Genomic DNA, 72,089 nt, shown 5'->3' with positions numbered 1-72,089 from the left:
ATCCTGATTGGTTGGCTAATGTGGTGTCGGTGCCAAAGAAAGATGGGAAGATCAGGGTGTGTGTCGATTACCGCAATCTGAACAGGGCAAGCCTAAAGGACAACTTTCCTTTACCCAACATCCATATCTTGATCGACAATTGCGCCGGACGTGAGATTGGATCTTTTGTAGATTGCTATGCTGGGTACCATCAGATTCTGATGGATGAAGAAGATGCGGAAAAGACGACATTCATCACGCCATGAGGGACTTATTGCTACCGGGTAATGCCATTTGGTTTGAGGAATGCTGGGGCAACGTACATGAGAGCAATGACCACTGTGTTTCATGACAAGATCCACAAAGAGATTGAGGTGTACGTGGATGATGTAATCATAAAGTCCAAGCATCAGGAAGACCACGTAGCAGATTTAAGGAAGTTTTTCCAAAGACTTCGAAGGTATGATATTAAGCTCAACCCGACCAAATGTGCCTTTGGTGTTCCATTTGGAAAGTTGTTGGGATTCATCGTCAGTCGGTGAGGTATTGAACTGGACCTATCAAAGATCAAATCTATCCAAGATTTGCCACCGCCGAAGAACAAGACAGAAGTAATGAGTCTGTTGGGAAGGTTGAATTACATCAGTAGATTTATTGCACAACTCACAGCAACCTATGAACCCATCTTCCGGCTATTGAAGAAGGATGCCGCAGTAGAATGGACGGCGGAATGCCAGGAGACATTTGACCAGATCAAAGGATATTTATCAAATCCACCTGTATTGGTTCCACCTGAGCCGGGGAGACCGTTAATTCTTTATATAACGGTCTTGGAGAATTCGTTTGGCTGCGTGTTAGGGCAATACGACATTACAGGAAGAAAGGAGCAAGCCATCTATTATCTCAGCAAGAAGCTTACAGTATATAAGGTTAAGTACACTCAACTCGAGAAGACATGTTGTGCCCTAACTTGGGTGGCCCAGAAATTGAAGCATTATTTGTCCTCATATACCACTTATCTCATTTCCCGCTTGGATCCACTAAAGTATATTTTTCAGAAGCCTATGCCCACAGGGAGGTTAGCGAAATGGCAAATATTACTCACGGAGTTTGACATCGTCTATGTGACGAGGACAGCCATGAAGGCCTAAGCGTTGGCAGATCACTTGGCTGAGAATCCTATTGATGCAGAATACGAGCCATTGAGGACGTATTTTCCTAATGAGGAAGTAATGCATATAGATGAGTTGGAATTACCTGAGAAACCAGGTTGGAAGCTTTTCTTTGATGGAGCCGCAAATGCGAAGGGTGTTGGAATAGGAGCGGTACTTATTTCTAAAACAGGACGTCATTATCCTGTTACAGCTCAGCTGCGTTTATATTGTACCAATAACATGGCTGAGTATGAGGCATGCATTTTGGGTCTGCGACTAGCTGCAGATATGAATGTCCAAGACGTTATGGTCTTGGGAGACTTGGACCTCCTGGTGCATCAGATTCAGGGTGAATGGGAAACACGTGATTTGAAGCTCATACCATATCAACAATGTTTGCACGATCTGAGCAAGCAATTTCGATTAGTGGAGTTCAGACACATCCCGAGAGTTTACAATGAGGTTGTCGATGCATTGGCCACTTTAGCATCGATGTTGCACCACCCAGACAAAATTCATGTTGACCTGTTGTACATCCAGGTTCGTGATCAGCATGCTTATTGCAACATGATAGAGGAAGAAGTGTATGGCGAGCTATGGTTTTATAACGTCAAGTAGTACCTCAGGATGGGGATATACCCGGAGCAGGACACCGGATATCAAAAAAGAGCCATTCGGCGATTGTCAAATGGATTCTTCCTCAGTGGAGGAGTGTTGTACAAAAGAACCCCAGATTTGGGATTGCTGAGATGTATAGATGCCAGTCAAGCCACGACAGTTATGACGGAGGTACATGCTGGAGTTTGTGGGCCACATATGAGAGGATATGTATTGGCGAAGAAGATTCTTCGAGCATGGTATTATTGGCTCACTATGGAGCGTGATTGTATCAGTTTCGTGCGGAAATGCCATCAATGTCAGATACACGGAGATTTGATTCATTCTCCACCGATAGAATTGCATACAATGTCAGCGCCATGGCCATTTGTTGCATGGGGCATCGATGTCATTGGAACTATTGAGCCGGCAGCTACCAACGGTCATAGGTTCATTCTGGTGACCATCGATTATTTCACTAAGTGGGTTGAAGCTAAAACTTTCAAGTCGGTAATCAAGAAGGCAGTGGTGGATTTTGTTCACTCCCATATCATCTGTAGATTTGGGGTCCCAAAAGTGATCATCACGGATAATGGTGCTAATCTTAACAGCAATTTGATGAAAGAGGTATGTCAACAGTTTAAGATTACACACCGCAATTCCACCCCATATCGTCCCAAGGCGAATGGAGTAGTTGAAGCAGCCAACAAGAACATCAAGAAGATACTAAGGAAGATGGTAGAAGGGTCCAGACAATGGCATGAAAAATTACCATTTGCATTGCTGGGTTATCGCACCACCGTCCGGACTTCAGTAGATGCAACCCCTTATTTGTTGGTATATGGAACTGAAGCAGTAATACTGGCAGAAGTTGAAATTCCATCCCTTCAGATTGTCGCTGAGGCTGAGATTGATGATGACGAGTGGGTCAAAACCCGTTTGAAACAGTTAAACTTGATTGATAAAAAGAGATTGGCAGCTGTGTGTCATGGCCAGTTATATCAAAAGAGGATGGCGAGATCCTAAAACAAGAAGGTGCGCCCCAGAAAATTTGAGGTGGGGCAGCAGGTGTTGAAACAAATCCTGCCACATCAGGCCGAAGCAAAAGGCAAGTTCGCCCCGAATTGGCAAGGACCGTTCATTATAACCAGAGTGTTGTCCAATGGCGCTTTATGTTTAATAGATATCGACGGGAAATGCGTTGATATGGATATCAATTCTGACGCAGTTAAGAGATATTATATATGATTTCTTTTTATTGTAATTGTTATTTGTGGTTGGCATTTATCGGAGAATGAAATGACGGAGGCAATTCTTTCTTCTATCCAAACACTTTAACCTTTGCTTCCCCTTTTGAGCCTTATTCATTCTTTCATATCCCTCTTTTGGAATCAGTAATTAAAATAAAAGAAAAAGAAAAAGAGAAAAATAATGATAATAAAGACAAAAGAAAAGTCACAAGAAAAACAAAGGAATTGGGAACTACGTTTGACCTGATTCCTCAAAGAAGGATACGTAGGCGCCTCACGGATCTGTCATAGTGTAACAAAAAAATAAAAATCCCCAAGCAAGAAAAACTGGGGCAGAAGATTGTGTTCGTAATTTTGGAAAGAAAGTTTGATTCTAAGAGTTGTATTGTTTTATCCATCAAAAATTATTTTGAAATCTTGATACCCCTTTTATTTTAGCCATACACAAAAACCCATATTGATGCCCAAAAAAGACCTCCCGATCAGTATCCGAGAAGTGCAAAATCATGCAAACGAAAGTCGGGAATAACACTCTCTTCCCCAGCAAAGAAGGAGATCATAAGCTGGAAATGAATTGATAGCCGAAAGAATCCCCAACAGAGAGTCATATTGGCAACACTCCAATCCCCAGCTGAAAAAATAAAATAAAATGAGAGAGTCTTATTGGTGAAAACCTTCACAGGCACCATAAGGCGACGAAAGATGAGAGAAATAAAATGAGAGAGTCTTATTGGTAAAAACCTTCACAGGCACCATGAGGCGACGGGAGTTGAGAGAAATGAGAGAGTCTTATTAGTGAAAACCCCTCGAAGGGCACTAAGAGGCGACAAGACAAGATTGGCAGAAAGGATCCGCAATAGGCAAAGAGCTGAATGCCTGTTTATCCCCAGCAAAATGGGGCCATCCGAAAGATTGATTGATACGAATAGACTGGGTTGACCAATCCGGAATGTGCGACATGATCGATGGGATTGGTTATATCTCAGATAAGTTCTTTTCTTTCTTTTCCCCAGCATTTGCTCAGAAAGACTTTTTCTTTTTCTATTTTTTTGAAATCATCATTTTCTCATTTATTGGTTTAAAGACTTTACCTCCCCAGTAGTTTGTTTTTGAAAAGGATTTTCAGAGCTTACAACCAGTTGCCAAAATGGTGCAAAGTAAAATGCGAATAGGACAGGCCAAAAATAAGGCAACAAAGCCAAAAGAAGTTGGTCGCAAGACCAAATGATGAATGGGTCTAGATCCCCAAAAGGACCAAATTTCCAGGGAAGTTGGAGAAAAACGGAAAAGCAACAGTTAAAAGGTTATGAGGATCCCCAGCAGATTTGCGAGATACAGGAACAACTCCGACAGATTCTCGACCAAGTTCCGCAATGGTCGAACAACACAGAGCAGGGAAGGAAGAGAAAAGAAAAACCATCCCCAGCAGGAGTATCATCCTCAGCAAATAATATCATCCCCCAGCAAGTTTTATAGCAAAGCAGGGAAAGGAAAAGGGAAAACCATCCCCAGCAGAAGTGGCACGACTACTCACCACGTTTTAAACTAACAAATTTCTCTTTTTTTTAAGTAGGGAAAAGAAATATTATTGACAGCGGGAAGACATGGCCATAAAGAAGATTATCAAACTGGGGCAGAAAATTTTCTCTCGCCTCAAAAATTTTCTTAAAGTCAGATAGCCACTTGGAAAAGAGAGAAGATAAAACAAGTTTTGAAGGAAATAAAATCTCCAGCAGTATACAAGAAGGAAGATACAAGTTTTTAAAGAAAAGCAATCTTGGAAGAAGCAAGATAACCCAATGTTGTAGAAGCAATGACCTTTGAATCAATATCATCCCCACTATTGTTAAAGGGAGGAAGATTATTCCCCAGCAGTGTTATTCCCGGCAGGTTTCAGGGAAGTGAAAGCACCAGCTTTAAAGGAAATAGTCTTTGAAGAAGGAAAATGACATATTGGTGAAATAAAATATCGGTGTTATCCCCAGCAGATTTCAGAGGAATAAAACACCAGTTTTGAAGGAAGAAGTTTGTTGAAGTTAGGAGCCCGCCTGTAGAACGGAGGTTGTTATATTTTTCAAAATTGTTGAAGTCAGGAGCACGCCTGTAGAACGGAGGTTGTTTATTTTAAATTGTTGAAGTCAGGAGCCCACCTGTAGAACGGAGGTTATTTATTTTAAGTTGTTGAAGTCAGGAGCCCGCCTGGAGAATGGAGGCTGATTTATTTTTCAAAGTTGGAGAAGTCAGGAGCCCGCCTGGAGAATGGAGGCTGAATTATTTTGAGAAAGTTGTTGAAGTCAGGAGCCTGGAGAATGGAGGCTGAATTATTTTGAGAAAGTTGTTGAAGTCAGGAGCCTGCCTGGAGAATGGAGGCTGAATTATTTTAAGAAAGTTGGAGAAGTCAGGAGCCCGCCTGTAGAACGGAGGTTGTTATATTTTTAAGTAGTTGAAGTCAGGAGCCCGCCTGTAGAATGGAGGTTGTCAAATGTTAAGTTGGAGAAGTCAGGAGCCCGCCTGTAGAACGGAGGTTGTTTATTTTAAGATGGAGAAGTCAGGAGCCCGCCTGTAGAACGGAGGTTGTTATATTTTTAAGATGGAGAAGTCAGGAGCCCGCCTGTAGAACGAAGGTTGTTATATTTTTAAGATGGAGAAGTCAGGAGCCCGCCTGTAGAATGGAGGTTGTTATATTTTTAAGTTGAAGAAGTCAGGAGCCCGCCTGTAGAACGGAGGTTGTTATATTTTTAAGTTGAAAAAGTCAGGACCCCGCCTGGAGAATGGAGATTGTGTCATCTTTCAAAAATCAAGTTGGAGTCAGGAGCGTCCCCGCCTGCAGAACAGAGGAATACATTTCAAGATCAAATCAGAAGTCAATAATGAGGAGGGTTACAACAAAAATCCCCAGCATAACAAGCTTTAATGTAGAAAGCAGTGTCCCCATCAGACAAAGCGGAATAATAAAACTTGTGTTCAGAAAAGCAAAAGGCCGGTGTCATCCTCGGCAGTTTTCGAAAGAAAGGCACCAGAGGAAACACAAGCCAACAAGAAAGCAAAGCAACCAGAGCGCGTGGAAGATAGATAAGATTTTGTAATTCATAGACTATAGTTTAGTCTAGCTTCTTATTTTCTTTCAGCATGGTGTAATAAGGAGGTCGGTAAGCAGTAGCAGCAGCATGTAATAGCAGTAGCAGCAAAATTACAGTCCCATGGTAGTCCCAACTACCAAAACTTTCCGAACTACATTGGCCTGATTCCCTTTTAGCCGGGGATATGTAGGAAACCTTCGAAGCAAAGGTTCGGTCAAATCCTTTCAAAAAGATGCTTCACACGGAGTACTCAAACGGGCAAAAATCGCTCGTATCCGCTCACTTTATCTTTGCACGAAAACTCTTCGTGTTTTCGGACAAAGAGGGTCAGCTGTGAGCACGTGATTTTTGCCTATATGAGAATTACTCCCAAAAAATTCAAATAAAACAATTTTCGGTGTGCAATTTTTGAATTTTTCGTGGCACTTTTGGATAATTATTTGTATTTTTGTCTATGCATGTTTATTTGTTTAAATTAATAAAAATATAAAAATATGTCGCGTTTGCATTTAATATTTAATTAAGTTTGTTTTACAAAATAAAAAAATCATAAAAAATAACGTACGTTGCATTTTTAGCATTTAACGTCCAAATTGTGTGATTTTATCGTTAATTGCTATTTAAATGTGCGATAATTGTTGTTAGGAGTTAATTAGTTTTTTTAGATAATTTTGAGTTTTATAATTTAATCTTAGCATTTTTAGCTTTATTAATTAGGAAATTGAATAAATAGAAAAGAACAAAAATAGAAGAAGACCGGATTGGGCCTTTTCTTCAATTTTAAACCCCAGGCCCAAAGATACCCAACCTTCCCCTACGACCCGGTCCATTTCGACCCGGGTCGACCCAGTCCATACCCCCAAAGACCCAACACCTCTATCTCCCTATCTTTCATTTCAAAAAAACAAAACCCTAAACCTAAAAAACTACCCCCCCCCCTCTCTTCTTCATCCTCTCCAAGCCCTAGCACCCCAAGCTCCCCTCCCATGGCTGCTGCTACTTCGTCCAGCTTCGACCATGGCTGCCCCTTTCGCCTTTCTCGCCTTCATCGTCCCCACCATCGTTACAACCCCTTCAACTTCATCTCCTCATCACAAGCAACCAAACCAGCCATGGGCGACCTCCAGCTCGATCGCCTAGCAACGACCACCTGAAACAGCAGTCCGTCAACCACCAAACGACCCTCAGTAGCGTCGACCAGTCAGCCCGCCTCCTTCACCAGACGAACTGCTAGGAACCACCCCCATCGTCACGACTTGCATAGCCAGTCCGCCATGGCCGCTGTTTCCTTCATCTTCGTCGGAACAACCAAGCGACGAACGTCATGGGTGTTGCTGCTTCACCTCTGCTGCCTCACCCATCTTCGTCATCCGGTTCATGGTCGTTGCCTGAAATCAACCTGAAATTATACAAAATTTCCGGGCAGATTCGAGTTGTTTTGGTTTCAAAGTTTCCGGGCAGATTGGTTTCCGTTTGAGTTCATCGTTGTTCCGATCCGGTTAGTTGGTTTAAGTTTCATTTCTGTCCGTATTTTGCTTGATATTCGCGGATCCGAAATCAATGTATGTTTGTTTCTTTCTTGTTCGTGGTTTATCGTTTGTTGATTATTTCTTCAGTTTATTTTTATTCATTTAATAGAATTTAGTTTTAATATAGAAGTGTTTTAGTTTGATAACTTGAATCCTTCATCTTGGTTGTGATATTGTTAGATTTAGTTTAAGGTTCAATTGATTATTGAGTTTAGTGATTTGAATCTGTTTATTTATTCGGTTTAAGTTTAATTTGAATTTGATCTCAGTGATTTGAATATACTTGTTTGTTATTGTTTTTGAATCTGAAAGTAGGTTTGTTGTTTAAAAATATTGTCCAATCAAAATAATTCCAGTTGTTTCTTTGTTGTTCATCATTTAGTTTGAATTTGTTGATTGAATTTGATTAAGAATTGGTTATAGCTGCTATATTTTGGTTAATTGATTAGGTGAATTGGTTATAGCTGGTAATTTGATTTTAGTTCTTAGATAATTTTTGAAGTTTGAACAGATTTTTTTGAATCAGGGCAGTAACAATAGTTTTAGGGGTAATACGGGAATTAACCAATTGCAGATTTATTTAATTTAAGTGCTCTGTCCACTAAGCTCTAATAATAGTAAAATATTATAGTGGAAAACAAGACATATGGTAGTGAGAATCTAATATATTTATTTAAGTGGTAGTGGGGAACAAGACATAATGATGTAAAGTAAAAAGGAGGAGGGTTAATAACGAGGTCTTCTTTGACCACTGAAAGGGGGGAACCGTGGGGTCCATGTTGACTGCTTTTACTTAATTAAAATAAGAAATAGTATAAGTAATAATAAAAGTTAAAAGGTACACATAGTATAAGAATATTGGACTGAAAAGTAAAAGAGGTAAAAAGGGGTAGTAATAATAGTTTTAAAAAGTAAAAAGGAAATAGGTAAAAAGAAAAGGAGGAGTCTTGCTTTGGATATAAAAGAGGACTCATTTGACACTTAAAGGGAGACTAAATTGGGAGATAAAAATTTCAGAACTAAAGAGGAGATAAAAATTTCAGAACTAAAGAGGAGATAAAAACAGACTTTTAATCTTGAGAGTTGAGGATTGAGAGAAAAGAACTAATTTTTAGAAATCATAGAGAGTCAATAGTTTGAGAGTGTTCTACTTCGAGTCTTAAAGAACAGAAAATCAGAATTATCCCATTGCCTCTTCTGTTTTTTTGGGTTCATTTTGTCCTGTCTGTGAGAGTTATTGGGATTTCTGGGTCTTCACTTGTTTTTTCTTAAGTCTGGTTGGTTTCTTTTGGGTTACTGCTCCACCGGTTTTCAAACTCTGTTTCTGGGCTATTGCATTACTGCTACTGGTTGTTTGTTGTTGCTGCATTGTTCCTACTGCTGCTGATCCTATTCTTCCTTTCCTTGTATTCAAATACCAGGTGCCCTACTCTGAATCATTTTGACATATGCATTGAAGCCGAAATGAAATGGCCAGAAGATTTATGCTTCTAATTATAGAATATTTGTATTTTTAGTTAGATATCCATTATGTGTTTCATGTTATATGAATGGTAGAATTATGTATAGCGTGAAGCGTTAAATTGCGGAACTATTGGATGAGTATCGGTATGAACACCATAAGTATTAGTTTCGGCTTTGTTAAATTTTTTAGTTTGAAATCGCATTCAAATCAAATTGGTAAATAGTCAATATGGGAAATTGATTTAATTTGGGGGGAAAGTTAGTAAAATCAAGATTTGAATTTGCAAATATTGGAATAGAAGCAATTTGAGGTTTTTTTTTGAATCTTGTTAGTAACGAAGATCCGCAAATATTAGGCAAATATAATAGGCCAATAATTTTGTAGAATCAGCAGGCTTGATGCTTTTAATGTGTGATTCAACGTAGCAAGGCTAAGAACATTAATCCATTAGGTGCGAGTTTGAGCAAGATGAGTCAACGTTTAAGTTTAATAAACTTTCTAATAAGCTTTAGTAATTATGGTTAAATCTAGTTTCAAATGGTTGTCAATAATTAATTCCAATAGTTTTTTTTATAACAATGCGAGCTTTAATCTAGCTATAATTAATTTCTTTTGAATATTAGTTGGTGAATTTCGTATTTTATTTACAATTTCTATTTTTTTTTAGTAAAATTCCTTTCCATTAATATTTGTCTTAATCTAGCAATTAGTATGTTACGCTTTCTTATTTTTTTAGCTCGTAATTAATTAGGATTTTTTTTATTTTTTATTTTAGAGACTAATTTAAATAGAAATGTAGTCACTTTAGGATATCCTTAAAATAAATGAGGCGTGCCTCGCCACATTAAATCACAAATTGCGGGGCCCTCAATAAAAGGACTTAATAACCGGATAGACTTTGGAGTTGGCCGTCTAGTGAATTTTCACGGCCTCTTCCCAAAATAACGATACGATAGTCTCTTTAGGACGTGCCTTAATTAATCTTACCATCCTAAAACTAGGGTGTGCATTTATGCAACCCAAATCCTAATCTCGACAGTGTCGAAATGTGCCGATGACCACGTGTACACTGGTTGTAACGTGGTTCGAGATGCATTTCCATGACGTTGCAATTTTTTTTTAAAAAAAAATTAACTAATGAGACGTGCCTCGCCAAACAAGAATACGCTGGTTGTGGGGCCCTCTATACGTGTTTTGATGAAACTGCTTAGATTTCGGGACAGGGCTGTTTAGCAAAATTTTACGGTCTTTCCCAAAACAACAATACGCTAGTCGCTTTAGGCGCGTATTTAATAAATTACTTTCTTAAATACGGGTGTGCATTTATGTGACCCAAATCCAAATCTCAACGGAGTCGAAATGTGTCGATAACCACGGGTACATTGACTGTGACATGGTTCGAGATACGTTTTCACAACGTTTTCATTTCTCGGGACCGTGCTAGAACCACGGAACTCGGGAATGCCTAACACCTTCTCCCGGGTTAACAGAATTCCTTATCCGGATTTCTGGTTCACGGACTGTTAAACAGAGTCAATCTTTTCCTCGATTCGGGATTCGACCGGTGACTTGGGACACCTTAAATCTACCAAGTGGAGACTCTGAATTAAATAAACAAATCCCGTTTCGATTGTCCTTTAATTGGAAAAACTCCCTTATACCCTTACGGGGTAGGAAAAAGGAGGTGTGACAGTAGTAATTTTAACCTAGTGGGATATGCTGACGCTAATTATGCAGGTTTCCTTGTGGATAGGAAGAACGCCTTAGGTATGGCACACTTCCTTGGTTCATGTCTTGTGTCATGGGCTACCAAAAAGCAAAATTCAGTGTCACACCTCCTTTTTCCGCACCCGAGGGGGTACAAGGGAGTTTTTTCTATTTAAAGGACAATCGAAAGGGGATTTATTTGTTTATTTCAGAGTCGCCACTTGGGAGATTTAGGGTGTCCCAAGTCACCAATTTTAATCCCGAATCGAGGAAAAGAATGACTCCATATTACAGTCTGCGTACCAGAAATCCGGATAAGGAATTCTGTTAACTCGGGAGAAGGTGTTAGGCATTCCCGAGTTCCGTGGTTCTAGCACGGTCGCTCAACTGTTATATTCGGCTTGATTATCTGATTTTTTATACAAATATGAACTTATGAGCAAATTTTATCTTTTAACCGCTTTTATCATCTACTGTTATTTTTATCAAGAATTGCAACATCGTGGAAACACATCTCGAACCACGTCACAATCAATGTACCCATGATTAGAGATACATTTCGACTCCGTTGAGATTTGGATTTAGGTCACATATATGTGCACCCGAGTTTAAGAAGGTAAGATTTATTAAGGCGCGTCCTAAAGCAACTAGCGTATTGTTATTTTGGGAAGGCCGTAAAAATCGCTAAACGGCCTGTCCCGAATTCTAAGTATTTTAATATATACATTTTGTGAGGGCCCCGCAATCTGTGCATTTTATTTGGCGAGGCTCGTCTCATTTTATTTAAAAGGATAAACCTACAGTGACTACATTTCTCTATTAAGTTCGTCTCTAAAATAAAAGAAATTTTTTTAATTATTTACATGCTAAAAAACGTAACTTATTTATTAGTTCACAGCTAATGCGAATGGAAAATTGCGATCGAGTTTGTACAAAGAAAAACTGCTTTCATTCTATATTCTATTATTCAATAATACTAGAACATGAGATTGACGCACAATAATATCGAAACAGATTATCTATTTTTAGATGAAGAAATTAAACGTATGCAACCTTATTCATTGACGGGCACACATATGAGGTTCAGTTAATTATTCCTACACGCAAAGGCGAAAAGACCAAAATGACCTTATCTAACTTAGGTGGTATTACTACATGTTTTAGGCAACCCTTATCCAATAATATAACCTACACGATTTTGTTGTTTATACATATATTTTCCCAAAATGCATAGCATGCTTTTGAAATATGCGTTATATACTGGTGAGCCAAGGTAAAACAAACGTGATTACTACATTACCCTTCTTAATCGACCCTATACGAAACCATTTGTTGATCGAACATCACTGATACACCACTAATTTTGATTATGATACACCGTCAAATTACTGGACCAAACTCTTATAGAATGAAAACTAATCCATTACACAGTATGGGGTCAAACTTTACATGTAGGGTATACAGAATGCTTTAAACTGTAACAGTAGAAGATGAAAATCACTACACTAAGTTCAAACAACCATTCTCTTTAGACTCTTAATCATGCTCCAAGTTCATCACTACACCAGTGCAATTAGAATGTGTACCTGGATGCTGGACAATAAGAATGAGAAGAAGAAGAACGATATCAGCAACAATCGAATAGACAGAATAACACAGCAGTATCACAGCAGCAACAAACATCAACAATACAACCACTAGTTCACGAACAACCAACAGCAGTTCCCACAATGATAAACCCACAAATGGTCGGGCATCAATCAACAATCCCAGAACAGAGTGGTAGACCAACAGAAAAACCCAGGATGTTTGATGCAATAGTAAAAGCAGTTTACTAATCACAACAACTTGACCAATAACTAACAACAAACTCAATAACAACAAAACCAGGCTCAAATTAGCAGCATACAGAAGCCCAGATTTCAGTAATAATCTCGCAAGGAAATCAGAATACTCTCTCAGCTGTTCCCAGAACCTTCAGTTATTTTTTTTTCAGAACTGTTTTCTGTTTTTCGTTTCTCCTTTCCTTCCTCTTTTTTTAGCTTTTTTCTTCTGTCGCTGCTTAGCTTGTGTTCCCCCTATTTATTCTAGCATCAGCCCATTCAGAACAACCTGTTAGACCATTCAAAACCCCCTCCCATGTTCTCCTGCTGTCTTTCCACTCAAAGATAAAAATAAACCCTTCCCATGAGATTCCCCTGACAAAAACTATTAAAATGCCTTATTATTTATTAAACTAAAACCAAGCATGGGCAGCAGGAATGTAATCTGACAGCACATGTTGTCCAATTATTTTAATTCCTTAACAGCTGACCATACACATGCTGCCCACAATCTAAACCAAGTGAACATGCCATCCATTTAAAAACCACAGTCTGAACTGCAACTATAACACACCCTCAAATGTTTTCTGATTCAAATTGAACAAATCTCAGGCAACACACTCAGTTCCTAATTGAATTCAACAAAATTTCAGCAGACAAACCAATGACAAGGATCAGATTATCACCATTCCAAGCTGAACTAATTGACGACGTATATCGACTCGACTATACTAATTGTAATACATACAATCGAAGCCAATGATCAGAAATCCAAAAGTATCAACATGTGATTCAAATTGTACTGACTAAACAAAGTTGTACTGGGGACTAATTAATCAATCAAATTTAAATTCAGTTGATTGTACAGCTTATAAACACAACACAAAATGAAGAAGGGCTTGACCAAATACAGAAACCTTGGGCAAAGTGGACGGGGCAGTCAAAATTCAAAGCAAATCAACTAAAGACATTTAGCCATACAAACAGACCTTTAACTATAACAAAACACATGAACTGATAAAGAAAAAGGGAAAGCAAAAATACCTTGGAGTCTTGGAAAAATCAGCAAATCCTAACTCGGATTTGAATCGACCTTTCTTGGGGTTGAACGGACTTTAATCGAAGTGTTCTCAACTGAGAACACTTTGATTAAGGTCCATTAGACCCTAATCATCTGGTTCAAACGGACACATATCGGACATCAGGATTTCTAGGGTTCCTAAAGGCAGATTTGGGATTTATGCTTCCCTGGTTAGATTCGGACCAAACCAAGCCTGGTTTGGTCACGAGGGAGGTCAGGGGAGTGTCTAGTATGAACCTGGGGTAGATTGGTGTAGATCGGAGTTCTGCTCGAATCTTCAAATGAAGATTCGAGCACCTAGGGACTGATTCGAACTAAGCGGTTGATGGATTTGGATTCAGGGTGGTGAGGTGCATCTAGGGTGTTAAGGCGGTGGTCACCGGTGTCCTTGCTGCCGGGTTTAATGGTGAGGGAAAAGGGGGCGACGTTAGGGTTTCATGGGGTTCGGGGTCTGGTGAAGGGGATGAGGATGAAGGAGGGGTGTTTGGATAGGGGGCGGGGTACGAGAGGAAAGCTTATATATGGGGTGGATGGCTTGATCTCGGCCGTTAGAACAATCGAGATCAACGGCCTGGATCTGAAGGTTTAAACGAACGGTGTCGTTTGGCTTAGTATTAGGGTCAAGGTTGGTTCGGGTAGAACGGGTCGGGTTTGTATGTGGGTACGGGAGATATGATGAGGGCCATTAGATCAGGGTGGCTTGAACGGCTGAGATGAACCATCCCTGAAACGACGTAGTCTTGGTGTTGAACTACGTCGTTTTGATGGCCTGGGGATGGGTCGCTTGGGCTGGCTGATTTGGGTTGCTTTTGGGCCTATTTTTTTTCATTTCTTAGCCCAAACCAATTTTCATCACTCTTTCTTTTGTTTTCTAATTTTAAAACAAAAATAAAAAATGAAATTAAAACAACCATTAATTTAACACTTAACCCAATTATCACACACATATTAAAATATTTAAATAGGTTAAATCACACCCTAGAATAAAAGATGCATATTTTTTGTGAATTTTCTTTTAATGACCGAATTATGGTTTAATTAATTCCTAAATGCACAACTAAATTGTAAATGCGCATGTGACACATATCTTTTTTTTTCTTAATTAAAGTATAAATAAACATGCACAGACAAATACAAACAATACACAAAATTCACGACAAATGCAAACTATCAAAAACTATTTGGGAGTAATTCTTTCATAGGGCAAAAATCACGTGCTTACAGCCTTATCTACTGCTGAAGCGGAGTATGTTGTTGTTGCTACATGTTGTACTCAATTGTTGTGGATCAAACAACAATTATTGAAATTTGGAATTGATGTTGGTTGCATCCCTATTTTTTTTATAACACTAGTACTATTAGTATGACAAAGAAACCGGTTCATCATAAGAGAACTAAGCACATAGATGTTAGGCACCATTTTTTGAGGGACAACTATGAGAAAGGCTTGATCACTGTGGAGTTTTGTGCTACTGACAAGCATGCTAACATCTTCAAAAAAGCCTTAAGTAGAGATCACTTTGAGAGGAACATGTTGGAATTAGGGATGATTAAGATCACCTAAAAGGACTAGTTCAAGGTTAAATGAAAAAAATTGGATTTTTTTTTTGTTAGAAAGTCTGTAAATTGTGTATAATTAGAATAAATATTGCTCAATCTCACTTTCCATAGTATGCTCTTGTGTCATGTGCTAAAATGACTCATTAATCTCTAATGATATTTTCTCTGTTTTGGCAAATTTAAATTTACACAAGAGAATTTTCAGTGAAGAACCTGGTTCATCAAGATAACACGGTATGTTTTCTACTGTGATGACCTGTCATCACTTGTTTTGAAATAAAATTCTGTGTTCTGAGGCCTTAAAAACCTCTTTTAGCATCACCTCGATTTGCGTGTGCAGTCTGGGCGTATAGCCGGAAAGCTTAAATATGAAATTCTGTGAAAAATGATAAAATTTGGTTATAAAATGAGTTAATTTGACTTCGGTCAACGTTTTGGGTAAACGGACCCGGACCCGTGATTTGACGGTCTCAGAGGGTCCGTAGGAAAATATGGAACTTGGGCGTATGCCCGGAATCAAATTCTGAGGTCCCGAGCCCGAGAAACTAATTTTTAAAGGAAATTGTGTTTTTGAAATTGTTTAAGGAAATTTGAAATGAAATTTGATTAGAACATGTTAGTATCGGGCCCATATTTTGGTTCTAATGCCCGATACAGGTCTTATATACGATTTAAGATGTTTCTGTGAAATTTTATGAAAAACATATGTCATATGACGTGATTCGGACTTAAATTGCAAAGTTGATGTTTAAAGAAGTTTTGAGAAGATTTTATTGATTTCGAGATTTAATTTTATGTTTATGATGTTATTTTGATGATTTCATTACACGAATAAGTTCGTAGTATGTTTTTGAGGTTTGGTGTATGCTTGGTTTGGAACCCCGAGGGCTCGGGTGAGTTTTGGGTAGGTTCCGGAATGCCTTAGGCCTAAAAACACAGTTGTGGCAGGTTCAGAGAAGTTGTAGGTCTCTGAACCCGCCAGTGCTGTCCGCACAAAAGCATGTGTGACCGCAGAAGGGGGCCAGTGTGGTCCGCGGTCGGCTTTGTGCGATGTGCGGTGGAGGCCTGTGCGGCCGCAGTCCATTTCGTGCGGTCCGCACAGGGCACTGGACTGCAGTACCCTCAGGAAGGCCTGTGCGGTTGCAATCCATTTTGTGCGGTCCACACAGGGAGTCTGAGAGGGGTATAAATAGATGAGATTTTCAGTTATTTTTCATTTTTCAAAACCCCAAAAACATAAGAGGCGATTTTTCAAACAACATTTCTTCTCCAAATCAATTGTAAGTCATTTTTAACTAGTTTTCTTTAATCATTAACATCTTTTAACATGATTTCAACTTCAAATCAATGATTTTTATGGGGAGGAATTGGTGGGTAGAACCTAGGTTTTTCAAAAATTGGGAATTTGGACCTAGGTAATCGGGTTTTGGTTCAAACCTCGGGTTTTGACCACGTGGGCCCGGGGGCAATTTTGACTTTTTGGGTAAAACTTTGGAAAACTCATTTTCATGCATTTAAATTGATTCATTTAGCATTTATTGATGTAATTAAGTAACTTGTGGCAAGATACGAGCGAATTGGCGGTGGAATCAAGGGGTAAATCTATAATTGAAACTTGAGTTGTGTTCGAGGCATCGAGGTAAGTGTTCGGTCTAACTTTAGCTTGAGGGATTAGGAGTTGAATCTTATTTGTTAATTTCTTCTTGTTGAGTACGACGTATAGGCATGGTGACGAGTATCTATACGTTGGTGTCGAGCATGACCGTGAGTCCTAAATTGATACTTGTTGTATTCCTAAATGATACTACGAATGCTATAGTGGGTGAATTCTTGATAATGAGTAAAGACTTAAGTTTATTTTCGTGGAAGATACTTATGATTGAGAAATGATGATAATTAAGATGAGTAGGAGTTGAGTTAAGATTGGTTATAACTAACTTTTCCTTGCCGGGATAGTGTAGTCTATTGTTGATTCTCCCTTGCCCGGCTGGTTAATTATGATTATTATTGACTGTATATTTGGAACGGGTTGTGCGCCGCAACATTATTATATATGGATCGGGTTGCACGCCGCAACATATATTATATCGGATTGGGTTGCACGCCGCAACAATTATATATGTGGATCGGGTTGCACGCCGCAACAGATGTTATATTGGATCGGATTGCACGCCGCAAAAGATATTATATTGGATCGGGTTGCACGCTGCAACAACTATATATGTGGATCGGGTTTCACGCCGCAACAATGTTAAATGATAAGGGATCGGGTTGTGCGCCGCAACAGTATTGTTAATGTATTGTTGTAGACATTGAGTATTCTTTCATACTTTATTAAGAGTCTGTTAGAATTGATATGTTTCCCCGAAGCATGATCCCACCTCCCTTTTAAACTGTTATTTCATATTTATATCTCTGATGTATATTATATAACTGCACAGGTTTATCTGGAGTCTGGTCCTAGCCTCGTCACTACCTCGTCGGGGTTAGGCCAAACACTTACCAGCACATGGGGTCGGTTGTTCTGATGCTACACTCTGCACTTATGTGCAGATACAGGAGCAGCGCTTGGTCAACAGCATTAGGGGAGCCAACCTTCAGTCCACCGAGACACCAAGGTAGCCTTGCAGGCGTCCGCAGGCCCGACGTCTCCTCTATCTTTTATTATATTCTGTTATCTCTTGTATCCTAGACAGACAATGTTTTCTTTCTTTCAAACAGTTGTGTGTAGTGATCTTAGTAGTCCGTGGATGTTGTGACACAAGTTTCTGGGTAGAGGCATATGTGGATCTTCGTATTATTTTGGGTTATATATTTATTTAAGTCTTCCGCTTAATCTCATATTCTGCTGTAATTGAATATTTATCACTTGTTGGTGTAATTTTGTAAGAATATTAAAGCAAAAGAGTTAAGGATTTCTAATTTTGTGGCTTGCCTAGATTCTACGAGTAGGCGCCATCACGACTCCCGATGGTGGAAAATTCGGGTCGTGACATCTACACTCTACATAATTTGAAATAACTATATTTTGGATCATTAGCATAGTCCTACCAAATACCAAAGTTCTTTTGAACTTATCTGTTACAAGTGAACCAGTTACGTTCAAGACTCCTGACCGTATTAAACTACCTAGATTCTCTTAAGTCTATTACTCAGGGGGAAGAAAGTGGTTCTTCCGAAACTGAACAGGTATCTTCTGATTCTAAAGTTTCTCCTGAGACAATTTCTGAATTTGCTAAAAATTTGGAGAATAGATTTGTAGGATCTATAGCATGTGTTGAGACTACTGAATCTGGAGAAGTTGGTGGTAAAAATGAAAAAGAAAAAAAGGAGAGCAAGGGTACTAGGAGTACTGTGAGGGGAAAGGGGACAATAGTGGTTGATTTTTTACCCACTCCTATAAGTTTAACTAAAGACGCAGGTGCAATAGTTGTTTGGAGAGATGAATCTGGTTCATCTGTATAGGAAACCCTCGCATACCTGCTGAAGAAAGTGACTGAAAGCTATAATCCAACTTCTTGATAGAGTTATCAATGTCACCGAAACTCATACCATTCCCTATGGCTTCATTCTCACAATTGTGCTTGCATATTTAAATGTACATATGAAAAAGTGGGAGGTTATTACAAGCATGGATGATTTTTGGGTTAATACTCTACTTGCTTGCGATTATGAAGTCAATGTCACTCTTAAAGAACCTAGTGTATCCAAAAAGGTACCAGTGAATAGCAAGGTTAGAGCCTTGGTGCAAGAAAGTGGGGCTAAGTGTGCTGAGATTGAAAGGTTGGAGAAGAGGTTGGTTGAGGTAGAGACTAAGGGAGATGCTCTCAGAACTGAGCTGGCAAGAGAAAAGGAGAAGAACGATGGCATTCTTCAAGGTATGCTGAAACTCTTCCAAGTCAAAAACCAAGCACCTAATTCTTCCCAGCCTTAAGCCTCCTATCCTAGTCTAGATCAACCAGTGACCCAGTTCGCGACGTTTTGTTTCTTTTGCTCATGTTTTCAGTATTTTTATTTCTTCTTATGCTTTATGGTAGAATCTTATCAATATCAATGCAATCCACTGTTTTTGCTCTAACTGTTTGTTTATATTTCTTTGATGGTTAAAATTCTTAGCTTGATCTATGATAATTAATCCATGATTGAATTTGAAGTAGCCCCAGTAGACATGAGTAAGCTTTAAAATTTGGTTATCTTATATTTTTAATGCAACTTTTCGATTATGCCAAAAGGGGGAAAAAAGTTGTGCTTTAAGCAAGTGATGTTTACACTTTGAACAGTGATGTTTATAACCTAATGTACCTGGTTCTTGATGATAAGTGATAAAAAGAAAAAATATTTCTAACATTATGTTGATGTTGGGCTGAGTTGAAACATGACCTAAGCTTATGAAAAGCACAAAGTTTGTCATTATCAAAAAGGGAAAATTTGTTGGCCCTAGTAAAGGTTAGTTTTGAATACTGACAAAGGAACTTAGGCATGAACCATGTCCATCCCTCAAGTGCACAAAAACGGGCAGATTCGAGCATGTGGGATGCACGTGAAGGAGATAAGCTTAAATTGGTGTATTTAAAATCTCCTGATCGAAAAAGATTGCGTAATTGATAAGGAGAAGGACTCCTTAATCAAAGAGAACACTATCCAAGATAGGGAAGGAGTTAGAAGTTGAAATAAACTAGAACTATTCCACTAAGGAAGAGTTGCATCAGAACTCAAGTTATTTCTTCATTTACTGACTCTATAAATTGCAGGATGTTCTTACATTACATGTGTTGCACAAAAACGCAGAAGTTAAATGTGAATTGAGAGCAAAATAGCAAGGCTTTTTGCAAGCAGTTCGTGTGTGATTCAAGTGTGCAAACCTGAAGCTATATGAACCAGATTGAAGAACTAGCTCCATAAAAAGTTTTTTTGTGTCTTTCTTTATTTCTTGTTCAATTGTAGCAGGTATTTTATATTGTACCTTTCAGATTTATCTAGAGGCAATAGTAATAGGTACTCAGAGTATTCAAGTTAGAGTTAACTGGAAGTTGTCGCAACAGTTAGAGGTTGTGTGCTACAACGGGATTAGAGGTAATCTTTAGGTTTACAAAGAGTTTTGTAGATGCTGTTTTGGCTCAGTGATTTAGTGAAATGTTGGGGAAAATCCTACTGAGTAGTAGGTCGTGGTTTTTTCACCTTTTGAGTCGGGTGTTTTCCACGTAAAAATACTTATGTTCTTTACTTTCTACATTTATTATTCCGCAACAGTAGCAGAAGGAACACATAGAAGAACCAGGTCCTTCCATAAGAAGTTTAAGCGAAAAATTGGCCACCACACAAATCACCCCCCCCCCCCCATCTTGTGTGGTATTGAAGTACAAAACATTAGAGAATGTGGCTCACGAATAGTTTTCACAATAGTAGACTATTTTGGATATACACCGTCAGCTAAATAATAACCCACATCATACACTCAATATTTTAATGATATTGGTGGATCTGGAAGCGACCTACCAGAGTACTAGATTATTGTTATAATTTTCTCATCCCATTATGTTATCTAATATAATTTTAATTATAATCTATGTCAGTTACTACTGTATTAAATATTTATTTTTATGTTATTTAGTGAACATTGTGTTATTTATAAATAGCATATTATATTTAGATTTTTACTTTTCATTTTTTGTGGTTATATATTTTTATATAATTATAACTTATAGTAAAATTAACTTACAATTTTATATAAAAATAATATATATGAATATTAATTTATAAAAATATACATCAAAATTAAGATGTAAATTTATATTATAAAGATATTGCATTAAAAGTATATGTAATTACAAAATTTATAATATGTTAAATTAAAAGTGTTATATAATAACAGACAATAATAAAATATTGATGAATAGTAATAGTGTTGATGATTAGTGTTACACTAAATTTGATGTAACACTATTTACATACCAATATGGTGCAAGAAATGGTGTTGGGTTGGAGCACCAAAACATCAAATCTTGCACCAAAATAGTATTTGCGTCAAAGATGATGTTGAGTTGGAGATGGTCTTAGAATTCCAATATAGACAAAAAAATACAGTAGTAATTTCTTTTGAGAATATCTAAATTTTGGTGGACAAAAGTTACACCGTGCATGTACTGATAAAAAAATAACAAATACTCTGACGAAATAATTGCAGTGGGCAAAACTGGCCTAAAAAACATTGATATGACAAAATGAAAAATAGAAAAGATAATGGTAAGGGAACATGGCACATTGTTCACAGTGAAAAGCAATTCATTAAAAGGTGATACAATGAACATTCACAAGCATGATGATCAACTATCATGAAACCTCCAAAGAAGCAGGCAACAACACATTAACTCAGATTTTGTTACAATCAATAATTGCCTTGCTTAAAAAATTCATCTAACTTTGAAATATTGTTCTCAATCAATTTTGTATTACAATTAAATGTTAGATCTACATTAAATCTAATCTATAATTGTGTTTGATGTAATTCGCAAACCCTGGCTGCTTTTTGTGCCTCCCATCGATCCTGCACTTATAGCTGCATCCATGAGTGGATTAGCGTCCTGGAAGACAGGAAACAGACCCTCCGCAGAGCACAACGAATTGATCTTACATCTCTAATCTCTCCTACCAAATAATTCATATGCGTCAAACTCTTATACCAGTTGGTAATATCAAGAATTCATACTTTTGGAATTAAGTAGTTAAATGAATTATTGTGTTTTAGAAATGCAGTCATAACTCATAAGTTAGTTTTGTTCCTTGCTTCCTTTTACTTCAAGTCTAAGAGGTTTCAATGCCCCATACCTATTCTTACTTCTTAGCAAGTTATAATAATTGCACTAAGAATAGTTCACCCTCTCTATTGGCTATAACATTATGCATGGAAAATCCCATAATTATTGTCCTAATGATGACAACAATAGTGATGGTAAAAGTTTATTTCTTTAGCCATAGAACTGGTGAACCTATATTTTATTTTATTTAACTACTAGAAATAACGATCATATTCTACTAAAACAACATTTTTTTACAAAGTTGGTAGACTACCACAATTTGGGATATCTGCAGATTATTTAGCGATTAGGCATTAATCTCGAGGCAATTATTCAAAAAGAAGTCAAATGCATCAATGGATCATTTCGATTGTATTAGTAATTAATTTAATGGGGTTGACAATGACCGTTCACCACTTAATAGTCCGTTTGGTCAAACTGTAAAAATCAGCTTATTTTAATTATTTTTGTTTAAAAGTGCTTTTCTCAAAAGTACTTTTGGTGAGAAGTAGTTTGTGTTTGACTAATTAGTTTGAAAAACACTTCTGAGCAACAATTAGTGTTTGACCAAACTTTAAAAAAATGTTTCTAAGTGTATTTTTCTCAAAAGTGCTTCTCAAAAAAGTGCTTTTGGAGAGAAACTATTTTTTTCTGCTTTTCCAAAAATGCTTCTGCTTCTCCTCAAAAGCATTTTTTTTCCTTCCAGAAGCTTGGCCAAACACCTCAAATTGAGGTCAAAAGTGCTTTTGAAAAAAAAAAAAACACTTTTGGCCAAAAATAAGCTTGGCAAAACAGGCTATTAATCCTCTTCCGATAAAGATGACATGAAAAATATACATAGTGCAGTTACCAAACTCAATAACTAATTTTATTTTTAATTGATAATTAAAGGTCACGATAACTTTTTAAATATTATTTTCTCTTATTAGGAACATATATATGGTTCGAATTATGTCTAAGTCAGAAGTTTACAGCTAGTAGCTTATTGAAACAATTGTAACCTTATATTTTCCAAGTATATAAGTTTCAATTCTCTTTTTTTTTTTTTCATTCTCATTTCTTGAATACCCTCATCTCATTAATTTTCACCTGATCTTTTTTTCTCTCTTTCTCTTATCTCGAACTTCCTTATTTCATTTTTAAAAGAAATTAAAAAGAAAAATATCAACGTAATTGATTATCTTATTTCATTTTTAAAAGAAATTAAAAAGAAAAATATCAACGTAATTGATTATGAGTTTGTTGAATTGCCTCTATCTAATTACACTATGAGTATTTTAATTTATTATTAAAGTTGACTTGAAAGCTCAAAAACGATATTTTTCTGATAAAGACAAAACTTAACCGAACATCTAATATACATTACATTGCTTTCTTAACAAAAATTAGGTCTTAAAGTACTTCTTCATAATTATTTAAACTCTCAAATATTAAGAAAATCTCTGTTCCCTCCATTGTCTTTAGAGGCGCAAATTACGTATTTCCTATATGAAATATTGCCAATTTATTTATTCTCTTCTGGTAGGTAAAGGATGATATAGGAAGTTTGTCTGCTAATTCAATTCAAATATTTATTCTTCTTAAAGACTACTATTGTATTCGTTATTCTTTTTTTTTTTTGAAAAAATTTCAGGCTGCAGTTGTTATTCTTCAATTGGGTAACTTGCTCACTGATTCAATTATTTATTTAATATATTCTATCTTTTTATTATAAAATATAAATTTTTATTACACTAAAATGAAATTCCACCTACCATTTACGTGTTTCTACATTTTTCAAAATAATATTTTCGATATTAAAGACCAAAAACGATAAAGAAACGTTAAAAGGGGACAAATGGTCCTTGACCACCAAAGCTGGTTTTGTTAGTGGCTAGAATGTTTGGACAAGTCAATACAACTAACAATTTTTAATTCAAATTGAAAAACAAAGATTCTGCAATAATTGTATACCAGAAAATAATGTTAAAATCACATGTCTTCCGGTTAAAAAATGAGAATAAACAAATCCTAGTCTGAAAATTTTATCCAAACAGATCTAACATCAGGGGTTTCGTTTCTTCTTTTTTCCCTCTTCCTTTTTTCTTAAATTCTTTTTGGGATGAGAGGGGATGTAAATGGGGTAAATACTTACCCGCACCGGTTATTTACACCAAACTATATTAACTCACCATGATTAATTAATTTAATTAATTAAAATGCATATAACTTACCATGATTAAATGATTGAAGTCCATATACAAAACACATGTCATATATCTATTGGTTTGGTGTAAACACCCGGTGTGGGTAAGTTTTTACCACGTAAATGTAATTGTTGTATCACAACAACTATTCACAATTTACCGATTTCTGAATTTTACGGTATCTCTAAATATTTCTGCATTTATAATAAGAATAATTATTTTATATTCATTCTATATCAGCAAAATTTTGATGCTACCCAAACCCTCTCTTCCCTAAAATCCCAGGGAGAAATTTATATTTATAATTACAGAGAACAGTAAAAAACTAAAAATTATAGTAGTAAATCTGGAGTGACTGTTGTTTGAATCTTACCTTTATACTTTCGAAGGGGTACCACAGAAGTTTGTAAAAACTACAATATTTCTTCTTTCTTCAAATCGTTGTGTGAATTTTCCCTTTCCCTTTCCCTTTTTAGCTGCTTTTCCTTTTCCCTCAGACAAAATTGATTCCTAACTTTCTCTGTGGATTTTCCACTCACTCTTCCTTCCTCTCTGTCATCCATAACGGAACTCTTCTCTTCGCCGTCCACCGCTACGACGCCATTTGTCGGTGCTCCAATCTCGTACCGACCTTTCCGATTTGCTGTACGGAAATGGCAAAACGTGGCTACAAATTACGTATCCTTTTTGAATTTTTCTCTTCGGTTTTTCTTCCTTACTTAAATGCGGTTCAAATTTGAATCTTACTGTGATGTTATTATTTTTATTTGATCTGAGAATATTATACAAAGCTATATAGTAGTAAGTAGCTGAAAATTGAAGGAGGAATTTAGTATCTTTTTTTTCTTCAAAATTTTGAATTTGTTTGATATTAATAAATTCTGATTTTTCCCCTATGCTTTTTGATTGAGCTAATAGTTTGGTGTTGTAGGTGCATATTTTGAACTTCAATGGGTAATTCTTTTTTTCTTTTTTCTTTTAGTTTCAAGTATGTGAAGAAGTTTTAATTTTTCGTCATCTGTTGTTTGTGATACTTGACTAATATGGAATATAGAGGAATTTGTGGCGCATTCGGGGAATGTAAACTGTTTAAGATTTGGGAAGAAGACACGTAGGCAGTTTCTCACTGGTGGAGATGATCAAACTGTGAATCTTTGGTCCATTGGTAAACCAACATCCACGGCCGTGAGTTCAAAACTTCCATCTTTTCTAGTTCACTTTCCTGAGAAATGTTGTTTTGCTTATTTGGGATATTTGAGTTTGCTTTAACAATGAGATATTTCTTTATCTATGAATTTTTAATTCAAATGCAAAATGCAGTAAATGGGTGATCTATTGTGATTATGCCTTCTATGCTGGAAGAGTTACTGCTGCTTTTGTTGTTGAATCCTAGTCTAGATAATTAGAATGAGTGATGATTGAGGAATCAAGCATAACGTGTGCAATTTGGACGGGGAAGGGAACTTTCGAAATTGTTAGTGTTGCCATTTAGTTCTAAGTGAGGTGACATTACATTGTTCCTTTATTGATGCCTTATAAGAGTCTTTACCAGTTGAGTTTTGAGCTGCAGCTTGAAAATGCCAGAGTCCTGCAGTTTCTTTTGAATGATCCGAAACATGAAACATGTGGACCACATGTTTCCGAATTTTTTCATTCATTCGTCTTACTAATGTGTTGGTTACAACCTGTGCTATAACAAAGAATGCAACTATATAGCATATCCCAGCAGAGGCAAAAGATACTTCTCCCTCCTTTCAGTTTATGTGGCAACATTTCTTATTTTGTCTGTTAAAATGGAATGACAACTTTCTAAATTTGACAACAAATTAATTTCACTTCCCATCTTAGCCTTAATGAGAAGCTTTTATAACCATACTAATGTTATGTAATGTTTATGAGCACAAGTTTCAAATGTCTTATAGCTACACAAATGTTATGGTATGCTTATGACCATTCAAGTCATCCTTTCTTTCTTAAACTCCGTGTTTATCCAGACTTTGCACATAAATTGAAACATAGGGAGTAGGTGATTTCTTCTCATCTGCCTAAGCCGAGATTGTGAGTTGTTACCTGGTACCTTTGCTTGTTGTAAGTAGCAGGTACCTGGTGGAATAGTTGAGGTGCGCGCAAACTAGCCCGGACACATCCCTCATTGAAAAAAAAGAAAAAATATATGGAAACTGTAAACCTTTCGAGTGTCTGGTGATTTGGTAATTCATCTAACTATCAATGCATGGAATTATTTGTTGACTGACTGTGATGTTAAGAGGTGACTGCTACATGATCTTATTTTTATTTATCTTAATTCACTTAGTTATCTGAGATTGAATAGGTCTGCCTTTGTACAATTGTGCAGAGCCTAAGTGGTCACACGAGTCCAGTAGAATCTGTAGCTTTTGACTCAGCAGAGGTTCTAGTGCTTGCTGGATCTTCATCAGGTGTAATAAAGCTATGGGATCTGGAAGAAACAAAAAGTAAGTTGATGTTTCTTTTTAACTCTATATTTTGTAGTTTGAACTAGCTTTACTCTTTAAGTGTTGCAGTGAATGTGCTCTAAATGTTTATTTGATGACTTTGATGTGTTATCCTCTAAGCATTTGGCCTACATATTAAGTACCTGCTAGACCTATAGTTATGAGCTAAGTTGCTCCGACACGGCAGTTTAGGTGCCGCACCCGTGTCGACACGACACTAGTATGGGTGTGGGTGTGGGTGTGGGATCCATGCCGGATCTGGTCAAACAATTTTGGGTACTTTGACCACAACTAACGGAAACATTCGACACGAGATACAATTTGATTCCCGAAATCAGAGCCAAAACTAGGGTAAAATTGAAGAAAATAGCATACCTTATCTAGGAAATCAATCTTTTACTTATCTAAAACGTGAGAATTGAAAAGAAATCCACACTTTACAAGCTATACGCAAGTATTCCCCAAAATTTCTCATAACTTAGAGATATTTTTATATTTTTATTTTTTTGAATTATTTTTAGCCAGATCCCCGCACCCATATCAGTATCTGTATCCCTGCACCCGTATCAGTATCCCCGAATCTTAGAATTTACATCTCGAAGGATCCGAGCTCTAGACCCGCACCCGTGTCCGAGCAACTTAGGTTATGAGAAAGCATCAGCTAAAGTTGCCTTGGCTAGTTGGCCCAATGATTTTAGTGTAAATGAGCCAAGCGTGCATCTTGACGGGAGTAAACGGCTTTTTACGTAAAACAACTTGTTGATTTGATTGCTTATGCAAGTAGAAAGTTAACTGCTTCACGATGTTATGCTGTACAGTTAATTGCGATTAACACTTGGTGCATGGTCATGTATTTATGAATCAACTCATATGGAACTGAAAGAGCATCTATGTGGATCTTCAGTTTAGACAAGAAACTTGCTTTATGATTTCAGGATTGATATTAGTCATACTTAACTGAACGTATTCAAGCGTTGAATTATCTGCTTATTAACTAAATTATGTGATGTTATTTCTTAGATGAGCAAGTTATGTCTAGGTTGACTTCTAATCTGGTAAATGTTCTTGAAGTGTAGTGGTTCGCACCCTTAATGGACACAGATCGTATTGCACGGCTTGTGAATTCCATCCTTTTGGTGAATTTTTTGCATCTGGATCTATGGACACTAATCTTAAGTTATGGGATATAAGAAAGAAAGGGTGCATCCATACATACAAAGGTCACACTCGAGGAATAAGTACCATTAGATTCTCTCCTGATGGCCGCTGGGTGGTTTCTGGTGGATTTGACAATGTGGTGAAGGTAATTCCTAAGTTGGCAAAAAGATGTGACATTAGTAGACTCTTTTTTGCTAGAGTATTAACCTTTATTGTTAGTCAGGTATGGGACCTAACAGCTGGAAAGCTCTTGCATGATTTCAAGTCCCATGAAGGGCATGTTCGATCTATAGATTTTCATCCACTTGAGTTTCTTCTGGCAACAGGTACTTTTTTAAAATTCTGTGCCCGATCATAGAATTGGTTCTCTGAACAAATTCTTGTCTGGCTTTCTTCTTTCCCTTACCTTTTTCTTTTGATGTAGATGATTCTCCTTACCTTTGTCCTTAACCTTTCTTTTGGTTTATTTCAAATTCCAGTTGTGATTCTACATCTTCTAAAAATAGGATCCATTATCATTACTTTAGTGGTTAATGTACCACTTAGTTTTATCGGCTTGCCAAAAGGCTCTGGGTTCTTGCCTTCCTTTGTAATAAATACTTGTACTTGCTTAACCTTCGATAGGAAATGAAAATCTGGTCAATTTTAGATGAATAAAGGAATCACAGGAAGAAGGTGCGTGTTTAAGAAGCAATAGGGCTTGTTTCACTGTTTCATTGGTCAGATTATGAGAATTTCAAAACAATTTGGGAAGTGGTGGTGTACTTGAGAGTTGAAAATGGTTATAACTTTTTTTTTTAGCTCTCCATCTATTATAAGGAAAATCTTGTTATGGTCCATTTATGATGGTTTTTTTAAACCAGATCCGTCATAAGATTGTATTGTTCAACAGGATCAAATATTTTATTCTCAAATCTCAATAAAGTTTTGTACCTAGTCTCTCTCCAAATAAAGATACTTTCTTTTTCCAGCTCTTACCATGTGATCTTGTTTCAACACTTGAGTTGTTCTCAGGTTCTGCGGACCGTACTGTAAACTTTTGGGATTTGGAAACATTTGAATTGATTGGATCTACCAGACGCGAGGTATCTATGCCATTTTCTTTCAACTTTTTATTCTTTAAAAAGGAAAAATTTACACCTTGTGAAAGCAAGATCTTGGAAGGTATTCTTAGTTGTGTGCTTGTTGGTTGTTAAATCATATCGAGATATTTGTTTACATTTCATACTTTGAAGTAACTCTGACTACATACCCCTAAAACTTATTTCCCTTTTGGTGTTTGCCTTCTTGTTAGCTTTTCTGTTATGAGCTTGTATCAAAATGCTCATATAACTAAATTAAATATTCTTTTATTTTGCTGTTACAAACATGATTTAGCACCAGTAACTTGGTTAAACTACATGAATTGATTGAAGCAGTTATTTAGTGAGCATAACTATGAGGTTCTTTCTTGGATAAGCAATATAAGATCTAAATGGTTATCTCATGCGAGCTTCTCTACCATGTCTCTCAGAGGATGATCGGAAGAGACTGTAGGATACATAATGTCTTGGGATATCTACCTGTTAGAAATATTTCCTGCTGTCTTTGTGCCCCTTATGTTTCATTTTACTCTTGGGTGCATTAGAAGGATAGGTGGGCTGAAGCCATTAGACTTGATTCCCACTCTAAATTATTTACTGGTCAATTGAATGCGGTGTTCTTCTCAGGTGTAGAACCAAGAATAACTGGCTATCTGAAAAAAATTCTCTTGCTTGTATAATTTCTTTTCTGGGCATTATTGATACTGGTACATATTATTCTTTGTTATGAGACCGGACATTATGTTGCTTCCTGATATATTTGTTTTTATTATGTTAAAATTTAATCTACTCAGATACATTATGTTTGTGGAAAGTTTGACATGCTCTTCTAGGCTGCAGGAGTACGATCAATGACCTTTCACCCTGATGGAAGGACTCTGTTCTGTGGACTGGATGATAGCTTGAAGGTTAATCTCCTGGCATTCTGCATTGCTCTCATTGTATTGTTGAAACAAGTAATTCTGATGATTTTTGACCACCTTTGACCTGAAGGTTTATTCATGGGAACCTGTAATTTGTCACGACTCCGTTGAAATGGGATGGTCGACTTTAAGCGATCTCTGCATACATGATGGGAAGCTTGTAGGTGGTGCCTATTACCAAAACTATGTTGGTGTTTGGGTTGCAGATATTTCGGTAATTACCTTGATCGCTGAAGCTTAAGTCAATCTTGTACATGGTTGCAATTTAGGCTTACACTTGACCCATATGTTTCAAGATCAGTTTTCCCCATTGGTTTTACTCTTTGTTTTACTTTTGTGCTCTTACCTGTCAGCTTATTGAGCCCTATGGAGCTGGTTTAACTCCAGAGAGACAAAGTAACTTGGAGCAGAAACAGGAACATGTGGAGTGTCGTCTAGAAAGAGTAGGAAGCAACAGAAGTTCTAATTCAAGTCTGCGCTGCACATCACCTGACATTGATTCCAAAGAAATAAAGAATATATATGTGGATAGTAAGTTGTTTTTACATCCTCCTCTTAAAAGCAAAAAAGACCATGAAAACTAAAAAGAAAATTAACAACCTGGCATTAAGGAACTCTAAAATTGTCATCTTGTTCAAGTATAACCATACTCATAGGGTGAAATAGAATGGTCTTGGGTAATTTATTACCTGATATCAAATCCAACTTGATGTCTGTGTACTGATGGTTAGCTTGATAATGTTGGGTAATTAGAAGATCTGACCTTGCCACTGATGTACTCTTATATAGAAGGATTTGATGAATATCGTCATAGTTCTTCATTAGTTATTAAAATGCAACTTTTTATTGGATAACTCTTCTACTTCATCTAGCATCACAATTATCAATTTACATGTCCACATTTATTGCAGTTCTAATTTCTATGCATTTAAAAATTCATTTTGCAGGTGAAAATCCTGTAACCATAAAGAAAGTTACTTCTCATTCTCCAAAAGTGGTCCCCCCTTCAGATTATAAGGAAAACAAGAAACAGTCGAGCCAGAAGCTTAATTCTGCCATTGATTTACCTGCAAAAACTAATGGATTGGCAGTAAGTAAATCATTTATCGTCCCCAGTGTTGTGCCACGTGATATTCCAGAGGCAAAGAACTTGGATACTTGTAGAAGGGAATCTATTACTGCAAACAGGGCAAGTGGTGGTATATCACAAAAGCCGTCTCACATAAAGCGCCTGTCCAACAACAAATTCGATATGGAGAAGATTTCTGTGACTCTCGAGTCTGAATCGACTGACAAGTTGCCTTGTACAGTAGATTGTAAGAACGAATCAGATATTGATAGCAGGCGTATGACAGATAATAGTTCCAGGGAATGTTTTGAGGCAAAAGATTCAGCTGTCAGGCATGGTGGAGAAGAGCCAGAGAAAGTATCATTGCTACCACTGCTAAATAATCAGGAGAACCGTTAGTTCTAAAATGCTCTTTATTTGAATCAGCTTTTGAGCTCTATTGTTTGTTTCTATGTTGCGCGGACTCTCCAAAATGTAGCCGCACCCGTGTCGGATCCTTAAAAAATGCACTACTTTTGGAGGATCCGACACGTATCCGTCCACATTTTCGGAGAGTCCGAGCAACATAGGTTTGTTTCTATGTTGCACAGTGTTCTGCTTCTGCATTCTCCCTCTATTATTCTTTTCTAGGTTTTCTGCTAATTTTGGACTGTTGATTTTTGCTCTACTTGTAGGTTTCTTCATCTTGAAGGAAATAACAAAATTTAAACTATACCTAATTCCTGTCTGGTCTTTCACTAGCGTTCGGAGATAAGATTGTCTTAATTTAATTATTTTATACCTGAGTAGTGGTTTGATGTATGATGTTTTTTGAAAAATCATAATTAGCTTGCAAATCCTGCAGTCTGAATGATCCTCGTTTGGTTTTGCCTGATACTTCGTAAGCCGCTGTGTCCCCTTCCTGGTTTGGCGACATTTTAGTTCTCTAGCAATGGTTTAAAGTTGTAACTCAAAAGTAATGCTTTAAAGTTTTGTATTTGGTTTTTCCCGTGCACATACAGATGCACAAGTTACAAGCATGACAACAAATATTGACTTTATTTCCATTATGTTTCAGGTAATGTGGCCTTGGAAGGCAGGAAAGAGTTAAATCCGGTTAAATTTGTGAATGGAGGTTGTTATATGATAAAATTATGTTATAACAAAAGGAATTTTTAAAACATTCTTTTTTTTTTGAAGTAAAAATTCAAAAGAATTCTAATCAATCCTTTGTTTAAAATGGCAGTGGCAGTAGTCCGAGGAAGGACACGCAGTTTGGTTGAGAGGTTTGAAAAAAGAGAAGGGTTGAACATGGATGATATCCTTAAGATAGATGTGGTGTCTCAGTCTAAAACTGAGGAAGTAGAAATATCCCCTTTGGCACCTTCCTGTTGTAAAGATGAGGAACCAGAAACCTTTATTAAAAAAAGAAATGAGGAACCAGAAACAACCCCTTCGACAGCTTCTCGTTTTAAAGCAGAGGAAGCAACACGCCCTTTGCCTCCATCTCATTCTGGAATCGAGGAAGCAAATGCATGTACTTTGCCAGCTTCTCAATATGAAGTTGAGGAATTAGAAGCATCCAATAAGCCAGATTCTAAGTTTAAATCTGAGGAAGTTAAAACAACCCATTTACCAGCTTCTCATGTTGAGAAGTTAGAAGCATCTCCTATGCCAGCTTCTCAGTTTGAATCTGAGGAAGTAAGAGCATCTCATTTACCAGTTTCTTATTCCAAAGCTGAGCAATTTGAAGCATCCCCTAAACCAGCTTCACAGGTTAAATCCGAGGATGTAAGAAAATCCCGTTTACCAGCTTCTCGTTCAAAAGCTGAGGAATTAGAAGCATCCCCTGTGCCATCTTCACAGATTAAACCTGAGAATGTAAGAAGATCCCGTTTGCCAGCTTCTCGTCCTAAAGCTGAGGAACTGGAAGCATCCCCAATGCCTGTTTCTAAGTTTAGAACCGGAGCAAGAACATCCCGTTTGTCAGCTTTTCGTTCAAAAACTGAGGAAGCTAAAACATCACGTTTATTAGCTTCTCGTTCTAAAGCTGAGGAAGCACAAGCATTCCGCTTGTTGTCTTCTGGTTCTAATGCTGAGGAACCATTGACAGCCCCTTTGCTGGTATTGAGCTTGTGCCACCTATACTTGATTGTTTCTTACGTGGTTCTGTTTTGCTGATATGTTGATATTGCTTGGTCTATGTGTATCAGACATACCTTTATGTTCTAAGTAATGGTGCAAATGCTGATATACATGTCCTGCACTGTGCTACTGCTAAGTAAATCATGCAAGCCCAAAAAAAATCTTTAATAGCTAAAAGTGCTTGTTGATTTTGTGAACATAAGAAATTCTAGTTAGTGCAAGTAGAGGAAACAGATAATATACTTGTACAGTATCTTAAAGAGTTACCAGTACAAGGAGTTAGTATATTATCTTTTTTAAACTTTTTCTTCATGGTAGAACTCCACAAAACAATTCTTTGATTAAGCTTTGAATTGGATTATTTTGAAGCACGAACGATGTTTTAAATGAAGCTCTTTTTCTCGTTTTCTCCATGTACTTGTGGGAAGTTGAGAACCTTTAGCTCCTTTGGTCTCAGTCTCTCACCCTCTCCTCTTTGTGATTTGGAGAATTTTCACAAAAATAACCACATTAATAAATAATAAAAAATAAAAAGAGAAGATATTTTTTTCTCTGCTTCCCAGCTTTGTTTTCCCCTTCCATCTCGGAAGTTGAGACATGGAAATGGAGGTGGAGTTAGGGTCAAAACTGATTTCACTCGTAACACTGACTCTATTGCAGCTTTATCTTTCAATCTTTCAATCTATATTTGGTAAACTAGATGATGGTTGGCTCGTGCAGTAATTACAACATTATCCCAACTCTTTGTTTTTCGCATACATGCAGAATACAGATCAGCAGACTATTGCACGGCGTGAGTCAGCTCAGAATGATAATATTGTTATTGAAGATCTTATGCAGAGCCATGATGTGCTACTAAGTTCGTTTAGATCTCGCCTGACAAAGCTGCAGGTAACATTTAGCTGATGATTGTTTGTAATTGAAGCTTCTGGGTACGCGTTTCAAAACAGTGTGGCATGCAGACTTCGTAGGAAATTTGGAGATCTTTCTGTTTGATACTTATGATATAGGATATCTGTTTGTCATATTGTAATGCTTGAAGCCTCTGACAAGTATAGTCTTTTAACCTCTCAGGTAGTTCGTCACTTTTGGGAACGGAATGACATTAGGGGTGCTATAAATGCCTTGAGGAAGTTGCCAGACCATTCCGTGAGCATTCATTGAAACTTCTTTGTCGTGACCTCTTCCCAAATATTATATTTGACAAATACTTTAACGTGTTTCTTAAATTTATATCCTGTTGCAGGTACAAGCTGATGTTGTTAGTGTCCTCGTAGATAAAATGGAGATTATCACATTGGATTTGTTTTCCTGCTTGCTGCCTGTACTATTAACCTTACTTGATAGTAAGGTAGAAAGGTAAGTAGTGATGCAACTCATGATTTAGTTGTTTGCTATGTATTAACTTATTTACCTCCTCAAAGTCATAATAGTTTGCCTTCATACTCCACTCTCTTGATCGTCGAAAATTGTGACATGTCTGCCTTTGCTTCCACTTTGACATTCCTTCAAATATTAACTAAAGTGCTGCTCTAATAATGACTACCTTATACGTGGTGATTATTATTTTATTTTTTTATACCATTATCTAAGGAGTGACCAATCAAGCCATTTGTGGTTTTGTTTTTCTGGAAAATAACTTTATTGGTTTTTTCCTCTCCATCTTGTGGAATTAAATTTTTTATCAAATACGGAAATAAATAATTTTGGAAGGCTGGAACAAAAGAGAATGAACAATGACATACAAGTCTTCTCAAACCTTGATATTTTATGTGGTTTTGTTATCAGTGTTTAATGTGGTTCTGAATTGGTCCAAATTCCAATTGAAGCTAAGAAGATAAAAGTGATTTTCTCAGATGGTTTAGCAGCTTTAAGTTTCATGGTTTTGTCTATGTGGATGTGGTAGGGTTGCCTTACACTTATTTGATTTTATGGAATTCTACTGTTAACATTTTTCCCGATTCCACTGTTAAATTTCATACTTCTCCCTTGTTTAAAAAAAAATTTCTTCTTTACATGTTGAATGCTTCGTCCTTTTTGTCCTCCCACAGGCATGCAAATGTTTCCCTGGAGCTGCTGTTGAAACTTGTTGCAGTCTTTGGGCCGGTAGTTCGCTCAGCCGTTGCAGCACCTCCATCTGTAGGGGTTGATCTTCATGCAGAAGAAAGGTAATGTTGTTTAACTTGATTAGGCAGCTCACTTTTCATTTTTCTGCTTGGGTGATAGTAAATGCAAAATACTTGCATGTCTGGCTGTCTCTAATTTCTTACACTTTAAAACAGAATCCAGTGCTGCAAACAGTGCTTTGCCTATCTCCAAGATATACAGAAAGTACTTCCAGCACTTACTAGGTAATTAAGAATCCACTTTTTACTTTTCATTATTATAATTACTCTTATGATTTTATTTTATGGGTGGTCCAATTTCATGCTCTCTGGATTTGGGATAGAGTTGCTAGATTTCAGTTAGAATTTCTAAGTCAGAAAAATGACTAGTAGCGCCGCACCATGTTTGAGAATCATCAATTAAAGGTGTTGAAAGCAAGCTTCATAGTCAATGATGCACAACAAACTTCAAACTTAGTAATGAACATCTTTAGGTTCTGGCTTCATTGGACAAGGGATATTATTAAAGGGTGGATTTCCAATCATTTTCAGCTATCTTCAGTTTTGTACATTGAAATATGTTTACTTCCATGATAGAAGCTTACTGATCTGAGTCCCGAAGCTTCATGATATGGTGTCTGAATATGTTTGGTTTGGAGGGCAGGGGCCTAAGGCTTGATTTCTAATTGATAGGTGTGTGTTGAACTTTTGAAATATTCAAGATTGATGCAACTTGTTGTCGATTAAATTCTAGTTGATATCTTTACCTCCTTTTCTTACATATCTAAAGCAGCTAGAAGCCCAGAGTCCTTGTGTCTTGATTTTGTTGGCTACTCAAGTTTTGCTTACATTCTATTGTTGTAGGAGAAGTGGTCTGTTGGCAAAAGGTGCATTACAATTAAATCTCCTACTTCAAGAATCGTAGTCCAGTTTATCATACAACAGAATGGAAGTTAGCTAGTATAGATATTATCGAACTGATGGGCTCTTTTTGGACTCCACAATTTTGTTTGTCGGATTTCCACGCTTGCTACCATTTTCAACAACCTTGTAGTAGCGGAAAACAGGCAAGAAGGAGATGCAATGTCTATCCTCTGCCACTGCAACTGGTTTGGGAGCAACTGTAAAATTCTCAGACATATAACCTTTTGGTGATGACAAATGGCTGTCTTCTTTCAAATACGGCATGAACATATTTAAAGTTCCTGGCTGTATGTATCCATATGTAAGTTGTGTACATGTATCTGTAATAGTAAAAATTGGATGTATATTACATCATTTTATCAATGAAACATATGTTCATACGCCTTTTTTTCTCTGCTATCGAAACTCGAAATATTGTATTTTGTTCTCAAGTTTACTATAAAGTTTCAGTGGTCAACTGGTGCAATATTAGGAGAAGAATTAAAGTTGCTTACTGATATTCGAAATGGCAAGACACTAGATATCAAGTGAAATTGACACCAATCAAAAGGTCTCGGACATATAGAAGAAAATGAGGATCTGAGGGTCTGTCAGAAACAACCTCTCTGTCTTTTTTTTTTTTTTTTGTTGTTGTTGTTGTTTCGCAAACTTTAATCCCTTTGGCAAAATAGCGCAACAGAATCTGAGCTTAACTACAATTTTCCTTTGATCTTCTAAACATTTTCTTGACTATATTCCTAGATAAGTTTTAGAGAACTTTTAAAATTTCGAGAATGGTAGATCCAACAATGAGTTAGCGGATTTGGCAGAATTCAGTGTAGTGGAATCAAATTATATGCGTTTATATTCCGGAATTACCCTTCTAGATATGAAGGAACGAAAACTCTGTTAAAAGAAGGCATTGGAGCATCAAATGACGCACCTTATTTGAAAGGTATTTTAATATTGACCCTAAAAGGACCTGAGTCCAAACACTAAAGTATCACTGTAAACTAAGTTGGTTATCATTGTTTTGTTTTTTTTCTTCATTTTAGTTGCTTACTCCGTATTATTGTTTGTGCAGGAATAATTACCACAGATTAGACATATAAGTTTAAAGCTGTATATATATTTTTGGCATCATCGAATTATATTGATTTAGAATAACAAATTAATTTTCTTAAAAAGTTTAATGGGAACTTCAAAAAAATAAAAAAATACGTAGATATAAATCAGTTATATAGCACTGTATAAGTATGTAAAACTCAATCTCATTGGGCCATTAAATTCCAAATCACTCACATCATGCCACGTGTAACACGATCATTCCACTAATGGATATACGTCATTTTTTAAACTTCAGGGATCATTTTAGTTTATAAAAATTAACACTTTGACCCCAAAAATAAAGAAAATGTCTTCCACTGTTCGTCCTGCAGAGGTGCAGAGTCCGAGAGAGGGAGAGAGATATTTCGATTTCAGGTAAACCAAAATTCTCGAGAAACAAACAGTAATCTCCATGTTTTTCTCTTCCAATAACAACCATTCTTCATCAATCATTTTCCTCCTTTTTCCTTTCTTTTCCATACTTCTTCACTTGAATTCCCTTATCTTCAACCTTCACAGAATTCCGTCAACCCCTTTTCTCTCGCTTTTTCTTCCCTAACCAAAATTACTACAAACCCAGAAAATTCTGAACACTAAAAAAAGGAATAAAAAAACAGAACTTTTCAGAAATCAACCTTCTAACCTTGCATTTTACGTCCAGGAAAACCACCTTTATTTGGAAAAAAAATCATGATTTCCCATTATCTTCGATCCCAAAAAAGCAGTTCCCCCCCCCCCCTCCTTTTTTTGTAATTTCCGGTGATATTTTGCCGTCGTGGTGGCTGTTGCTAACGTGCGCTGGGTGCTAAGATTAGAGAAACTTGGTGTCAGGTCAGGTCGGGTCGGGTCAAATTAGAAACTCCGAGGGTGGGACATTATTTTTGTGTAGAAATTATCTGAGCCGTACACGTGGAGGTTCTGGATTGTTTGAGCTGTTTAATGGAGGGGGAAACAATGGGTGTGGGACCCAGGAAGATGAATTGGGGTACGTGGGAAGAGCTTATACTCGGTGGCGCTGTTCGCCGACATGGGACGAGAGATTGGAACGTCGTCGCATCGGAGCTCCGTGCCCGGACTGTATATCCTTATTGCTTTACCCCCGAGGTTTACACTTATTTACGTTACGTGCCCTATGATATTATGATTGCGACAACACTCCGTTTGTTTATTTTTGTCTGTTCGTAATCTCCGCTTTTTTTTTTTCTTCTGTTATGGAAGAATTATTGTCCTTTGTCGGGTATTTGTTTTGTATCTCCTTATCTATTTGATTTTGTGGGACCCATCTCATAGGAATAATTAAATAGGATTTCATTAGTAATAAAACAGTTTCAATTTAAACGAGACAACAACCTTATTTTTTGAATTATGTTGGTGGATTTAGAGTTTTAAAATCTGTGTATCTTGAATACTTACTTACACTCACTACATGCACCAAAGCATTAAGTAAATGACATTTTTTTAACCAGAAGTCTATCACTTAATTGTGATTAATTTGCTAATGTACTCCTAGTAAAAAAAAAAAAAAGAGGCAGCCCGGTGCACGAAGCTTCCGTTATGCAGGTTCGGGAAAGAGTCGGACCATAAGGGTTTATTGTATGCAGCCTTAAAGATTATTTCCTCGGCTCGAACCCGTAATCTTAACAGTAACTTACCAGTTATATCAAGATTCCCTTCCACGTAATCCTAGTACCAAAGAAAATTTGTAGCAGCAGTGGAAATTTCCTTGTTGGAAAACAAGACTTCGTTTTTTGGATAAATAGTGAATTGTTTGGTTGTGTACTTGTGTCGCTGTCTGTCCCACTAAAATTGAGTAGATGGAATTAAAAAATTGTTGTTGGTATAGAGGGGTCGCCATTAGGAACTTAATTATGTGGCAGAGAATTTGCTTCTCCGTCAAGGTGGACCAGAATCTGAAGCTTTTGGTGTGTCATAATGGTGTTGGGGTAGCCTAAACTTTGTCTTTATTGGTTAATATGTGGCTGCCAAATAAAGAGGCGACCCCAATGAATATTGGGATCTTTTTAGTTTGTGGTTTAACACATTTCATATGTTTGTTATTCTTGGTTGCTTTATGTTTTTGTTTCCACTATCCAGAGATGAGGACATCATGAAGTATAGTAGTAACTTTTTTCCATACTGTTACTGCTATACTGACCTATGACTAGCCAATGAATAGAACTGTAACAAAATTAACTTCACTGCCTTTTCTTGACCTTGTGTTCTCCATTCCTAAGTTTTCCATACCTTTATCCATACTCTATGATATGCTGATATGATTCATTGACGAGAAATTTAACTACAGGCCTGCAGGACCAGGTACGAGGACTTACGTAAGCGTTACTCTGGCTGCAAGTGAGTCAAGTTCTTCATCTTCATGAGCATATTAGTTTATTCATGAATCTGTTACCATCTCGACAGATGTATGGAAGTTTTATATCCATCTTATGGGGTGTACAATTTCTTTGAGTTTTTTGTCTTGTAAATGTACTACTAGCTTAATCCCTCACCTTTGGAATGGATCCATTGTTTCCGTTAAGTTACTGATAATTGAGCGTATGAGGATGTCATCCTTGCCCTAACCAATATGCTACTTGTTTAACTGTCTGTTGGCCAGTGCTTGGTTTGAAGAGTTACGAAAGCGACGAGTTGAAGAGCTGAAGCGGGAATTGGAGAGATCTGAAAGTTCCATTGGGTTAGTAAATATTGCTTCCCTGTTTTAAGTTGATAAGCAAATAGCCAAATACTTGCTAATAAATCCTGGCATTTTGAAGTTCTTGGCCACACTGAATGCATTTCTATGGAGAAAATTAATTAAAAAAAACATTTGTGACCTCGGGTAATTATTTTTCGCTCTCATACACCTCCCATATATTATCTCTATGCTCATTGTCAGGTTTCTTGAGTCAAAGATTGAAAGCCTAAAGGCTGAGAGGAAACAATCTGGTCAGATAGACTATGGATTGGGTCGCACTGAATCTCCTGCTCCTCCGACAAAATCAGAAGATATCGAGTCTTTTGTGAAAGATGAAGCCAAAGATGGGCTGTCTGCCGGCAGCTTCACGCTTGATATTAGAACAAACCAGTCCCCTGAGTCTCAGGTTCCCACCATACCCTCAACAGATGTGAAGCTAGAACGTTCAGAGTCTTGTGAACGGGACAAAGTTCCAAGTACAAGCAAGGTGACAGAGGCTTCCAATGGAAATGGAGGGGCTGTAAGGAAGAGAAGAGGTAAGAGGAGAAGAAAAGACACCGTTTGGGATGCCAAAGAAGGGAGCATTGAGGAGAGTGACAATGTATGTTCGACCAGTCTTGCCTCCACTTCTCACTGTAAAGAAGCATTAACCAGTTGTGAACAAAGTATTAGGCATTCAGCAGTAAGTGATCATAGAGGAGGTTTATCTAGGTTTAGGAACGATGACTTGATGAGGATTTTCACCTCTATTACACAGCACGAAGCTGCTATGGTCTTCAGGCATCGTCTTGATAGTCAGAAGAGAGCAAGATACAAGAAAATGATAAGGCGACATATGGATATCGAGACAGTAAAATCAAGACTGGCCAGTTGGTCAATCAAAACACCAGGTGAACTCTTCAGAGATTTCCTTCTGCTAGCCAATAATGCCATGGTATTTTACTCGAAGAGGACGAGAGAATACAAAGCAGCAATGGCTTTAAGAGACATTGTCACTAGGGCATATCGACAGCATTACAGAGGCTCTTACTACAAAGCTACATCTTGCCTCCTTCTATTGCCAACAATAGGTAATCCACCTGGGAAACCACGAAGCGTTCGCCCTCGCCCTTCTAAAGACAAACTTCAAGCCAAGTATGGCAACAATGTGAAAGACAATATTGCTGGAAAACTAGGAAGACAGAATCATAGACCAGGTGATGCTGATTCTAAGGTACCATTGCAATCTTTCTTATCAGCTAAGAAGGGTTTCAAGAGGCCTGGAAAAATCAAGCGTGGACCGATTCTCGAGTCTGTTAAACCACAAACTAAATTACAAGCTAAGGAATCCACACAGCATAATATTAAGGTTAAAGAGGACCATCGAATTAAGCCTGTAACCAAAGAAAGGAAAAGGGCTCGGCAAAAGTGATTTGAGTTTCCATAATCCTTAGATACTTTATCCTCTTTCTTTCTTTCTTCTTCTATTTCCCTTTTTTTTTTTTTTTTTTTTTTTTTTTTACAGAAATTCCCTTCACTTTTTCATCTTTCTATTTTCTGTGGCCATTTTGCGACTAGGCTTCATCTTGAAAGAGGAGAAATGCAGGTGTAATACTAATAAAGCTGTGATAATCAGCTTCCAATCAGTTTCCATGTAACTATTACCCATAAATGTGTAACTCACCCAAAGTGATATATTTATTCAAGGGTTAAAATATATGTAAACTAAACATCAACCGATGAAAAAGGCTGGTTTAACGTCAGCTGCATCACTACCTTTTGCTATCACATGTGTTTGTCTAATATAAGATGAACAAATTCTTTTGCACAACTTTAAAAATAGTGACAAAATTTAGACGGTGGCTGTCACGACCCAATTTAGGATCATGATCGGTACTTAGGAGCAAGTGCCCCCAAGTAAGCCTTATCAGTATTTTACAAAAAAACGGACAGAGTTTTCTCTGTTTTTGGACTATTCCAAAAGTTTCTCTGTCTCAAATCAACAACCAAACATCCTAATATTAATTCAAACGACAATGACTCCATCAATTAACCAAAACAAATATCTACATTAATAGTTCACTCACTAACAACTAGAAATACTATTTTATCTCCAACTTTGATAAAAATGAGTGATACTCAACATAAGTCTATAATAACAAAAGAATACTCAAGACACTAAAAGAATGACTATGGAGTGACTCTAAGAGTTCAAAGCAACGACCATAACAGTAAATAAAATCTCCATCATGCGAACAAGTGCGAGGCTCGCCAAGAACGATCAACCTGTGCACTCTAATTAACGAAATCCTCGCATGCGTCAACTGTTGTCTCTGTAAAAAAAATTAGCGGAGAATGAGTCGCTAGCTCAGTAAGTAATAACACTTAACCACAACCGTTTTTATTGGGGACAAGTCAGAAAACATGCTAGTATATTAGACAAAAAATATCATAAAAATGCCCTTTCAGAAACAATAAATGATTTTGAATCTCATCATGTTTTTCTTGTAGTATAATACAATTAACAATTCAGTAATAAGCTCGGTAACCACTATTTAATATCAATATTCACATTTGGGAGGTTTCAATGAATGAATCATGTAATCAGTATAACTGTGGACTTCTTCGCAAGAAGTCAAATATAACGGTAGTCCCTACTCGAGGGAAATCAGTAACAGTATGCTAGTTCTACCTTCCCACTAGAGAGGGTTGTAACAGTAATCGGTAATTACAAGGCCCACCAAGTATAACAAACCTGTCGTTAGCTACGGGATCCTTCAAAGTCTACTCCCATTTATACTTGTCTCTGTAATCCGTATATACTCATAAGAAATATTTTAAAACAATATAAGGCATTTCGGTTCTTATCAAATCATGTAATTTCATTTCGATAACAGTAAATTCAAGTAACGGTAAAACATATCTAGTGACAACAAGAATATTTAAAACAACGATAATCATCTCAAATAACTATCTCGGTATCATATCGAGTAAAAGACTTGTCCCACATGCAACTCAAAATAATCGATAATATATTCATATTAAAAATCATGTGTAAATCATGCAAGTTATGAAAACACAAATTGCGATAAGATTGCTACTCACATTACTCGTGCCGAAACACCAAATATTTCACCTCGAGCAATTCGTACAACTTCCTCCGATCAATCTTTAATTACATAATATCGATCTCATGTTAATTTCTATGTTTAGGCTGATTCATAGCTAATTTAGAATTCCCAGCTCTCGAGGTTCCATATTTGACTCTTAATTCGCCGAATTATATTTACCCACGAGATGAGTAATTACTAATCTATCTATCAACTCCAACCTATTCATATAATTTATTAACCCAATTTCATAAAGTTCTATGGATTCTTCAGGAAGACAATTCTCAATTACGTGAATGAACTAGTGTAATTTCTATTACTCTGTAAAATCTTTCGATCATTGGAAACGAAATTAAAATCTACCAGAAGAAGAAGCTTAAGTATTACCCGTAAGAGTCAATCAGTGCTTAAGATTCCTCAATAGTTATAGCTATGATTCCAACGCATAGTGCCAACTTCTTCCTCCTTCTTTTCTCTTTTCTCTCTCTTTACCTGCTGGTTTGTATTTTTCCGTTTCCTGAAGCTTTCTGCTTCGATCCCCTTCCCCTAACCCTTTTAACTTTTTGCCGTATATGTTGTAATGGGCTTCGGCCTTTTGTTTCAATTCCTTATCCCCCCTCTTTTGTTTTGTTTTGTTTTGTTTATTTAGTTAGTTCTCTTTTTTTCTTTAAACTTAAATTATTTACTAAATACCCCATTTATCCTCATTTAAAATATTGGGGGTATTACATCCTCCCCATCTTATGAAATTCGGTCCTCGAATTTAACTCAAGTACGTACTTGTAGACCGAAACAAATGGATACTTCGCCTGCATATCTTTTTCTACTTCCCAAGTAGCTTCTTCAACGGTATAATTTCTTCATATGACTTTCACGAACGCAATTTCTTTTGACCGTAGCTTCCTTACTTACCTATCAACAATAACCATCGGCTCCTCCTCATAAGACAACTTATCATCGAGCGGTATAGTCTGTGCTTCAAACACCTGAGATGAGCCTTATATATATTTTCTTAGCATTGAGACATGAAACATTGGATGAATAAAGGACAACTCGGGAGGAAGTGCCAAACGATAAGCCACAGCTCCCACTCGGTCTAGTATCTCATACGGTCCTATAAACATGGAGCTCAACTTGCCTCTTTTCCCAAATCGCAATAGCTTTCATAGGGGAGACTCGTAGGAACACTTTGTCCCCAATTGTGAACACTAAATCTCTTCTTCTCTTATCTGTATAAGACTTTTGTCTGCTTTGATCTGTGAGCAATCTCTGCCTGATTAATTAGACCTTATCAATAGCTTCTTGTACTAAGTCGAGTCCCAATAAGTTAGTCTCACCGGCTTCAAACCATCCGATAGAAGAACGACATCTTCTACCATACAATGCCTCGTACGGTGCCATATGAATAATGGGCTGGAAGCTATTGTTATAAGCGAATTCAGCTAAGGGTAGATAAACGTCCCAACTACCTCCAAACTCAAGAATACAAGCTCTTAACATATCCTCCAAGATCTGTATAGTGCATTCTGACTGCCCGTCTGTCTGTGGATGAAATGCAGTACTAAAATCTACTCGTGTACCCAATGCTTCTTGGAAAGATTTCCAAAATCGTGAGGTAAACGGTGATCCTCTATCAGAGATGATGGATATTTGAACTCCATGAAGCCGGACAATTTTATTCATAAATATCTCTGCATACCTCACTCCACCATATGACCTCACTCCACCATATGTAGTCTTCACTGGCAAAAAGTGTGTTGATTCTGTCAATCGATCTACAATCACCCATACAGAGTCATAACCTCTAAGGGTTCGTGGTAGCCTAGTGATAAAATCCATAGTAATTCCTTCCCATTTCCACTCCGGAATCTCAATTTGTTGTAGTAGTCCTGCTGGTCGCTGATGCTCAGCCTTGACTTGTTGACAAGTCGAACAACTAGAAACAAAGTTAGCAACATCTTTCTTCATACCTTCCCACCAATAAAATTGCTTTAGGTCATAATACATTTTAGCAGATCCAGGATGTATAGTGTATCTAGAGTGGTGGGCTTCTTCAAGAATAGCTTGTCTGAACCCATCTACGTCTGCTATACATAGACTATCGCCCATTCGAAGAACACCATAACTTTCAACAATCATATCCTTGCTTTTACCAGCTAAGGCCTCATCTCTGTATTTGCATAATCGTTCATCCTCATATTAGGTGGCCTTAATGCGCTCAACTAATGAAGACTTAGCCTGAGCACAAGCCAACAATGCCTCTGAATTTCCGACACCAAACCTGATACCTGTATCTTCTAGTCTCTGAATATCTTTGTCCAAAAGTCTCTTTGCAGGAGCTATATGTGCCAAACTCCTCATAGATTTTCTACTCAATGCATCAGCCACCATATTGGCTTTTCCAGGATGACACAAAATAGAACAGTCATAGTCTTTGCGTAGTTCTATCCACTGACGCTGTCGAAGATTTAGATCCCTCTGCTGAAAAATATACTTCAAACTCTTATGGTCAGTATAAATCTCACAAGTTTCACCGTATAGGTAATGCCTCCAAATTTTTTGAGCAAATACCACTGTAACCATCTCCAAATCATGTGTAGGATAGTTTTGCTTGTGCTTTTTCAATTGTCTCGAAACATAAACTATAACGCGACCATTTTGCATGAGAACACATCCTAATCCCACCCTCGATGCGTCACAAAACACCGTAAATCCTCCAGAACCTGATGGTAAGGCTAATATTGATACAATTGTCAAACATGTTTTGCGTTTTTGAAAGCTCTGCTCACATTCCTCCGTCTACTGAAACTTTGCATTTTTCTGTGTTAGCTTGGTCAGTGGCACTGTTATTTTGGAGAAATCCTGCACAAAATGCCTGTAATAGCATGCTAAGCCTAAAAAGTTGCGAATCTCTATTGGAGAAGTAGGTCTGGGCCATTTCTACATAGCTTCGATCTTCTTAGAATCTACCATAATTCCATCTTTGGATACAACATGCCCCAGAAATGCTATTGAGTCTAGCCAAAATTCACACTTCGAGAATTTAACATAAAGTCGATGTTCTCGTAAGGTCTGCAACACAGCCTTCAAATGATTCTCGTGTTCACCTTGGCTACAAGAATATATCAGGATATCATCAATAAATACTATTACAAATCTATCCAGAAACGGCTTGAACACCTTATTCATTAAATCCATGAATGTAGCTGGAGCATTAGTCAGTCCGAAAGGCATCACAAGAAACTCATAGTGCCCGTATCGAGTTCTGAAAGCAGTATTAGAAATATCTTCATCTTTGATTCTAAGTTGATGATAACCAGAACGAAGGTCAATCTTTGAAAAATGGGCAGCTCCTTGTAACTGATCAAACATGTCATCTATACGAGGCAAAGGATATTTATTGCGTATTGTTATCTTGTTCAACTGCCTGTAGTCAATGCACATTCTCAGGGATCCGTATTTCTTCTTTACGAAACCTTTCTTTAGAAGTCGTTGAGCTTTCATAAAAGATATAACTTTGCAAGTCTTTGGAACCTGACCCCCTTTTAGAACAAAACTGGGTTCATTTGGTACCTCAAACTTGACTATTTTTGCATGACAATCGATGATAGCATAGCAAGAAGATAATCAATCCATTTCCATCATCATGTCAAAGTCAATCATATCAAGTACAATAAGGTCAGCTAGAGTATCTCTACCCTCAACCCGAATCTGACAAGCATGATATACGTATTCAGCTAATAGAGACTCTCCAACAGGAGTAGCAACTAGAAAGGGTCATTCAATAGCTCAAGCTGTCTACTAAACCTCAAAGCAAAGTACGAGGACACATATGAGTGATTAGGTCCTGGATCAATCAATACAAGTGCATCAAATGAACAGAAAGAAAGAATACCTGTAACCACAACATTCGAGGCCTGAGCATCATGTCTAGTAAATGCAAAAACTCTCGCCTGACCCTACCAGCATTCCCTTGTCCGTGATTCACAGTAGCACCTCGACCTCTATTTCCTATACTTGTAGCACCTGAAGTATTACGAGTAGTCTGAGTTGGTGTAGCTGACTAAATAGAAGCCTGGTTGAAATTTCTCGGGGGCTGAGGGCAATCCCTCAAGTGATGTCCTAACTGGCCACACTGAAAGCACTCTTCAGTTAGAACACGACATTGCCCCAAATGTGATCTACCATAGCGAGGCAGATTGAAGTAGTGGCATATATCTTCCCAGAATTACGATGTCTAGATGCTGACGGTCCCCTAGTACCTATCTGTAATATGGCGTGTATGTGGACTGTGAAGACAAGTATGTCCCTGTCTGAGAACCATGTTGTTGTTGTCCCTGATTTCCCGCTCTTTGATTTTCACTAAAACCGCCATTGAAAGACCCCCTATCTTGGCCTTCTTACGTTAATTACTAGGTGCACACTCATCACGTCCTTGTTTTCAATCTTTCTAGCAAGGCGACTGCATTAGAGTAGGATAAGTCTTCATCTACAGGGCTACTGTAGTGTATAGATGAACAACCAATCCATCAACAAACCTCTGAACTCAAGCTTCTTCGGTAGGCACTAAGTAAGGAGCATATCTAGCGAGCTTACAAAACTTGGTGTTATATGTTGACACATCCATATCTGAAGTCTGAACCAATCTCTCAAAGTCTCTAGCATATTTTTGCATCAGGCTGTTTGGAAGAAAATGATTCAGGAACAACTTAGTGAACTCATCCCATGTCAGTGGTATTGCTCCTTCTAGCCTTCCTAGCAACACAGTTTCATACCATGTATTAGCCATATTCTCTAGTTTGTATGCTGCGAGCTCCACGGCTCTCTTACTAGAACATCCTAGAGCACGTAATGCCTTGAGTGTCCCATCCAAGAAACATTGAGGATCTGCTGAATTATCAGAGCCTGTGAAATTTGGTGATTTTAAATTCATGAACTCTTGTAGGGATACTTCCTTATTCCTGAAAGTCTGAGTCTGTGCAGGTTCTTGTGTCTGTAAAGTAGCCTGAGGAGCTAAATTTCCACCCTGAGTAGGCACCAATACCTCTAACACATTCAATAACCTTGCCATTGCGTCTGCAGGTAAGGCAACAATAGGTACAACAGTTGGCACTGGTGGTGGAGCGTCCTAAACTCCCTTTCCTTGCACTTGATCTGGCATAGCAGCTTGGGTTTGACCCATGTTCCCAACTTCAGGTTGAGGAGCAGTCTGTCTTCTAGTTTGATGAACCCCAACTTGACTGCCACCCCGGGCAGTACCACATCCAGCAGATGAGAGTGTGCATGTCCTAGCCATCTGCGAAAGAAATACTCCAAAGTCAATCTAAAGTTATCTCAACGCACGATCAAAGAATGAAAAAAGGGAAAACATTCCTAGATGTTCAGTAGCCTCAAGATCATAAGTATGGGCGCCTACATACCCATGAATAAGACTCTACTAAACATTGCTCCATGACTCGGTACTTAAAGCATAAGCTTTGATACCAACTTTGTCACGACCCAATTTAGGATAATGACCGGCACTTAGGAGCAAGTTCCCCCAAGTAAGCCTCATCGGTATTTTACAGAAAATCGGACAGAGTTTTCCCTGTTTTTGGACTATCCCAAAAATTTCCTTGTCTCAAATCAACGACCAGACATCCTAATATCAATTCAAACGACAATGACTCTATCAATTAACCAAAATAAATATCTTCCATTAATAATCCACCTACTAATAACTAGAAATACTACTTTATATCCAACTTTGATAAGAATGAGTGATACTCAACATAAGTTTATAATAACAAAAGAATACTCAAGACACTAAAAGAATGACTATGGATCGACTCTAAGAGTTCAAAGAAAAGACCATAATAATAAATAAAATCTCCGTCCACGTGAATAAGTGCGAAGCTCATCAAGAACTATCAACATGTGCGCTCTATTTAACGAAATCCTCGCCTGCAACAATTGCTGTCTCTGTAAAAAAAAATTAGCGGGGAATGATTCGCTAGCTCAGTGAGTAATAACACTTAACCACATCCGTTTTTATTGGGGACAAGTCAAAAAATATGCTAGTATATTAAACAGAAAATATCATAAAAATGCCCTTTCAGAAATAATAAATAATTTTCAGTTTCATCATGTTTTTCTTGTAGTATAATACAATTAACAATTCAGTAATAAGCTCGGTAACAACAACAACAACAACAACAACAACAACAACAACAACAACAACAAAACCCGGTTTGATCCCAACATGTGGGGTCTGGGGAGGGTAGTCTGTATGCAGACCTTACCCCTACCTAATGCAGGTGGAGAGTAATAATCTCGGTAACCACTGTATAATATCAATATTCACATTTAGGAGGTTTCAATGAATGAATCATGTAATCGGTATAACTGTGGACTTCTTTGCAAGAAGTCAAATATAACGGTAGTCCCTACTCCTGGGAAATCAATAATGGTATGCAAGTTCTACCTTCCCACTAGCGAGGGCTGTAACGGTAATCGGTAATTACAAGGTGCAACAGGTCTAACGAACCCGCCGTTAGCTACGGGATCCTTCAACGTATACTCCCATTTATACTTGTCTCTGTAATCCGTATATACTTATAAGAAATATTTTAAAACAATATAGGGCATTTCGGTTCTTATCAAATCATGTAATTTCATTTCGATAACAGTAAATTCAAGTAACGGTAAAACATATCTAGTGACAACAAGAATATTTAAAACAACGATAATCATCTCAAATAACTATTTCGGTACCATATTGAGTAAAAGATTTGTCCCATATGCAACTCAAAATAATCGATAATATATTCATATTAAAAATCATGTGTAAATCATGCAAGTTATGAAAACACAAATTGCGATAAGATTACTACTCACAGTACTCGTGCCGAAATACCAAATGCTTCACCTCGAGTAATTCGTACAAGTTTCTCCAATCAATCTATAATTACATAATATCGATCTCATGTTAATTTCTATGTTTAGGCTAATTCATAGCTAATTTAGAATACCCAACCCTCGAGGTTCCATATTTGACTCTTAATTCGCCGAATTATATTTACCTACGGGATGAGTAATTACTAATCTATCAACTCCAACTTATTCATATAATTTATTAACCCAATTTCATAAAGTTATATGGATTCTTCAGGAAGAAAATTCTCAATTACGTGAATGAACTAGTGTAATCTCTATTACTCTGTAAAATCTTTCGATTATTGGAAACGAAATTAAAATCTACCAGAAGAAGAAGCTAAAGTATTACCCATAAAACACAATCGATGTTTAAGATTCCCCAATAGTTATATCTATGGTTCCAACGCACAACTTCAAATTCTTCCTCCTTTTCTCTTTTCTCTCTCTTTCCTTGCTGGTTTGTATTTTTCCGTTTCGTGAAGCTTTGTGCTTCGATCCCCTTCCCCTAACCATTTTAACTTTTTGCCGTATATGTTGTAATGGGCTTTCGGGCTTTTGTTTCAATTCTTTATCCTCCCCTTCTTTTTGTTTTGTTTATTTAGTTAGTTCTCTCTTTTTTTTTCTTTAAACTTAAATTATTTGCTAAATATCCTATTTGTCCTCGTTTAAAATATTGGGGGTATTAAAGTAGCCTAAAAAGAGTTATTGGTGTAAATCAGCCACTCTGAAGGCAATAGTAAATGGGCTCTTTGTGGAGCAAAATGTCCACTTGTACGGAAGCCCAATTAGGAGGCACATGCGCTATGTACGGGGCATTTGCATTTATACCCGCTTTTTGTGTCACATTTTAACTTGTGCGTGCTTTGCAAAAAAAATTGCAAGCGTACCCACTTTTTCGCATAACTTCAGCACACGGGGTTGAAGTAGCAAAGACAATCACGCAAAACTTTAGCATTCTAGTAGTTGAGCTTGAAGTTTTTGTGTTGTAACTGGCAAACTTCAGCTCTAGAGCTAAAGTTTTTGTGTTGTAACTGAAAACTTAGTTTTTGTGTTGTAACTGGGAAAGTTTTTGTGTTGTAATTGTCTTTGTAACTTCCATAACTATGTGATAGCATGTATATATGTATGTCGGTTCTTTTTTCATAAAAGGTCTTCACTTGCTTTTAGGAGTAGAAAAGTATTTCAAGGATGAGGCTGGCTTACTTTACTTCATCTGTTTCCAATCCAAGTTACTTCACAGTTCTTGTTTCGTGTCATCTCATGGTCATGAGAAGAATCATACGGTGGAACAGTGACAAGATTCTTCACAAATTTCTATGCATCAAGTTATTTATCTCATCAAATTGTTTATCGATCTGGCTCTGTTCAGAAACTGGTGGCTATGTTGTATGGATTCGCTTGGCTGGTACAAGACTTAATATCTTATGTCGTTGAAGTCATCCTCCATGACAACGAGAGTAATATCCTCAGTATATTTGCTTTTGCTTCATTAATCAAAGAGAGCAATGTTGAAGTCATCGTTGTACAAGAAGAAAAAAGAAAATGAAGGAGGGGAAGGAGGAGGAGAAAGAAAGCTGAAGTTGTTTAAAAAGTGGGTACAAGTTAAAAGTTTTTAAAAAAAATGGGTATAGGTTAAATAGGAGCGACCAAATAGGGCGCCCCGAGCAATTTTACGCTATGTACGGCTTATTTGCTTCATTGCTTGGACCTTAATTTATGTTTTGCAGCCTTCTTTTGCACAAGAAATCATTGGTACAAGCAATGCCTCTTCCAGATTTTATTCTTGTTGAATTGAGGCTGTTGTTATTGGTTTATTCCTTTATGAAATAAATCAGGACTGAAACTTATCTTAATCGACTACTTTTTATAAGAAGGGGTAGCCAATGGGTGTAATCCTATTACATCCCCTTGTAATATGAGTCTCGAGTTGGTAAAAGATTTCGAATTTAACTTTTTAAAGAAAAGAAGTTAAAGAATGATTGTTTTACATATCTGGAGTTTGAACTTTAATTTGCAAATTATACGAAGTACATTCGGAAAAAATGTGGTTGCAAAGTTAGGATGGATCTTATGCAGTTTGTAAACTATTTCATCATTGTTCGAGTTCATTTATGTTAAAAATACATCGTCCAATACAATAAAAAGAAAAGGAAGAGAAAATGTAAGAGATTAAAGCTTGCAGTACTTATATATTCTTACATACGTTTTTTTTTTCCTTTTTGCTTGAAGACTAGCAAGATCATATATTGATCTTTTAGTTTTTTTAGATATCAAAGTTGAATTTTAGCATTCAACGTAGCATGTAATATTTTTAACAACATTTATAGTACAATTTCGACATGTATAACCTTCCATTCCAGGTTATCCTGAAAATATTACCTTAAAAATCCAAACGATTACTACTTCTCCGCTGATCCGATCATTACAAATCTTTTTTCCATTTGACCAGATCCTGGGCTTTGTGCAAAGATATTAAAATTTTATGATCAGTACCTTCTGCAGTGTGCCAGTGTTGGACAAGAATGTGATTTGTCATCAACAATGTAGTATTTGTTATGAAATAAAAGCAATTTAGTAAAGCATGAACAAGAAATAAAAGCAATTTAGTAAAGCATGAACAAGAAATAAAAGTAACTTAGTAAAACATGAACAAGAATAGAGATAGAGAGAAGGAAGAGATTTTCTTCTTCAATTGTGTGTATTTTCTTATGTATTACAAAGCTTTTATATAGGCATGAAAAGTGAAGAAAATATGTCATTGAACATAGAAAATATGTCATTAACCATTTGAGAGAAAGATCATGGAGGAAGAGTAGACATTCACCATATTTTGATTTTTATCATAACACTCCCCCTTGAATGTCCATAAATAATGTGCTTCTTTAAAACCTTATTAGGAAAAAACCCTATGGGAAAAAATCCTAATGAAGGAAAAAGAGTACACATATTTAGAAATACGCCTTTTGGTTGCCTCATTAAAAACCTTGCAAGGAAAACTCAATGGGACAAAACCTTGTAAGGGAAAAAGAGTACAACACGTATTAACTCCCCCTGATGAGATCATCAGTTCACATCGTTGAGCCTTCGTATCCCAATCTTGTACACTAGTTTCTTGAAGGTTGACGCCGGTAGATATTTGGTGAACAAATCAGCCATATTATCACTTGAACAGATCCGTTGCACATTAATATCATCATTCTTTTGAAATCATGTGTGAACAATAATTTAGGTGAAATGTGCTTTGTCCTAACTCCTTTATGAATCCTCTCTTTAATTGGGCTATGCATGTTGTATTTTCTTCATACAAAACTGTGGGTAGTTTATCACACTTCAAACCACATTTGTCTCGAATAAGATGTATAGTAGACCTCAACCATAAACATTCTCGACTTGCTTCATGAATAGCAATTATCTCATCATGATTAGAAGAAGTACCCACGATTGATTGCTTAGTCGATCGCCAAGATATGACAGTTTCACACATGTAAACACATAACATGTTTGAGATCAAGCCTTGTGTTCCACATCGAAATAACCAACAAGATCGGTATTGCAATCATTGCCATAAAATAAGTCCACATCGGTAATCCCCCTTAGATAACGCAATATGTGCTTGATTTTATTCCAATTTCTCCTTGAGAGGAGCTATATCTTGCTAAGACATTAACTGAAAAAGTTATGTCATGCCTTGTAGTGTTAGCAAGATATATTAGCGCACCAATTGCATTAAGATATGGTACTTTAGGACCAAGAAGCTCTTCATTATTTTCATGAGGTCGGAGTGGATCTTTATTTATATCGAGTAATCTCACAACCATCGGGGTACTTAATGGATGTGCTTTATCCACATAGAAGCTCTTTAAAATCTTTTTAGTGTATGCTGATTGAAGGACAAAAATTCTATCTTTCATATATTCAATTTGTAGACCAAGACAAAATTTTGTCTTTCCAAGATCTTTCATTTCAAATTCTTTCTTTAAACAGTCTACTGCTTTAGGAAAATCTCCGGGAGTTCTAATGATATTTGAATCATCAACATACATGGCAATTATAACAAATTCAAATTCATATCCTTTTATAAGGACACAAGGACAAATTGAATTATTCTTATACCCTTCTTTCAACAAGTACTCTCTCGGGCGATTATACCACATGCGCCTTGATTGTTTCAATCCGTATAAGGATTTTTGAAGCTTTATTTAATAAATTTCTTGGAAACCTTAATATGCTCCAAGACAATTTAAATCTTTCAATGATATCCACTATACGCATATCAAGTTTTTCATATATTGCCAGATTAAAACCTGAAGTGACTATATCCACTATAAGAGAACATGTCTCCATATATTCAATGTGAGGATATTTACTAATTTTCTTGTGCCACAAGTCGTCTTTATGTCTATCGACTTGAACCTTTCGCACAATAACACATTTATACCTCAATTGCCTTTATACTTTCAGGTGTTGGACTATCCGTCCAACTTCACATTTTTCAAGTGAAGTCAATTTCATTGCGTATTTTTTATTTAGCCAATCTTTTATCTGTCCAAATTTCATGACAGATTTGATCTCAAGATCCTCGTCAATATTAATCATATTGAGCGCTACATTATATTAACAATATTGTCGACAATCATTTTATGTCGGTTCCATTATTACCCAGTAAAGACATAACTTATTGAGATCTCTTTATTTCATTATTTTCAGGTACCTGAGCCTCTCCCATGAGGTCTTATGAAGTGTTATGTCGTGGTGCTCTTCTAGGGCACTTGCCTCCTTATTATGACCATTTTGAATATTTGCCCCTCTCCTTCTTCAAGGAGTTTTATCTTTGGAACCGATTGGTCTGTTACACTTCATGCGTGCCATAGACTCTGTCCCTCATGGACTTTATTCTATTTGGAGCATTAGCAGCTGAAATATGACATTTAGCTTTGGGTCAGCAAATGCGTCTGGCAATAATTTGTAAATGAATTATCACTTGAACTTCAAGTTTATATTTTCTTGTACGAGGATCTATATGTATTCATAATAATTCATTTCACGTATCACTTTCTCAGCTGCCCATTTTCTCCCCCTAATGTTGGGATCACCAACACATTTCCCAACCATCTTTGGGAACTCATCTTTGTGCATTTTGGTGGCATAATTAAATCATATAGCACATTCATATTTCTATATAGAAATTATTTGGTTCCTGGCTCTGAACCGATTGTGATAGGGAGAAATTTTTATAACTTGGCTAGATGCGTACAAGTGCTGCTGTATATTAAATAATAAATCTCATACCAAATTTCGTTTTTGGGAGTTTTGTTCTCATAACCAATGATTTAGCTATAATTGGAGGCATACAATTTCTGCTAAACCAACTTGGATTTAAACCAGTATTATTAAGATAAATCATCATAATTTATATTCTGGAATTGTGCTCTAATAATTTGAGCAAGCAATCTTGCAAAAACCAAACTGCAAGTTGATAACAAATGCACATGTGACCATAAAATAGATGCATCTATTAAAATCATATAATAGTAAACGGTCCACATGGCAGGTGACTGAGCCCATATATATATCACCTTTTATTCCTTCCAGAAATCAAAGGATTCAATCCCAACCTTTAACTGGTATATCATGAGAATAAGCAGCACAAGAGAATTCTTGAAGAATCTTCTATTCTTCAATATATGTCAATGTAATTCTTAATTAATTTTTCGCATCATAATTGAACCGAGATGGTCAACCGGTCATGCCAATTAATATTTGTTTTAGTAAACCTCTAGTTTACTACCCGGTATCATTATAGAAATATGAAGATATTCAATCTTCCTTTCATTTATAGTCTCAATATGCCAATCACTTTGACTTATATATTTGAAACTCAAAAAGTTTCTTTTGAGACTTTACAATATCAATGTCATGAATAAGTTTATTCATCCGGGTAGTAACAAATTAGTTTTTCCGGAGTTCTTAACAACTTTTGTACTACAAGATCTTTTATCATACCATTCATATGGTAAATGTCTCCTTCACGAATAAAATTATATCATAATAAATTGTCATGGTCAAAATCATCATAAGCAAAATCATTTCTTGCTTTAATTTTGGCTTTAATAACTTTTATACGGCATGACAAAATAATATTTGGCATATCACATGTACGCGACCAATGACATATTCATGTAACCACACAATAATATTTATTCTCTTTATTTTACTCAAACCTCCCTTAGAGGTGAGTTGTGTGGTATTCATATAATCATGAATTGCATGTCTTTATTCATTGCTTTTATCACATATTGCCACATTCAACTTTAGGAATGAGTTTGCATTCTCAATGCTTATCATAAGTCACATTCTCTTCAAGGAATGGATCATAATCAGCGACGTGCTTTATTATTTTCATACCAATTTGATGGTAAGCATTGCCTTCACATTTTGAAGGACTATTTTGAGAACCCTTATTGTTCTCCTTTTATAATCATAATGATGATGATTATTATTTTGATATTTGGAACGCCCACATTCATTGTTCAACCACTTGTCTTCATTGAAACTTATTATGCACTGCTATCACATTCACTTCAAGAATGGAGCAAATCAAGTGGGACAATTTTCATGCCTTTTCATGAAAAATATATTATTTTTCTTTGATCATCATTATATCATCAATATGGTACATTGTGACTTAAACTCAATGTCTTACCAATATAAAGGCATGTTAGGCCATAATAAATTGGGACTCAAACCCAACTCTTATCATTATGGAGCATCAGGACTTGATCCCGATGTCTATTACTCAATTAATGGCATAATAGGCTAAACAATATTGAGATTCATTCTCAAGCCTTAATTTCAATCACATGCCAAAAAAGTTATACACAACTAATTTGCAACTTAGCAAATCAAATTTGCTTTCTTAAATAAGTGTACAAATCTCAAATCAGCGTAAAGCTTTATTAATTATTTGTAACATCTATATGAAATACAATAGTTTGTAGTTAGAATATTTCTTTTAAATTCTATTAGAGTTTAAAAGGATCATAAAATCATTGTCATAATATTTATTGAGTCTCTCTCAAAAATATTGTTGTTTTCGGGGTATACCCTACCTATTGGATTTGATTTATCGTCATGACTTTTCTTCACTCAATTCAACCAAGCAATTAGTGAATAAATTTATCAAAAGTACACCATATAGGTAACAACACATATATAGTACTAATACATAAATTCAGCATTTATATTACCTGAAAAGTGACATTATAGGTAACAACTTACCAGTTGTAGCTTGTGCATCATTCATATAAAATACTTAAAAATGGTAAGTTAGTAGCAAACATCAAGTAGGTTATGGATACTCAAAAATACCTCTTCTATTAGTCATACTAATCATTGTTTGCTTTCAAATGATATGGCCATAAATTATGAAGTATATTTTCTCAATAGCTGGTTTGTTTTCCAAACTTCAAAGAAGTAATTAATCAACCTAGATAAAGATGTGAAGTATTTCTTGTTTTCTTCAAGATGATTTATGCTTTTAATCAGTATGATCAATTTTATTTTATTTTTTATTCCTTTTTTTGGGTACTATATGCAAGTGTAAAAATCCAAAAGAAAAAAAAAATTCATCCAAGTAAAAGAAAATGTTAAAAGCGGCAGGACAGATTGAAGATAGTTAACACATAAATATGCATAAGACAGTTTATATAAAATATCCTTAGTTAACATGGCATGCATCTTATCAACAATTAACTGCTACTATGATTTTCACATATAGAACTTCGAAAATTTTATTCCATTCATGTGATATAAAAGATGTAATATTAATATGTGCTTATGCAATACATGTGTAGTACAAAGTTGTGTGCATATGAGATTTTAAAGGAATGACAAGTATAAGATAATCATACCTTCTTACATTTCATTATTTACCATATCTAGTTTCTCTTTACATTTAACCATGTGATGATATGTATGACTTCTAATTGTAACCTTTCTGGATGTAGGAATTTTTTTGTAGATATATATATATACAATTGGTTAGAGACTCGTGCTGATAACGTGTTATAAAATAAAAGCAATTTAGTAAAGCATGAACAAGAAATAAAAGCAATTTAGTAAAGCATGAACAAGAAATAAAAGCAACTTAGTAAAACATGAACAAGAATTGAGATAGAGAGAAGGAAGAGATTTTCTTCTTCAATTGTGTGTATTTTCTTATATATTACAAAGCCTTTATATATGCATGAAAAGTGAAGAAAATATGTCATGGAATATGTCATTGAACATAGAAAATATGTCATTAACCATTTGAGAGAAAGATCATGAAGGAAGAATAGACATCCACCATATTTTGATTTTTATTATAACAGTATTAACTATTTGATTTTCTCAATAAAGTTTTTTTAAAAATATTTATTGGATACAAATGTAGGATCATATTTCATTCTTTATATCCGAACTCACGAGTTGCCGTTCAAGTTGTAACATACTCCCTCCAGTCCACTTTAATTGATTTTTTGGTCTTTTTTTGTGATCCGCAATATTTGATTTTTTCAAATATGAAGAAGGGATAAACTTCTTTTTTTCAAAATTGCTTTTGGGATAAAGAGTCTTGGAGTAGCTATTATGTTGTTCTTTTGAGACGGGTCCTCTTCATCGATCCAAAATTTTGCTGTAGCAATTAATCTCTTTGTTTCAATTTATATATCTTAGTTTGAGTGGACATGAAATTTTAAAAAGTAAGGAAGATTTTTATATTTTGTGGTCTTAAAGATAAAATGTGTAATGAATAATAATGTTGTTGAATCTTGTGATCTTAAATATGTCATGCAAAAAATTAGAGTTAAAAGACTAAATATAAAAAAATACATTCTTTTTGAGATTGATTAAAAAAGAAAATAAGACACATAGATGGAGTATTACCGTAGACGTGCGTGCCGCCAACTCTATGAACAAAACATCACCAAATCACATATCCTCATCAATAAATAAATAGATAACCAAAGAACTGCCCCAACTGTGGCAATAGCCAAAACACCTTAGGGCATAAATAATTAACTAATTGGAGAGAGAGTATGGAATAAGATAGACATTAAAATAAAGGTTCCTTTAATTAAATTAGTTTAATGGAGTCCACATGTCAAAGATCATCTAAAACTCTAGATTTTTAATTTTGTGCAGCATAAATTACGCTAACTACCCTTGCCGTGTTAATTTTGGGGATTATAAATTAGTTTTTGTTAAAGCCACTTAGATTTATAATAATTTGTTTTTAAAAAAAGGAACTAGGGATTCTACTACCTTAATTAAATGGGGACCAGTTGAACCATGCAGAAACCAACGAATCCTAAGGTAGACACCTGCCCTGCAAGACCCTTGTTCTAAATACTAATCTTTTCCTAGCCATAGGAGACTGCTGACAACACCAACTCTGAAATCTGAATTCCCTTTGTTTGTATTGGTTGTATCAATTATCAAAGAGTTGGAAAGAGTCAATAGATAATATTGGCTTTTAAATTATTGAGTTTTTTTTTCCCTTTCAGTTTAACCATTTGATAAACAAAATTTCCTGGTCCCATTAAAATGAGTAGGGGTGTACATAGGTCGGGTTAATTCGAGTTTTGTAATTACCAAACTAAAGCAATTGTGTCGGGTTATTAAATTTAAAGACAAAATCAAACCAATAAAATATGAGATAGGTCATGACATTATCCTAAAATATTCAACAATAAAGACAATACAATTATGTAATATAAATATTGCTAATTTAAAAGCCATAATAAAAATAAACATAATCTCAAGTACTAAGTCATGCTAAAATAAGTAGACTAATAAGTGAGTATTAATTACATGACTAAACGCTAAAGAAAAAAATAAAAATAGGTTATGCATTTTTATCTAAATCATTGCAAAACAAAAAATAGATATTCAATACATTGTCATTCCTAGTATTGAATTGAATGTCTTTTGTTAGCATTAGTATTGATTTGATTTTGGTTTGGGCTTTTGTTAGTATTATTTAAGTTACTAATACAATGGCTATAAAACTTATTGGAAACATTCAAAAGTTCTAAGTCCAACCTTGAAACAATAATACCTTAAAAGATAAAATTATGAAAAAGTTTAAGAAATATTTAAAAATTATATCACAATAAGCATATTTATATGTTAAATATATCTAAAATTTCTATATATGTAATACCGGGTTGGTTTGGTTTCGGTTTGACTTTCTTTAGTTAAAACCAAACCGTACCAATTATGGTTGGGTTTTCTTTTCCAACACCAAACCAAATCAAACCAGACCATAGTCGAGTTTTTTTCTCGATTTGACTCGGATTATTGGATTGGTGTGATTTGTCGGTTTCCTTTGTACACTCCTAAAATTTAGGTGGAGTAGCTATTTTTGTGATCCGAATAGGGACATCTTAGTTATTTAACTGCTCTCTTGAACGACTTCCCTTAGTTGATTCAACAGTTTCTTAGGAACTTTTGTAGGGGTGTCACCAACTGCAGTCTACCTGAACAAAACATCGTCAAATCACATTAATAAATGAATACACAAATGGAGAAATAGACTTGTCCAGATACACCTGTATTCACGCATGTTACACATAGTTGAACTTTGTAAAGAGAATATGGAAATTGGAACAAGATAGATATTAAAGTAAAGCATCCCTCAATTATGCTACTTAGTTAATCAATAAAGAAAACAGTATGTCAGAGATCAACTTTAGATTTTAAATTGTATTTGGTGTAAGATTTGTCACTTAAATGATATTACCATCTAGAAAGAAGGTTTATAAATTATTTTTTGTAGTAAACTAGTAGTAGTAATTAGATTGAAAACTAAGGCTGCATCTGGGCATATCGGACATAACTAACTGGTCAATGAATATTTGGGCGGTTAGTTGGTAATGTCAGATGATATAATAAAAAAAGTAAGGGTGAATAGATATTTATTTCCTAATGTCGAGGAGTTATTTCTCTCACGCCTTCCCATAAATCCATCTGAGGCACATTATCGAAATGCTAATAATAAATAAATAAATGTGCACATATCTAGAATTTCGTTGGCTATTAGGACGTTTGGCTTAACAAGGAATAGAGAAGGAACAAAAAAGAAAAAAACTGTCTTATAGTAACATTTTTTTGTTCGAAAATGTAAATACACCAGTTGAACCCTACATCAACGGTGTTAGGTTCAATAATGCAGATTGCAGAGGAAAACAAAAACCAAAATATCTTTTCCCTCACTTTTTCTCATGTGCCGCAAACTCCCCCCCCCCCCCCCCAAAAAAAAGAGTTGTTACGAGGTCAAATTCAAAAATATCCCAATTTTTCTCCCAGTATCATCCATTTGCTAATAATGCGGGTAGTTTGATTGGGAAATACGTTATTTCAAAATTAATTAGCTCAAGATTAATTATTACAGAATTATTGTCCTACTCTCCCACAAAAATAAAAATATCATGACAATCTTAAATAATCTCGAGATTAGTTATATCATAATTGTATTTCAATCAAATACATCTCTAATTTAATCACGAAATTAATTATTCTTTATTCCTCGTACCAAACGAGCCCAAGGGTTATGTTTTCGCCTCAAAATGTTTGCTCTCGTTGATGTAGTCAAAATTACAAAGATAAACAATGAAGAAGATTGAAGTATCAACAGTATCATAAATCCCATCAATTAAATCATATTAAGCACTTGAATAGTTAGTGAAGGAGCTCTAATAATTTTACCTTTCATCCATAGACTAAACTGCATGCATAAAAAATAGGCAAATCACAATAAAAGGTGTGTTTGATATATATGACGGGAATGTTTTCCGAAATGATTTCTTTAAATGAATTTATACTTTAATGCTTCGTTGTCTTGAATTGTTAAAATCAATATTTACCCAAGGTGAAAGTATTCCACCAAACTAAAAGAGAAATATGCCCTCTACACTGTGAGCAAAAATTAGTTTTCTTTAGGAATATCCAAACTCTTACTTCATACTATCACTTTGTTCGATCAACACTTAAATGTTATTGTTAACTATATAGGTCAAAATCCATCTTTAGTCGAAATGATATTAGTATAATATTCCCAGGATGTCACGCGTCGAAGTAATCTAATTATCAACGAATGCTGCAGTTGAAGAGTCAGCAAGACTTGTTTAACTCAAAAGATATTAAAATCTTTTTGAACAAATCAATCAAAGATGAATTGGTAAATCCTAATCAAACTTAGTTATTTCCACATCGAAAGATTTAGTAATAATGATTGCATAAGTGACAAAGGAAATATTGATAATCTTATTAAATTTATCATCACTCGATGAGAGGAGAGAATTACAATTGTTTTTCTTTTTCTCTTAAGATATAGAAGTGGAGCTTTTCTTTTGATTTCCCTTCTGAGGGCCCCCCAGACTCTATCGAAAGCCTTCCTTGGCTATATATAGTCGAAATCCCTTTACCCTCAATGTGACTTGACGCGTTTTGGTCAATGGTGCATTATGGTCGTAGCTTTAGGCGTTGCTCTTTTCGATTTGTCGGGTATCTCGGAGGACAAATAGAGTGGACTCTGTTGACTTTCACTACCCGATTGCTGAAAAGGGGGTCGTGGGCAACCTAGTCGTGGTGGTCAGATTTTGACCAATACGGTTTAGTCCCTCCATCTATCGAGGTCGTCCCTTGTCGGGCTCGACAGACGGATCATGTTTGTAGCGAAGTCGATAGAAATCTGACCCCCAACTTTCCATTCCTTAGTCGCATTCTGTGGATTTTTTTGGCGAAGTGGAGGTGTTCTTTCGATAGTCGTGAACCGTTGCGATGGTTTCAGAATTGAAATGCCGGTTGGCACTGAAGTGTTGGTTCGTAGTTGCCACCATTATGGCACACGTTTCTGGGAAACTGAAACATTTCGTGCCCTATCAGATTCAAATGGCGACTCTTGGGTTTCGTGCTCGGGGAATTTATGTCCCTTATAAATAGGGGAACTTGTCGTTTGATTGATTTACTTTATCATTTTTGTGAGAGAGTTCTTCAGATATTGCTTTTTCTGATACCTCAAATTTCTGCTTACCTTCTTGCTCTCTGAAACCTTTCGTCTCTTCTTCTTATTACTTCTCTTGGAGAGTTTTCTGCTAAAAATGGCCAACGATTCTTCTCGCGATGATCTTCATGCCGCTAATCCGGTACCAGAGAGCCCTGTTCAGGTCACCGGAGAGGCGGATGCGGTGGAGGATGAGGAGGTTCCCTCGGTGGATGAGATTCTGCCTCGCCCCGGGAGGGATGCGACTGACTTTAGTTTCGACGGTGGAGCGGAGCCGAAACTCGTCGCTTCCATTGTTAGAGAAAGTAGGATTGTAGATTTGAGGGAACGGTGGGGAATCCCTAATTACATTGAGATATGGACGGCGGAGAGGGACGATAAAGTTCACTTTGACCATCCCAGGTATCGCGTGTTCTATGCCTACCCCTTCATTGTAGGGTACACACTTCCTCTTCCCATGTTGGTGGTAGATTTTTGCCGTTACTACGAAGTGTGCCCTGCTCAGCTTTCGCCTTATTTGTACAAGTTGTTTCTTATGCTGCTCAAGTATGCTGAACTTGCCGGTCGTGAGGTCACTTTTGGCCATATGCTTAACATTTTTGCTCCTCAACTAATTCGCGGTACAATGAGTCACGCGTGTCCTCAGGGGTCGAGGGGTCTGGTGGTGAAGATGGACGACAGAACCAATCGTCGTTTCTATGAGAATTACTTTTATGTGCGGACCGAGCACATCGTGGCAGACCCGATGGGATTCCTCGAGAGATGGAACTTCGCACGTAAGTTTGCATCTTTAATTAATGAAATGTTTGGCCATTTTCTACGGATGCTAAGCCGTCTCGTCTTTTGCAGCTGAGAGATTGCCCCCGGCGCCTGTCGAAGGGATCCGTGAATGGGTAGAGGCCGTTCTTCCCCATATAGTGGGAGTTCGCACATGGTCGACCTTTCACGAGAGGTTCGGACGCAGGCCTCTTATAGGTGAGATGGCGCCTTCATCTACAATTCTCTCTTTTTTCTTTTGTTGTTTAGCCTCTTATGCATCGTTCGTTGTTACCAGGGAGGGTGCAGAGAGCAAGGGCCCCTCAGCTAGCTTTTCGTCAGCCGGCTGCATCCGCTTGCCTCGTCTTTGTACCCATTGGACGACCTTCGCCGAGGGCTGCTTCGGTTGAATTTGCAGCCTTGGTTACTCCAGCGAGGGCCGCTTTTCAAGACGAAGTCCCGACCAATATTGTCCATCCTACGAATGAGTCACTGTCGATTGGAGAGTAAGGGGCCGACGAAGAGACGGAGAGTAGAGTTTGAGGTGGTGCCCCCGACAGTGATTCACCTGGACGACTCTCCCCCGATGGGAGAGAAGGTGTTGTTGCGGTTCCTCCCGTAGAGGCAGAGCAAACTGTTGAAGTTGTTGGTACCCGTGATCAACGATCAGAAACTCTAGCCGGCGTCTTGGCTCAACCAGAAGTCTCTGCCATTACTGATGATCAACACCTTGTCGTGGTAGAGAACTAGACCTCTGGCGCGGCTGTTGTGACTTTAGACGTGCCCTCGTTTTGTGCAGCGGGTCGTGCTCCTCCTTCGGCACCGGAAAAGGGAAAGGGCATAGTGGTTGACGAGTATGAATCCGAGTCAGACCTGGATCCCGACAACGTTAGGATGTTCGATGAGGGCCTTACTCACTCGATGGTTAATGCAGAGGGGGGGGGGGGCTCAGCCCGTATTCTTCAGATCCCTTCCGATGTTAATCTCTTGGTAGAAGGGGAGGATTTCGTGCCGTAGTTCAGCTTGTTATGCTTGGAAGCTGAGAATGAGTCCCTTCGAGATGCCCCTGATGCTGAGTTGAGGGACGAGGTGGCCGTCATGGGCTTGAGGGTATGTTGCATTTTGTTTTTGCTTTAAGCTTTCCCCTTATTCGAAAGCGTTAGTTTAACCCCGACTTTATGATTTTCATACATACATGGTGGAACTAGAGAGCATTCGTAGGGCCAACGTTCGGGCTACCGTGACAGATGTCGCGAGATGCATGAGCGGCTGAGGACGGATCCCCGTAATCGGGCACTTGGTTAGGAGTTGGAAAAAAGGGACCAGAAATTGATGCAGACGATCCGTAGTAAGAGTGAACTCGAGGAGCAATTTCGCATTAGGGACGAGGAGCTTGAGTTGGGTAAGGGGATCGCGATAGAGTGTGAGCATTTGCAGGGCAGGCTTAGGTCAATGCAATTAGATATGGACCAGAACTTGGTCAAGGTCGAGGCGATGAGCACAGAGTGGATGAGAAAGTTGACCGCGATGGAGAACAAAGTCGCCGGTTTGGAGAACATCGAGAGAGCCTGGTCCGAGGCTTTAGCGAGGGCTGCGACCTTGGAAGACACCATCCGTGTACTCTAATCTGAACAGGAGTCAGAGAGAGTGACAGCTACCCTTGGGGAGGCGAGGCTCGAGGAGCGTATTGGAACGATTGATCAGGAGGCATCGATTCTGGGAGATCGGGTCGCGGCCTTGGAGGCAGAAAATGCACGGCTACAGGCACAGGTTGAGCCGTCCTCTGCTGCCTTTTCTCGCCAAATGCATGAGCTTTGGGTTTATGCTGAAGCCCAGCAAGACATATATAAGAGTTTGTGGGAAGCGGGCACCGTGGCTGAGGCTGCTTACGAAGAGGCCCGAGTGAAGGCTTGTGAGGCTCGCATCAACTATGGATACGATGCGGCGACGCCTGAAGACAATGGGCGTGTGGATGATGATAATGGTGAACCTCGCGGAGATGGTGATGATAGTGGTGATGATGACGGCGGTGATGACGCCGATTGAAGAATGCTGTCCTTTGTTTTTATTTTTATTTTGTTTGTTGATTGTCGTCTGTTCGTTCCTTCTTTTTTTTTGGTTGGCATGGGCCGTATGTAAGCGGTGATAGCCCATGTTGTGACATTGCATAAATAAAAGTTTTCTTCTTCGCTATTTGCCTCGTACTTCACTTTTTATTCCAATTGTTCATGGCTTTAATGCAAGATAGAGGCTTGCCCGACGAGTCCCGGTTTTTCTTTTCTTCCAGTGGTTGTCGACCCTTAATGATGCCGTTTCAAATTTATTGAAATGTCGGCCTGTGGCGGTTCGACTGAGGCTAAGACCTCTCTTTTTTGACGAAGGCCCTTGGACTTAAAGGGTGTTATTTCGAACTTATCAAAATAACATCCCGACATCATTTGAGCAAGGCCGAACCTTTCTTTTGTTTGATGGCGAAGACCCTTGGCCTTAAAGGGTGCTATTTCAAACTTATCGAAAATAATAACCCGACGTTGTTCGAGCGAGGTCGAACCTATCTTTTATTTGATTGCGAAGGCCCTTGGCCTTAAAGGGTGTTATTTCGAAGTTATCGAAATAGCAGTCCGTCGTTGTTCGAGCGAGGTCGAACCTCTATTTTATTTGATGGCGAAGGCCCTTGGCCTTAAAGGGTGTTATTTCGAACTTATCGAAATAACAACCCGTCGTTGTTCGAGCGAGGTAGAACCTCTCTTTTATTTGATGGCGAAGGCCCTTAGCCTTAAATGGTGTTATTTCAAACTTATCGAAATAGCAACCCGTCGTTGTTCGAGCGAGGTCGAACCTCTCTTTTATTTGATGGTGAAGTCTCTTGGCCTTAAAGGGTATTATTTTGAACTTATCGAAATAGTATCCCGTCGTTGTTCGAGTGAGGTCGAACCTCTCTTTTATTTGATGGCGAAGGACCTTGGCCTTAAAGGGTGTTATTTCGAACTTATCGAAATAATAGCCCGTCGTTGTTCGAGCGAGGTCAAACCTCTCTTTTATTTGATGGCGAAGGCCCTTGGCCTTAAAGGGTATTATTTCGAACTTATCGAAATAGCAGCCCGTCGTTGTTCGAGCGAGGTCAAACCTCTCTTTTATTTGATGGCGAAGGCCATTGGCCTTAAAGGGTGTTATTTCGAACTTATCGAAATAACAGCCCGTCGTTGTTCGAGCGAGGTCGAACCTCTCTTTTATTTGATGGCAAAGGCCTTTGGCCTTAAAGGGTGTTATTTCGAACTTATCAAAATAGCAGCTCGTTGTTGTTCAAGCGAGGTCGAACCTCTCTTTTATTTGATTGCGAAGGACCTTGACCTTAAATGATGTTATTTTGAAGTTATCAAAATAGTAGCCCGTCGTTGTTCGAGTGAGCTCGAACCTCTATTTTATTTGATGGCGAAGGCCCTTGGCCTTAAAGGGTATTATTTCGAACTTATCAAAATAGCAGCCCGTTGTTGTTCGAGTGAGGTCGCACCCCTCTTTTATTTGATGGCGAAGGCCATTGGCCTTAAAGGGTGTTATTTCGAACTTATCGAAATAGCAGCCCATCGTTGTTCGAGCGAGGTCGAACCTCTCTTTTATTTGATGGCGAAGGCCCTTAAAGGGCGTTATTTCGAACTTATCGAAATAGCAGTCCGTCGTTGTTCAAGTGAGGTCGAACCTCTCTTTTATTTGATGGCGAAGACCCTTGGCCTTAAAGGGTGTTATTTCGAACTTATCAAAATAGCCGCCCGTCGTTGTTCAAGCGAGGTCGAACCTCTCTTTTGTTTGATGGCGAAGGCCCTTGGCCTTAAAGGGTATTATTTCTAACTTATCGAAATAGCAGCCCGTCGTTGTTTGAGCGAGGTCAAACCTCTCTTTTATTTGATGGTGAAGGTCGTTGGCCTTAAATGGTGTTATTTCGAACTTATCGAAATAGCAGCCTGCCGTTGTTCAAGCGAGGTCGAACCTTTCTTTCGTTTGATGTCGAAGGCTCTTGGCCTTAAAGGGTGTTATTTTGAACTTATCGAAATACCACCCCGTCATTGTTTGAGCGAGGTCGAACCTCTCTTTTATTTGATGGCGAAGGCCCTTGACCTTAAAGGGTGTTATTTCGAACTTATCGAAATAGCAGCCCGTCGTCGTTCCTAGGTTCTGGAGAGTTGGAGATCTTCCATGGGAGTCCTACTTTGTTTGGTATTGCTAGCACCAGATGGTTCAACGCCGGTGGACACGAGGCATAAACATTTCGCGCAAGCTCGCGCTATGCGCGCATTGTGGTTTTCTTGTCTGATTCCGGCCGTTCAGATCGGAGATGTTGCCGGCAGGGCGAGTTTCGGCTACGTCGAAGTAGTTTTTAATCTTTAATCTAGATGTCTTTGCGTACGTTCATCCACGCAGATCTTATGTGCTTGCCCTGACGAAGTGTGAGAGGTGAGATGTTCTTCACTCTCGTCCAGTGGTTTGGTGGGGGAGAGCCTGATTGTAGCACTGTTTGCCCTGTTTAAGATATTTGCAGTTGATGGGGTGAGGAATTCCGGGTTTCGTAAATTCGCTCGGCTCTCCTTCCCTTAACGCTCTGTTCCCATGTCTCGCGTGAGTTAGATTCTCCCTTCGTGTTTCTTTCGGTGAATGATTGTGTTCTTCAGCTTTGATCTGGGAAAGATTAGGAGTTTTCACTAGGAAATCCCCACAGACTGCGCCAAATTGTTTGACTCAAAAGATATTGAATGGTTTTTGAATAAATCATTCAAAGATGAAGGGGTAAATCCTAGTCAAACTTAGCTAATCCAGATCGAAGGATTTAGTAATGATGATTGCATAAGTGACAAAGGAAATATCGATAATCTTATTAAAATTTATCATCACTCGATGAGAGGAGAGAATTACAATTGTTTTTCTTTTTCTCTTAAGATATAAGAGTGTAGCTTTTCTTTTGATTTCCCTTCTGAGGGAATCCCCCCTAGACTCTATCGAAAGCCTTCCTTGGCTATATATAGTCAAAATCCCTTTACCTTCAATGTGACTTGACGCGTTTTGGTCAATGGTGCATTCTGGTCGTAGCTTTAGGCGTTACTCTTTTCGATTTGTCGGGTATCTCGGAGGAGAAATGGAGAGGACTCTGTTGACTTTCACTACCCGATTGCTGAAAAGGGGGTCGTAGGCAACCTGGTCATGGTGGTCAGATTTTGACCAATACAAGACTGAAGTCGAGGAGTTGTCATCGAGGCCGAGGTCGAGCATCCTTAACAGAGTTATAACGGCTAGTTTTAAGGTAGCACACAAAAGAGAATATTCTACTGTATATTCTTTGCACTTATACTGTTAGGGTTTTTAGGAACATGTTGCCTATAAATAGAAAGAGATACAATGATAGGGGACATGTGATATTCATTTGTAAAAATACACTTTGACTTTAGAGAGAAAGAGAGAATCAGATTTCTTTGCAAGCATACAAACATCACCTTTTTACTAAGATCTTTGTCTACACTTTTCCACTACATCCGAGAATAACTCAGATATTCAACGGATTGCCCATTACTCATCATTGTGAGAAAGAACATTCACCGATTTCATCTTTTCTTGAGTGACTCATTCATTCTATTTACTTAAATGTCATTTATTGCTATTCATTGATATTGAATGCTACATTATTGCCTTTGATTTATGGAATATTGATTGTATGTTGCCGCCGTTATCCAAATATACCTACATAATATTTATTGCACTTTTGACAAGTCCATCTTTGAGATATTATTGTTAGCTAAGATTAACCTTCATTTATATAAATTTAATTAGTTGAACCAAAATCTATATTTTTGGTCTAACATTAACCATTAATACTAACTAGCTAGAAAGCATAATCAAAATACTATCTTCGTATTGTATTTTATACCTAACATGATTACCATGTCACATATATGTATGCTCAACTAAACACTAATTAAAGGATGATTGTTCATACGATTTTTGAGATGAATTTTTTCTTTATTACAAAAAAAAAACATCTCTCTTCATAGCAAATGCATCCTTAAATTATAGCCATTTCTTACTCTTGTATGTAATAGTAGTGAAAAATGAAAAGCACACATGACTTCAACCATGAGAAGAAAGTCCAAAATCGCGTAATCAAAAGTCACAAATAATGGTCCTTTATACAAAAGGAAACACCCACACGCCTTGAATTTCAATTACAATTCACATGGTTTATGTGACTATATGATGTAATCTTTTCAACTTTTGTATTTTGACAGAAGAAAGCCATCAGTCATGTCCGTGTATATTATACCTACTAGATTCTGCTAATCTAGTCCTCGTTTTCATTTTCTTTTTTACTTGTAAGTACTAGTCATGCCGTCCTTTTTAACTTAGATACAATTGTAATTGTAATCTCATTGGTAGTTGTTCAGGTTTAATTCGAGCTCTAGAATAAGCTACCATTTGGTCATAAATTCTTAAATTTGTTTTAAAATTTTAATTTTGGTGAAGGTTGGTTTGAAGATGAAAATCTGTTTATACATGATATTTCACTTGTTTTTTTCCGAAAAAACATGAAACGTGAACATACTAAACAAACAAACTTGCTAATTGTTAACCTCATGTTTTCGTACGCAAGAGTACGCCGTAATTCAATTGATGTAAGCTCAGAAACGAAATCATCTTTGAAAAGTTTATAAAGTTAGTTAATCATGTTCAAGTGGATATTACAAATATTTAAAATCATTAATATCAAGTACCAAGAGAGTTTGAAGGCTTAGAAGCTAAACGAATTGAAGAAAATACGTTTCGTCGAAAGTCGACAAGTTGGGAGTGTTATAACATGTACTTTTGGGGTGAGACTAGGTTGCTTAACATTATAAGGAGATTATGTTATGGGTAATTTTAGTCGTAAGATATCGTGTGTTATGTTTTGAAGTCAAGCGAGTTGTGGAACAAAAGTTGGAAAAGGTCATCACAAGTTACATTCATAAAAGTACTGAAAATTAGGTCAAATGTAGCTGAGCTTTTCTGCCAATATATTTGGAATTATGGGATGATCCACCTACCAAATTGAATATCTATGAGTCTAATTTCTAATGCATTAAACTGTTCATCAATACGACATCGGAGTAGAGATATATTCTCATTTTCGCGAGACCGCACAAGCAACTCCCAATGGGACCCACTTAGGCGGAGGACGACCCTTGAACATTTTAAGGGGCTTGGACGGCTTATTTTTGGTCATTTTTGACCAAGAACAGTTCCCAAACTCTCTCAACACCTCTCTAATAGTTCTCAAGGGTTCCAAGTCGAAACCATAGGTGTCTTACCTAAACCTAACCTCAAAATTTAACCTAAGTGAAGAAGAAAGTCTCTATGTTGTTGTGCTGTGATTAAGGGTGCTTGTAAGCTAAGGGAAGCTTTGGTGCGAATTTTTTTCTAGATTATTTAAGGTATGTATAAAACCCTATTTATTGGGATTAATCTTATCTATGTGTTGGTTAAGTTATTTGGATGAAGAATTACAAGATAGTACTTGAAGTTGTATAAGAAATTGTTGTCTCTTATTGGAGTTGTGTATATGACTTCACATGATTGGAAATCATGGGAAATAGCTTGGTTATAATGTTCTTGCTGTTGTTATTCTTGTCAATATGTTGAGTATGTTGATGATGTTGTAAATAGGAGAAGAAGCAACTAAATAATACCTAGAAGTTGTTCATGTTGTTGTTTTATCTTGTGGGACTGTTTGATGTTACTTATATAATGGATATAAGGTTGGAATGTTATGTCAATATATATATATATATATATATATATATATATATATATATATATATATATATATTTATATGCTGGACCTGTTGATGGTATTGTAAGTATAGGGGAGCTGGGAAAAAGAGTTGGGGTTTAGTTCCAATCCAAGCTTGCCGTTCGTCGTGTTAAATAGCAGTTTTGTGTGTGACGTTTGTGTACTTGTTGTTGTGTAGATTGATTTGGTATTGTTGGGCGGTTGGTATATAGTATTGGAGAAGGCTCTTGTTACAGGGGAGATGCTGCCCAAATTTACATAAACGAGCTACTAGCTTAAGTTACAGACTTAGTCTTTACTCAACACTGATTTTGAATCTCCTTATGCTATGGTAGACTGAGTTGAGTTGTTTGAAGATTTTATTGGAAGCTATTAAGGACTCAAAGAGATTAAGGTATGTTAAGGCTAAACCTTTCCTTCATTTTGGCATGATGTGATGACCCAAAAGGTCATCACTTGATTTTCGAGTCTATTCTATATTTCAAGGCCTTAAAAACACCTTTTTTTATCTCACATCGATTTGCGTGTGCGGTCCGGGGGCATGTCCGGAATGCTTTTATGTAAAAATTTGATAAAATGCCAATTATGCCTTTAAAATTAAATTTAAGTTGACTTCGGTCAATATTTTGGGTAAA

General features: G+C 37.0%; 2 protein-coding genes across 4 annotated transcripts; both read left to right on the top strand.

Moving 5' to 3' along the window:
* The first annotated feature begins 24,602 nt into the window (after positions 1–24,602).
* On the top strand, positions 24,603–36,448 carry LOC104228235 (katanin p80 WD40 repeat-containing subunit B1 homolog KTN80.1). Of its 2 annotated transcripts, none has more exons than XM_009780671.2 (18): positions 24,603–24,883; positions 25,260–25,390; positions 26,562–26,679; positions 27,756–27,982; positions 28,061–28,163; positions 28,852–28,922; positions 29,753–29,827; positions 29,913–30,056; positions 30,196–30,373; positions 30,790–31,305; positions 31,969–32,025; positions 32,137–33,014; positions 33,801–33,926; positions 34,110–34,184; positions 34,282–34,394; positions 35,087–35,203; positions 35,318–35,386; positions 36,005–36,448. In XM_009780671.2, the coding sequence occupies exons 1-18, from the start codon at positions 24,859–24,861 to the stop codon at positions 36,063–36,065; spliced, it is 3,084 nt and encodes a 1,027-aa protein (XP_009778973.1). In that variant the 5' UTR covers positions 24,603–24,858; the 3' UTR covers positions 36,066–36,448. The 2 variants fall into 2 exon arrangements, with proteins under 2 accessions (XP_009778973.1, XP_009778974.1); XM_009780672.2 differs by having other exon boundaries at positions 27,751–27,982.
* A 925-nt stretch (positions 36,449–37,373) lies between these two features.
* LOC104228236 (uncharacterized) lies at positions 37,374–41,538 on the top strand. Of its 2 annotated transcripts, none has more exons than XM_009780674.2 (4): positions 37,374–38,254; positions 39,453–39,466; positions 39,765–39,842; positions 40,044–41,538. In XM_009780674.2, the coding sequence occupies exons 1-4, from the start codon at positions 38,090–38,092 to the stop codon at positions 41,251–41,253; spliced, it is 1,467 nt and encodes a 488-aa protein (XP_009778976.1). In that variant the 5' UTR covers positions 37,374–38,089; the 3' UTR covers positions 41,254–41,538. The 2 variants fall into 2 exon arrangements, with proteins under 2 accessions (XP_009778976.1, XP_009778975.1); XM_009780673.2 differs by having other exon boundaries at positions 37,375–38,254; positions 39,453–39,502.
* Positions 41,539–72,089: the final 30,551 nt, after the last annotated feature.

Source organism: Nicotiana sylvestris, chromosome 2, assembly GCF_000393655.2.
Source record: "Nicotiana sylvestris chromosome 2, ASM39365v2, whole genome shotgun sequence".
Lineage (NCBI taxonomy): Eukaryota > Viridiplantae > Streptophyta > Magnoliopsida > Solanales > Solanaceae > Nicotiana > Nicotiana sylvestris.
Note: the sequence above shows the minus strand (reverse complement) of the source record. Positions and strands in the feature narration are given on the sequence as shown.

What these genes read in the sequence shown, in the direction of transcription:
- LOC104228236 (XM_009780673.2), top strand. Translation starts at nt 38,090, where the DNA reads ATGGAGGGGGAAACAATGGGTGTGGGACCCAGGAAGATGAATTGGGGT. An exon ending in CTTATTGCTTTACCCCCGAG is followed by an intron (nt 38,255 to 39,452) that starts GTTTACACTTAT and finishes ATTTAACTACAG; the next exon opens with GCCTGCAGGACCAGGTACGA. An exon ending in AGATCTGAAAGTTCCATTGG is followed by an intron (nt 39,843 to 40,043) that starts GTTAGTAAATAT and finishes GCTCATTGTCAG; the next exon opens with GTTTCTTGAGTCAAAGATTG.
- LOC104228235 (XM_009780671.2), top strand. Translation starts at nt 24,859, where the DNA reads ATGGCAAAACGTGGCTACAAATTAC. An exon ending in GTAAACCAACATCCACGGCC is followed by an intron (nt 25,391 to 26,561) that starts GTGAGTTCAAAA and finishes ACAATTGTGCAG; the next exon opens with AGCCTAAGTGGTCACACGAG. An exon ending in GATTTGACAATGTGGTGAAG is followed by an intron (nt 27,983 to 28,060) that starts GTAATTCCTAAG and finishes ATTGTTAGTCAG; the next exon opens with GTATGGGACCTAACAGCTGG.